This window comes from Tamandua tetradactyla, chromosome 2, assembly GCF_023851605.1.
Source record: "Tamandua tetradactyla isolate mTamTet1 chromosome 2, mTamTet1.pri, whole genome shotgun sequence".
In the NCBI taxonomy this organism is placed as follows: domain Eukaryota; kingdom Metazoa; phylum Chordata; class Mammalia; order Pilosa; family Myrmecophagidae; genus Tamandua; species Tamandua tetradactyla.
Window position 1 is genome coordinate 86,763,080 of NC_135328.1, and position 67,917 is coordinate 86,830,996.

General features: G+C 36.3%; 1 long non-coding RNA gene across 6 annotated transcripts; it reads left to right on the plus strand.

Moving 5' to 3' along the window:
- The first annotated feature begins 3,564 nt into the window (after positions 1 to 3,564).
- Positions 3,565 to 59,087, plus strand: LOC143661003 (uncharacterized). Of its 6 annotated transcripts, none has more exons than XR_013164374.1 (9): positions 3,565 to 3,734; positions 3,995 to 4,149; positions 31,230 to 31,333; positions 32,045 to 32,163; positions 37,769 to 37,955; positions 39,120 to 39,217; positions 41,677 to 41,879; positions 42,572 to 42,736; positions 58,706 to 59,087. It is a non-coding gene; the product is annotated as an uncharacterized LOC143661003 (long non-coding RNA). The 6 variants fall into 6 exon arrangements; XR_013164377.1 differs by lacking the exon at positions 42,572 to 42,736 and adding an exon at positions 54,390 to 54,575; XR_013164373.1 differs by lacking the exon at positions 58,706 to 59,087 and having other exon boundaries at positions 42,572 to 42,817.
- The last annotated feature ends 8,830 nt before the right edge of the window (positions 59,088 to 67,917 follow it).

Genomic DNA, 67,917 nt, shown 5'->3' on the forward strand with positions numbered 1-67,917 from the left:
AGCCCTCCACTTTAAAAGCTGAATTCTCATAATTTACTTTTGTATTCATTTGAATAATATACACCACCTCTACAATACAAGCTTTATCACATTTAAAATATTTCTACATTGCTTGCACTGTTAACCCCAGATTCCAGTAAAGGCAATTATATATAATAGGCTCATAATAAAGATTTGTAAAATAGTGAAGAAATGACCTTTGCTTGTGTGGTGTAGTAGAAAAGCAGTAAAGTCGGAATCAGAGCAGAGATTTTAGTGCTAGAGTGGTCAGTAAAGAATTTCAACAATGCTAAAAACATCCCTTTCCTTTTCGGGATTTTCTCATGCAAAACTACGGATCCTTAATTATATCTTATATAAGGTCTCTTTTATTCACAGGCTACTAGATGTACTTTTTATGGTGACTTCTCCAAGTAGACCTAGCACTTCTAACATTTTGATTTTAGTTCTACTATAGCAATTATCACATTCTAATATAATCTTTTATTTATCCCTCACCGCCCCCACTAGCCGGCCTTTTTTAGCACAGTGAGGCCAGGGACATTATCTTACTTTCATCTATATATTCTGAGCACCCAGGCAGAGTTAGCCCCAAGCACATTTCACCAACAAATACATGATTGAATGGCCAAGCAGATTTTTGGTGATTTTTCTTTTGAGTCCGACATCAGGTAGTGCTGATAAAACTACTCAAGGTGATGAATATGGCATTCCTGGCAGTTATATTTCCTGTGACCGTATAGATTAGACACAAATACTACTCCAGAGACTTGCGGCTTTGCATAGTTACTATATCACAACTGTCAACTTCCCAAAAGACATAGTGACCTTTCTTAATCAGTGCATCATTTGGAATATGTGGCAATGGAGCTCCTTGGCAACTTTTAAGCTTGAAAACCATCGTCTGCACATAAAAATTCCCCTGTGCAGGCAGGCCATGATTTCAATCTTGTACATGCTTGTCATTAGTAGTTCTTTTGCTGACCCTGCATATCTTTAACATGCAGGAATGCAATCATTAGCAGTTTCTGGATTACTGTCTTAAAGATTTATGATTATCTGCATAGACTGTTGAGTTAAAAAAGTTTCCCAGAGGAGCAGAAGCACATTATGACACCAGCTTCCATTTCTAGCATATGTCTTAGGGTAAATTTGATGTAGCAATGGCTGCTTTAAAACAGACATTCCTTCTGCTTAGGAAATTTATACTTTTAATTGAAAAGGTTGCTGTCCTCACTAGTGAGAAAAGAAATCAAAACAGCAACCAGAAAAAAAACGGAGAAAAGACTAAATAAAATTGGCAGACATATCAAGTAGGCAATAGTCTCTTTTTATATTTAATTACACAATTGGGTTAACTTTACATGATAAAAATGCTGCTATCATAGAGTGGTGATTATCTACAAGTTGCTCCTACAAAAGCTAAAAATCTGAAACATATGAACTGATCACTCATTTATTATTTTTCTTTCTCCTACTCATATCATTATTCAAAGTTTCAAAATGTCTTACCTGGCCATATACTAATAAAATATGTCAGCTGTTTTGGTAACCTGTTCAAAAGTTTATCAAAACACTTCAGCCAGTTTAATATTTACAGATAATCTTTGGTGACAGAAGGTTCCAGACACAGTGGATTGTTACAAATGACAAAATTACCATATTACATGTGAAATGAATTCTTGGGAAATTATCCCTAGATTTTTTGGTTGGTTGTTGTCTCTTTTCAGATAGGCAATAAACATCCTGACAGAATATAACTGGAAATACAATAATGAAGCTCTTCAAAGATTTAGTTAGACACGAAGCTATTTTAATGAAAGGAAATTAATAGCAAAAGCATAATCAATTTAAGTCATTGGAATTAGAAATGCCATCAATTATTTACTAAGATTGAGAGATTTATGGATTATTTTATATATTTGCAAATGCAGTTGGAATTTTTATCCATTCAGTTTTATGGAAATCTGAGGAAGAAAGAAAAACTCACCTTTTGCAATAGGGCCTGAAATGTATTCCCACTGAATGCAGGGAATTGTATAATTTCTTTCTCTAAGGTAGTGTCAGCTTCTATGAACATCTCCAAATTTATGTCTCTTTGTCCCTTAACTAATTAATAAGGTTATAAGTTTAAATGTCCACGTGTCTGAAGTGAGTAAATGGAGTGGGCTCATTCTTATTGCCACCAATTGCCAGCTATTTACAGACAAAATGTATTAAAACAACTATAGATATAAGTTATAGATACATATGCTTATATTGAGGGCTGTACCTACTGGGGGAGGGGGCTGATAAAAAAACTTAATATAAGGAGGCTTTAATTATCACATTTTCCTCAGTTGCTTAATTAAATTTTGCTTGTCTAGTGGCTCCACTTCTTACTACATATTTTCCCCAACCCCTCCTTTGACGAAGTTCTCATTTATCTCTACCTGCTTTCAAAACATTACTGCGCAAAACACTGCCTGCTTGTTTATAACTGATATTTTCAATGTAAATACATGGTGTTGTAATATTTCTTCTCTGTGGCATTCTTTTCTTAATTTCTTCACCCCAGATAGATCACATGCCCCTTGCAGAGAGAAACCATGTCTGTACATTTTCTGCTGTGTACACAGTACTTAGGAAAATGCTGAATGTATGAAAATCAATAAATATTTGGGGTCTAGCAAATATAAAACTCTGAAATGTTTAAAATGTCAAGATATATAAGATGTCTGAGATTAGAAAAATATCAAGTAGTTGTGTAATTTTTATTTATAATACAAAATATGCAAGACAAAAGAAATATTAACTAAATTAAAACCAGCACATTAAATAATTTCTGTCAAACGCATTTCCCTGAGTGGTTCAACAGATAAAAATGAAATTTGATTTGGTTGATCTGCATCTGCTCTGGTTTTCTAATTGCTGACCAAAAAAAATGCATGGAAAATGCAAAACTATAGTGAGCATTGTTTTGTAACTCATACATCTTAAAAATACCTGATATTCAATTTCTGGCGCCTGCCCATGCCAAAAAAAAAAAAAAAGAAAAGAAAAAAGAAAACCCTCTATAAATTTTTTTAAAACACACATTCAAGGAAACTGAAATTGTATAGGACACAAAATAAAAGGTAGTTATATCAGATTTTGTATATTAAGTTGGTTTTTAATGAAAGATACATTACCAGGAGTCTTTCTAATTAGCCATCTACTACTTGAGAACCTGAAATAAGTCAGTGGAAAAGATGTCCGAATGATGCCTTGATGTGTTTTTGTTCCTTTGGAAATAAATATATCAGGAATTCTACAGCATTTACTATGAACCAGGTAATGCTCTAAGCACTATTCTCATCTCCATTTTCCAGATAAGGGAACTGAGGCACAGAGAAGTTAAGCAAATTATCCAAGATCACACAGCAATGATTGGGAGAGTGAGGTGAATCTGGCTTCAATAGCTGTGCCCTCACCTACTTTGCATCTCTACTTCTCTAAGAACCGCTTCTATGACGGTGAAAAGTGTGAGCAAACAATCACCAGGAATATTTTATTGTGACTTCAGTTGGCAACAAGGTTCTTCTCTACAGCCACATAATGTTTTTCTTTAAATAGGAAAAGAAATATGGGATAAGCAAGGAAATAGAAGCAGTAACTTGTTGCCTCCTAGTGGCAAGGGCCAGTGCTAAGTAACAGTATGGTCTTTTGGGGTCAAAATCTGGAATGAGAAAAAGGAAAGTACAGGGATGTATGAGGTAAGATGATGGATACTTTTTAAATCTTCACACTGTTTTGGCGAAATGAACTCCTAAGAATGAGGAAGAAAGGGCTCTATATCCTCAACAAATCTAGAATGGCTTTTGGTAAATGAACTGCTATGCTATTGTGTCAGGCTGTAGCACCTCTAGCCCTGCCTACGGACTTTTTGTCTTGGGCAAGTCAAACTCTGGCAAATGATCTAGGATAGGTTTCTGGGTTAGTTTCTGACAAAGGGCAAAAAATTTTCATTTTGCAGAAATCTCTTCAGATTAAGATGTTTTGCAGCTCAACACCATTGCCCTACCAAGTAGCTTGCTAACTAAAACTATCCTTGCCACATATTAAAACCCTGCTCATTAGGAAGATAGAGGACATAAACATCTTTCAAGTCTGTTATTTGATTCGTCACTTGTGAGTATTGGGAAAGCAAAATTCAGGGATGAGAATCTTCATTCTAAAATGACTTCATGTGTTTTATTCTCCCTGAATATCAAAGTGTTTGGGGTGGGGCATTTTTATGATTATATCCAGTTGTTTCGTTCTGTTTTTGCTATCGTATTTCATATGGTTTATGCACTGATTGCCTAACAGCATTACAAATAGAGGTGATAAAACTTCACCTTATTTCACTATAAATTTTATGTCCCTTAAGGCATATCTGAGGATTCAGTCTGAAGATGAAATTAACAAAAGGCTGGGGAAAAAAAACATGAATGTATTGTCAAATCAGCTTAAATGGAAGAAAAAAAAAGCATGCTTGCAAAGAATAGTCAATCATCCCTTGACACAAAGAATCTAAATGAATGTATTTCCTTCTTCTTTAAGATGAAACACTAGTTTATGAGTTACCTAGTCTTTTAATCCAGATTGAAGTCTTTTATTCCTGCTGAGAATAAACCAACGTGGGAGCTAAGAATGACAATTCAAATGCATTCATAATTGTATCACTGAAAGTATACTCCAAATCTAGCCCATCCTATCCTCAGTTGTTCTTAAGGTATGCATCAACTCCAGATATTCAAATAGACATCAGAAATAAGTGGTTTCAGATCTAGTAAATGTAATTGAAACAAGTGAGAAATAATTTCTTTTAATTCTTTTTATTCGTGTGTTTAGCATTATAACAGTGTATACTGTTAATTACTAATATTAATATTAAAAATATTTAAGAGGAAAAAATGGGGATGACACTTTGAATGGTTCCAAGAAAATATAGACCAATAAATATCTTTCTCAGCAGTAGAATTAATTCTAAGTGAAAGGTTTTAAGATATGAGGTATTTGAGAGAAAGGAAAGTAGGAAAGGATTGTAAATGAGCATGCTTTATTGGCTGCACTCTGAGCAGAGCTCACAGAACCCAAGAGGGAGTGAGGTGAGTCCGCGCACGGGCTTTGGCGAGTGCAGTTTTTAAGGGCAGGGGTTAGGTGATGACATGAAAGGGGCGGCACATTAAACAAAGGATTATCATGCTAGCGGGTTGAGCAGAGGGTGTTTAGATGTCCATGAATAGATGTTTGCTGTGCAAAGACCTTGACTGTATCGGTTCACCTGTTCTGGAGTGACTTCATGACTCCAGCCATAGAGCCCTCCCTTATTCCCCTGACCTAACACTAAGCATCATAATTGGCCTGAAAGTTACTACATAACTTTTGTGATTTTCAGCATTCATGATCCTTGATTGGGTTTGGTTTTATCTTTGACAGAATGGCACCAAGAAATACTGAAATTTTCTGCTTGGTTGAGAAAGTAAAATTACATGTTTTTGTATGTTAGTAGAGGAAAATGCATTATTAGAAGTTTGTTACCTAGAAGGAGATTCATAAATATTTGTTGAGTGATTAACTATTTCAACCTGATCACAGTAAATCATAGGGCTGCTTGAATTACTTTCAGGATTCTAAAGCAGCAATTATTATGTAGTCATTCTAGAAACAGAGTTCACCTACAACATTCCAATTGCTAAATTATCTTGGAGTTGGCTTTGTCTTTGTATAATGTTTTTCCAGGGGGGAAATAATGTTGATAGTTTAGGAAAGATACCTGAATACTGCAGCATAATTAGCTTAATATTTACCCAGTTAAAGTGAAGACCTTCTTGTCACTGGAACTGAGCACCTGAAAAGACCAAGATGACAGACTCAGAGGATCTTCCTAAAGATACTCCTCTCCCATGACATCTGGAGGTACCCCATGGCAGGTCTCCTCTGGTGGGGATGTTAGTGATGCTACATTTAACCGCTCAGTCAAGGTGTTGACTGCCAGATCTTGGCATTGTAAAGGTAAGCACCAGAGAGGCATCCACAAACAAAGTGAACTATGTTCCCCAAAAAACAACTAGAAGATTTGAAGTTCTTGGTCAGTAAGAACCCATACCCAAACCCTAGTCTTCAGAAAGAAATGACCTTTAAAATGGGTGTACATCCCAAAGTACTGGAGGTTTGGTTCAAGAACCATAGAGCATAACTCAAGAAAGCAAAATACAAGTTTAGTTCAGCAAAAATAACAAGCAGCTCAACAATAGCAGTTACTTGAGGCAAGAATCAAGACCAGGCCTTCCAGGAGAAATATGGACACACCAAGCAGGGCCCCTAAGGCTGCCTGTCCTGAATCCTTGGTTTATACAGATAAGCTGGCACCCTCATTCCAGCTTAGCATGTGTCCCAACAGACTACTCTGTTGGCCAAAAATAGTCCATTTTGGCTGCTGCCTCTATTCCATTTCGGAATCCCAAATTCTTCCCCTGAGCTTAGATTCTAATTCTTTTATCTCTTTATCTTTACAGAGAACTTAAATAGCATTTTACATTCTCTCCATTGCAACTTTTCTGTAAATTCCCAACTTTCCCAAGTTGAATTCTTGATATTCTCACAAGCAGTGTGGACAATCAAAGCTATAGGCTGAGCCCCTAGTCTTGGGGTTCGTTCATATGAAACTTAACTCCACAAAAGATAGGTCAAGTCTAGTTAAAATTTAGGCCTAAGAGTCACCCCCAAGAGAGCCTCTTTTGTTGCTCTCTCTCTCCAGCCAATACAATGAGCAGTCTCACCACCCTCCCCCTCTCTGCGTGGGACATGACTCCCAGGGGTGTGGATCTTCCTGGCAACGTGGGACAAAGATCCTGGAATGAGCTGAGACTCAGCATCAAAGGACTGAGAAAAACCCTAGAATAAGCTGAGAATTAACATCAAGAGACTGAGAGAACCTTCTCGACCAAAAGGGGGAAAAGTAAAATGAGGCAAAGTGTCAATGGCTGAGAGCTTCCAAACAGAGTCGAGAGGTTATCCTGGAGGTTATTCTTACACATTAAGTAGATATCACCTTGTTGTTCAAGATGTAGTGGAGAGGCTGGAGGGAATTGCCTGAAAATGTGGTGCTGTGTTCCAGTAGCCATGCTTCTTGATGATGATTGAACAATGATATAGCTTTCACAATGAGACTCTGTGAATGTGAAAACCTTATGTCTGATGCTCCTTTTAGCTACTATATCAACAGAAGAATAGAACATATGGAATTAAAATAAATAATAAGGGGAACAAATGTTAAAATAAATTCAGTTTGAAATAGTGATAAATGAAAGCGAGGGGTAAGGGGTATGGTACGTATAGTTTTTTTTTCTCTAGTATCATTTTCTTTTTCTGTTGTCCTTTTATTTCTTTTTCTAAATTGATGCAAATGTACTAAGAAGTGATGAATATGTAACTACGTGATGATATTAAGAATTACTGATCGTATATGTAGAATGGAATGATATCTAAATGTTTTGTTTGTTAATTTTTTTAATTAATAAAAAAAGTTAAAAAAAATGAATGGCCATTAACATATGGTGATATATTTAATTGTTATGTATTGCCCCAATTTTATAGTTCTTAATGTGTTGCATTCAAAGGAGCTTAACTACATTTACAAAACTTTGTCAAGGACAAGGAAATGTCGTTCATCCCAGTGTTTGGAAATGTCTGATATTTTCCTTAGTTCATTGATGCTGCCTTCTTTACATTAGAAAGAGTTTCCATTTAAATTATATATTTACCCAAAAATTCTGAAGCCTTCAGTTCATTAATTCCCACTAGATTTTGCTCTCCCTTAGAGATTAAAACACCTCACCGGAAAGATATTCATGAAAAGCGGTGCACTGCCAGTTGAAATGAGAAATAAAATATTTGTTTTCATACCAATGGAAAGAAGACCTTAAGGCAAGATGACTCTGAAGAAGGAGTATGAGATATAGACAGAAGAGAGCAGCATAGCCTGTAGGTTCTAAAATAAGAAGGAACACATTCTTCTAGAACTAAATATTCTTAGTCCAAAGCAGAAGAAGAATCGGTAACATAAATAGACGAATCAAAGTAGTGTAGTTATAACAATCTTCATGAATTTGCTCTTTTTACCCTTTCTTTTGAAACAAACAATAGTATAAACATCCTTGTTCCTAAGTAGTTGGCTGCCAGTTAAATATGTAATTAAGAACTCCTGGGTAATATCCCTTTTCTCTTAGAAAACTTGGAACTATAGTTTTCAATACAAAGAGGTCATAATATGTTAGTTTTAGTTATCTTCGTGGTATCATACGAACCCATTTTCTGTAAGAATTTATTTATATTACTTCTGAAAGGAATTATGTTTTACTCTGGATTGCCAGAAAGCAGATGCAAGGTAAAGGCTCATAGACCTCCCAGCTTACGACCGGGTACAATTCCTGAGCACAGAAATGAGGATCAGAGTTCAGGCAGGCAGGGAATGTGAAAAGGTCAATTCAAAGGTCAACTACTGGTCTCAAGAGTGGCTGTTTTCTCAATCTTGCTGGTTATGCTCGGAGAGGCCACCTATGTGCCTTCTCCAGCCAAACTCAGGAGTTGGGGGAAGACATCACCCAAAGACAATGGCAGAAGCAGTGAATGAGGATGTAGGAAGTGGCCACTGGCCCCACAAACATTAGCCAGATGACGTTGAGATAATCAGATGTGGGACTTCAAAGGTGTCTAATGCAAAGGATCTGAATTTTATGGCTTCTCTTTTTAGGAACTACTTCACTGAATATATCGCATTACTTCTTTCTAATTGTCATTTTCAAGTCCATAACTGCTAACATACTCCAAAATTACAAAGCATCACACAGCCGGCAAGGTTCTTTCATGTCAGTCCTCTCTGGGTGGTATAGTTTGTTCCCCGACAGACTGGGTGGGTATCAAGATTGTTGCTAGTTATAGAACTAGCTGAAACCATTAGAACCACTATGCCACAAAGCAGGTACTTAGTTTAAAGATTGGGCTATTTCAGTTGTAAAGCTTGGAGGGAGTGGAGGAAAGTGCCCATTGCCATCCTTTGTCACTTACTCCATCAGACAAACATGATGAAAGGTGGCCTCCTACTTTGGATGTCAAGGAGCCTCCAGCTTATAAAATATCTCCAGACTCCTGGGTAAATATATAAATATATTAAAATTTATAAGTATATACATATATTTAAATACATATATATATATATATACTCATTTGCCCTTAACATCAAAATAGGAATGCAGCAGCCTGGTTTCATCTTCAAAAGGATGACAAGGAAGCCTGAGTCAGAAGTGCATACAAAAGGCACTTAGTGCCCTAAACTCATTCCAGATGCGTAGAAAGCTCTGCTTTCTTGTCCTAATATTAAATGGACTTGGCCCAGAACCTGACAGCATGTGCTTACTATGACCTGAAAAATAAGAGGTCACCAAGAGTACAAAACACAGTCCCTGTGTAAAATAAATGCGAACCCTTGGTATTTGGCTCCTGGGGTTTGCCTCTGGGGATAGGTGGGCCTATTTCTTTGAAAATACAGTCTCTGTTTTATCTCTTCAGGTGGTATATCTTCTACCTTTATACACGTTACTTATCTCTAGCTGTCTCTCTGCTGTAGTCTATGAATTATTTTGTCCATCTTTCTCTTAAGTTTGGCTGAATTTTAAGATCAATGAACTTACTTGCCAATTTGACAGGGCTATCAGTTGTTACGGCAATCAATTAAGCCTTACAAATTGTTTTAACCCAGGACTAGCAGACTCTCCATAGCATAATTGCCACTCAATCACCCCGTTAAATTTGCCTGAAATTAAAGTCGTGTTCCACAAGAGAGACAATTTTCACCAATCTGTCCACTTGCTAATTTTCCGAACAGTTCCTTAAGCATAGCTTTGAAAAAAATATATTATAAGCTTTAAACACAGGAATCTTGTTTTCCTGTAAGCATTTGAAAATGTTCTTTCCTTCAAATCCTAGTTAAGGGTCAAATAAAAAAAAATGTTTGAGGTAGCATTTTTCTGTATCTTTGTGGTAGTTAGCAGCAGTTTAGTACAAATAAACCAACTAGAGAACAGGATGGAGAAAAAAAGTAAAAACCGTACATATGCAAACACAGTCACATTTTCACTTATCTGCTTCATCCACTTTGTCTTGTGAAAATTATAGTCAGGAAAGGGAAATGGGGAACGTGAACGACTTCACAGCTGATCTGCATACTTAAATATCACTCACCGTGACAAGCCGACTTGTAAACCAACAATCTATCCACCTGTAAAAATATATTTAGACATGCTCTGTGCCATTAAGCATTATACATTAGTTTGGCTCTAGCAGACGTTTGACTGTATGCCACAACAGCAGAATTAAGTTTTCTCAAATCAGTACCTCTGCTTGGATATTTAGCTCAAGCTGCATAATGCGTGCAATATATTACCTGCCTTTGAAGTGGTTAAAAAGTGGCATGTTTCCTTTTCAAAGTTTATAAACATATATGTTTATCATTTTCCAGCAGGAGAGCTACCTCTGCATTACAGTGTTCATGGGAAAGAACAGGTTGTCATAAGAGAGAGGAGTTATGTTATAGGGAAAATTATCTTTCTTATAGAAATGGAGACTATTTTTCCAGAGACCATGCAGGGGTGAAGGGAATCCACTTAAGTACCTAAAAAACTGCTGACACTCTGAGAGCTGCTTTGCACACATAATCTCCAATCTTCATAACGACTTGAAATAGAGCTATTACCCTTTTTTTTTCATTTAAGAAAACTGAGGGTCAGAAAATTTAAGCAATTTAGCATGTCTTGTATTTGATAAGTGGGATGATCTCTCCCCCAACTTTGTCCCTTGCAAACCATTTGTCCCATTGAAAATCCGGCCTAAAATCCTTCAGTTATTCCCTAATGTCTAAATCATAAATTCTAAAGCAACATTAATTCTTTCCCTACCTCTCCAGCTTCATAAGTCAGCCTTGTCCACCTTGCACTAAGCAACATCAATAGTTGATTACTTGTGGTTGCCAGGAAAAGCTGTTCTCTGTTTACTCCAAGCTTTTGTACATCCCTCATCCTCTTTGTCTAAGACATCTGGAGCTTGTAGCCCTAACCTCCTTACCATTCAGCATTTTTCCTTCCTCCTTAAATTTATCCTAATTCCTCATATCTTTCAAAGTTCAGAGCAATCTTGACTTTCTTTGTGAGGCTTGTCAGACCTTGGTCTTTCTTTAGTTTCTTTCCTGATTGTTTCCTTAGTCACCTGTGTGTGCATCTTACTTCCTGGTTGCAATCGACATATCTGCTCCACAGAGTTGACCTTGCATCCTTTGAAAGAGAACCGTGACAACTCCTGAAACTAGCACATTACCTGGCACTTCACAGGCACTCAGTAAAATTTGATTAGATGAGTGGATGATTACATCAGGCTGCAGTAGTGTTCCCTGTGCTGTCAGTACAAGAATGTTGATTTTAAAAGAAAGATAGCTTTCCATTTGGGAAATGGATACGAATCATAATAAATTTAGGGGAACCCAATAAAGGAATGGCGGGGAAAGCATTTTGTAAAAATTGTTGATTTTAGAAGCTTCAGGGAAGGGAAGATTTATCAGTTACATTAGATTAAGCTTCCATTATGCAACATTCACCACTTTCTAAACGATGGGAATGAGAATTCTGCTCAAATTGATGGTTTTACTTTTTATTAATTGTTTTGTACTCAGGATAAAAATATGAAACTGAATCACAACTAGCCTGGCAATCTGATTATAATGTTTTTGCGAATTTGTTAGTACGTGTGGTGATAGAATGGGGGAGAGGCAGTTGGATGGAGAAACAAGGAAACAGAGATATGAATTTCCTCAAAGGAACCTTGGATAAGTTCATAATTAAAATGTTTCCTCAAATATGTTTTTTGTAGTTACAGAAGTTATTGCTTACAGGTTTATAGTCTTCTGATAATCATCAACCTGGTTACAATGATTGTTTAATTTAAAGATTAAGGAGCTACCTTTTTTTAAATAATCCCTTGTATCTCCAAAGAAATCCAAGATTTTCACCCACATTGGCGTATCAAAATGCATTGGGATTGTCCAATGCATTTTAAGATTGCAGTGGCTAGCATCCACTCTTGAATATTTTCTTTATTCAAAATCTATTCTGGCTGATTTAGAAGTTTTTAAGGAATTAAAATGACTTCTGTGTGTACTTTACTCCCCAGAAAATTTGTTGCATTGCTGACATTTCATTCCTGATTCCCTCTACTAGAATCATAAAAGAAAAAAAAAAACTCATCCCATTTCTCAGCTATATTTTTATTACATTAACATTAAACTTCCCTGTGTTTTCTTTCTATGATCCAATTGTTTATTCCAAACCTTTCATTATAATGTACTTGCAAGATATTATTACTCATGCCTCGGTAAACCCATAATGGCATCTAGACACATGCTTTGTCTGAAGGAGTCCATGCACATGAAGACTTAGGAAAACTACATTAGAGCAACTCACCCTGAGAAAGAGAAATTTAGTTCAAGGAGAATAGGCCACAATGAGTGATTCTGTGGACAGTGTAGCATATGCTTCCCAATTTGTTCTCCACCCAGCCCTAATGGACATCAGGCCTGCAGCAATCTTGAGCTGGACGAATGAGCTATTTCCACTAGATATCTGTGAAGCCTGGAGAGCTCAAGGTTAAAGGAACTTCTGAGGCAGATAATTGATTACTGTCTATTATTGATACCTTAGCTCACTTTTCAGCCCATCTCTACTCTAGGTAAAAGAGAATATGTCTAGAGCTGTAATTCATTATATTTAAGGATTTAGAAGTAAATATATATATATTTTTTCTTTATTAGAGAAGTTGTACATTTGTAGAACAATTAAGATACCTATATACCACTCCACTACAAACACCCTGCATTGGTGTGGGACATTTTTTATAATTGATAGAGGTACATTTTTATAGTATTACTATTACTGGTTGTACTATCCATGTTTTTGAATCCTCTGTGTATTGTTGTTCCAAGGATTTTTAAAACAGTTTTTATTCTGTTACCATATATACAATCTAACATTTCTCCTTCTAATCACATTCAGATATATACTTCAATACTATCATTGTATTCGAAATGTTGTGCTGTCATCACCACCAACCATTACCAAAATACCTCCATCATTCCAAAGAGGAACCCTGTATTTTTTAAGCCTTAATTTCCATTCCCTATCCCTACTCCATCCCCATTTTTTAAAATTCAAGGACAAAAAGAAGATTTAATGAATAAGTTCAGCGTTGTTCTCACACAACAGCAAAATCAAATGAATTCAGCTTCAGATATTTAAAATCAAAAGCATTAAAAACACAAAGTGATATTTTAGGTAAAATAATGATTTTCAAAAATAATGCATTCTAAATGGTCAGTCCATTTCTAGTTTGTTACTGTTGTTGCTTATTTTTTTCTAAGGAACGTAATCTAAACATCAAAAGTCAAATGGGAAATATAATAAAGAATGAAAAAGTTTGAGACACATCCCCACCCCCAGGACACACACACACACCTTTTATTCTCAGGCAGAACTATTGTTCAACGAACTTTATGGAATATAACCTAGCCCGTATTGAAAGGCAGCCTCCTCTGCCTTATTCCACAACCTTCCTTTGGAAGCACATTCTAGCATTTGACAATCATTGCCCATCAGGGAAATCTTCCTTATAGTTAACTTAAATCACTCCTGCTGTAGTCTAAAGCCATTTACAGTTTTGTCCTCATAAAGAGGGAGAACTGATAAGAAGATAATTACTAAATTATTCCCCATTCACCTTTTCTCCTGAAGCTTGTTTTTCCCTTCACGCATAACTTACTGGTATGAAGTGCTCATAGCAATTTATACTTAGGCATTTAAAAATACAGTTAGATGATAAAAAAAAAAAGATCTATAACAGAGGTTTTAAGGGAAGAGAAAGATTTGTAAGTTAGACTTTGTCATTTAATAGATTAAAAATAAAAGCTCAGGATCTACAGATCTATTAAATTTGTAAAGTTATGTTTGTTATACCCCTCAAGTCCACGATTCCTTTTATGCTATAGAAAACTTGAAATTGATCAGTATGTTTTCTTTTTGCTACAGATTCCTCCAATTCCAGTTTTTTTTTAAATGCTATGTTCCCTTTAATGAGCATAACATCAGTAATAACTTTGATCTGTTAATTTGCCAAAAGATACTTTTTTCAGCATGTATAGATATATTGTGTACTTCTTAATGAAAACGATCTATTAGATGATATATAAATTACTTTCTACTACTTAATAGTCAACAGGATTATATTTTAAAGGCTATTAGTTTTTATAGATTGGCTTTCAAGAGTCCAGTCAGTCATGATAGGTTTTGTTTATTGCACAAACTCTGACAGTTACTGTGATTATAAATATGAAAATCAATTCATTTTCAAAATTTCATTTAGGACTCACTCTAATAGTTTTAATAACAGTCTCATTAAACATCCAGTGCCACTACTGCCATCAGAATCTGGCCATCCACCTAACTAAAAATAAAAGCAAACTACAATTTTGACACTGTTTGAGTTCACTTGGAGGTAGACTGAGGCAAAATTTTGTTTGCAGGATGTTTATTAAGGAGGGCCCTTGGCATCACTACCTATAGAAAAGAAAGAGTAGGAGCAAGATTGACCCAGAGCCTAAGCCTACCCAATGGGAAGCCTTGGCATCAAAGTCTTCATTTAGAGAAGGTCTTAGTTTCCAAGTTTCTCTTTTCAATACCACATCATGGGTTGGCTTAATAAGAGGAATTTACTGGCTCTCAGTTTCAGAGGCTGGAAGGCTTGCTTCCTTCTGGGATCAGTCTCTTCTGGTTGGCCAGAATTTGTTAGGGTTCTTTGGCTTTTCCCCCACATGGCAATGCACATGGTGCTGCCTTCTCCTTTCCCTTCTTGGTTCCATTGACTTCCAGTTTCTGGCTGCTCCCTTTGGCCTTTCCTCTTGTAAGCAATTTACTTTTCTTATAAGTACTTTGGCCATATTTGATTGGAGCCCATCCTTGTGGAGTTGAGTCACATCCTAACTCATAACATTTTCAGAGGTCCTATTTACAAATGGGTTTTCATCCATAGGACCAAGGTTGGAATCTGAACATTTCTTGTGGAGTACATGATACAATCCCAAACAGCTTGCTTCCTCCTAGGGCTGATAGCATTCTGGCTAACCAGCAGCATTATGGTTGGCTGGCCGTCCTAGGGTTCCTTGGCTTTCTTATCACATGGTAATACCCACTGCTTTTTCTTCTGGATACTGTTGACTTCTAGCTTCCAGGTCCTCCCTGTGCTTTTACAGTTAGGCATACCTTAACTAAAAATCTTCAAAGGATTTTCAAAAGGCCCTACAGACAACAGGTTCATACCTGCAGGAATGTGGGTTGGGTTAATATCAAGAACATATTTTTTTATGGGGTATATAATTCAATCTACCATAGAGAACTTCGGGGTTGGGCTAATTAACAGTTGAGCCTTTATACCTCCCCTGATCACTTACCAGATAAAGGCTAACTTTGGCAAAACAAAACCTTGGTGTGGTGAGTCTGAAGGTGAAGCAATCCTTGAAGAGGATGGTAGCAAAAAGATGTCATCTGACAGCTCTTCTAGAAGTTGGGTAGTGGTTCTTCCTTTAGAGGGGATCTGGGTAGTGTATATTCAGGTTCACCACCACTATTTATCTCTATAACAGATATTGCTCTAATTCCCTATATCCATTAACTCATTTGATACCACAAACATATAAGAAAATACTATTGTAATACCCAGTTTGCAAATTAAGAAACAGAACCATAATTTAAATGTCAAAAACATATCATTATTAAGAGATAAAGTTAGTGATTTTTAGTAGTCTGTTTCCAGAATCCTTTGCTTATTTTGTTACATTGCTTCTTAGAGCCACTAATGCAAAGATCATCAAGTATCTCCTAAGTGCCAAAATTCAACATTTCAATTCATTCTTCATGTTATTTATCTTTCGGAATCGTCTGATATGGTTTAATTTGTTTTTCTTCTTGAAATTTTCATTGGCTGACCTGTCTGTCCCTATGTTGATTCTTCTACCTACTCTTCTAGGGTGTATTTGGTGATTTCTTTTCATCTTTCTACTCCTTAAAATGTTGATATTATAAGATTAATGTTTGTCAGGGTTTTTTTCCCTACTCACGCTACATGCAGTACCTTCAGTTTATTTCATCCAGACACTTGCTACCATCAGTTCTTATTATGTCATAAAAGACACAGACATGAGGATGCATTAAAAATAGTGGGGTGGAACAAGAGAAGATGGGACCATAATTTCTCCAAGCAAAAGCTGATGAAAAACAGCAGGTTCAGGCTTTGGTCCCTAGGGAGGATCATGAGTTAATATCCAAAGGTTATCCAAGGGAAGAAGACAAAAAATGACCTAGAAATTGTGGAAACAATAACAACAGCATTTGTAACATAACAATGAGTTGTACAATGCCAGAATCCATGTTGAATGCCAGAAGGTGACATTGTAGGAATTATTTTAAATGACACCCTTCACTCTAAAATTACCCAGCTGAGGCATCATAATGGCTTTCAATATTCAAAACCAAACATAATCTAAAAGTGGGAGAAAGATTTGAATTACAAGATATAAAAAGGTTAACTTTCAAAAATTTAATATTTGCATGCTCTTTCAATGGGAACACATGTTCCCATTTGTTTTTGACATGACGGCTGTAAGATTTTGTCAATAAATTCTCTGGTAGCGATTTATGAAAATAAAACTTGGGTATATTCTTAAAACACTAGAGATATTTTAATATAGTCAGCATTATACATGTAAAAATAAATTAGGATGCATGCTTACAAGCTCCTAATTAGTGGTTTTATAAATAAAGAACCAATATATCATAACGACTGTTTAAATATTAGATATATGAACTAAATATCCTTTTGAAAGTTTGGACATATTGAAAAACAATAACCCCGATGAACACTCAGACTTCATTGTTTAAAGTCATAGATTTGCTTACTATATGGAAGCACCAGGTTTATTTCTCATTTAATGTGTTCTTGATTGTCCTATGTAAGTATGCTTCAGTTTTTATAAGGTTTTATAGTGTTGTATTATATCAACTATACCAACGTTGGCAAAATTTAGCCACAATTTCTTATCTTATCTTTTGACAAATTTGAATTTCAAAAATATGGTTAACCCACTTAAATCAACAAATGAAGTATGGTTCTTGTCTGATTCCTAAAATATAAAAACAAGTACATATTTCAATACCATATAAAACACTCTGAGACCCTTTTTCTTTTCTTTCTTTGATACTATTTCTCAAACATTTATGCTCATTAAAGTTAGGAGCTTTTTTTCCATAAATTGATCTAAGATGCAGAAATCATAGTTCTGAAATATGATCAATAATTCTGAAATTTACTATGATTATACTGTCCAACTGAATCACACATTTTGTCAGGGAAATATAACGAGTTATTGCTGAAGAAACCAGGCATGTGCTCATGGATTTGCTATTTCATCAAACCCATAAGGGGAACTGTTACTACGAGAATGAAGGAGGAATGGATGTTGGACTGCAAAGAGCAAATATTCACTATAGTGAATTGGGGGCACATGAGATGGGAATATGTAGCATTACAAATAAAATAATTTGTGTGTGTGTGACTCCATCCATTCAACTGGGTCTTGGTTAGTTTACTGGTGTCCTTTAAAAGGGAGAATATTTTGGAGAGTGTTCAGAAGCCCCAGAGTCAAGAAGAGACTCAGAATTTGGAGATGCAAAAAGAAAACACCCCCTAGGAAGCTGTGTGAAACTAAAAGCCAAAGGACCAGCAGGTGCCAGCCATGTGCCTTCCAAGGTGGCAGAGGTATTTCAGATGTCATCAGCCTTTTCTAGAGTAAAGGTATCTTCCCATGGATTCCTTAGTTTGGTCATTGTTATAACCTTAGAACTATGAACTTGCAACTTAATTAATCCTCTTTTTAAAAGCCATTCATTTCTTGTATATTGCATTCTGATATATATACCTTAGCAAACTGATAACGTATATATCTGAATAAAGTGAAGACAGGGTCTCAAACAGATACTTGTACATGAGTGCTTATAGCAACATTACTCACAATAGCCAAAAAGTAAAAACAACTCCAGTGCCCATCAACAAAAGAATGGATAAACAAAACACAAAATGCATACACAATGAAAAAAAAAAATAACCCTATATACAGAAAGGTACTATTACATATTGTACTTAAAATACACAGAAAATTATGTCTTCATTGTCTAAGAAAAGAATCCATAAATTCACTTCATCTAGCTATACTATGTTAATAAAGGCAGACAGGAAATATTAATTTGTAGACTAAATGATTATTTGACTCTTGAAATTATTATACCAAATAGTCTCAATGCATCTAGAAAACTCATAGGTACCTCAAAGGAGAGAACACTTCTCAATGCATGAATAATATTCTGAACATTTATTTATTTCTCAATAAATTCCTCAAGGAGTTTAGGATTGGAAAGAAAGCAAACTTGCAAACATGAAAATTTAACAATATCTTTACTGAACATTAAAGGGTGTCTAAGTGCCTGACCGGGTGTGAGTGTGATGGACTCCTAATGGGGAAGGGAATGCTGGAGGAAGAAGATGGTGAGGTCCGATACCTGAAAGCCATACATGCATTGCTTCTTGTAGGACGGATACAAGATTCATTAAGTGAATAAGACCTGGAGCTGAGATCTTTCCTGGCGGAAGTCATAGCTTACATAAAAACAATGAGGCAGGAGCAAGGATGGTACACTTGGAAATATGAAATCGGTCAGCATTACTAAATTAAAGGATGAAATTGCGGAGAAACAGTGGGAGATTGGGATGGAAACGTCAACAGAGGCTAGCCCAGGAAATGGGGCTGTCCTAGTGAGTTTTATCTAGGCGAGAAGAAAGCTTTGTAGGATTTTATGCAGAAAAATAGGCAGTTTACAATCAACTCTCTGTTTACAGAAGTAGCCAAAAATTGAAGTCATAACACTGTAAGGGAAAAATAGCAAGAAATGATGAGGACAGTAACTAAATATCCAAAGTAGGGAGATGTGAAGAGAATATATAAATCCGAAGAGCAATTGGTGATGTTTTGGACATGGAGTTTCAAGCAAGAGAGAAGATTTCTGATACGAACAAAAAGTGGAAAGTTGCAATGGCTTGTAGGAAAGGTGGCACAGGAGCAGAGGGATCCTGAAGATAATTTGACTTTCGACACGTAGAATTTGAGGCATCAGTGCATATCACCAGGAGGGACACGAAAATAAGTCTACGTCCCCACTTATCCCAGTCTATTTCCTTGTCCCCCACCCCTAGCAGACTTCAATGATGACTAATGAGGGCTGGGTCTTAGGACAAGTCACGGTCAAGGAAAGCTGGCCTGCAGGTATATAAGGTAACCCCACTCCCCATCAGCAGGTGAGGTTTGAGCACAATTTAGAGCTTAGCTGCTTCATGTCCAAGGCTTGAGAGCCTCCGAGATGTTTTCTTCCCTGGCTCTTCTTCCTTGATCATGATGCTTAGAATCTTCCTTTCACAGCTAACACCATTGTTAATGACTGGGTGAAGCACTGGTGGTGATGATGATACATCAAATTTTATGGAAAATAGAAATGCTTATTCAATATAAATATAATCTAACTCTAGCTTTCTAGCTTAAAATACTGCTATTTGAAATTTTCTAAACTCAGAATTAAATGTACCCCTCTCATTTATCCTAGAATGCATGCTAAATTCATATTACATGCATAACAAATTTTACTAAATTCTTGTAAAATCATGAAGTAGGCCTTATAAAAATATGTAAGTAAAAAAAAATAAAATATTAAACATATCGTGCCCTTAGTTGGATTTGTAAATCGCTAATTTCATAGTAGAAATATTTTATTTCATTAATTCCCTTTTGAAATAATATTTTCTATGTGAAAATGATAGCTTCAATTCAGAAACGGTTGTTTGATATCACTTTATAAACTGTGGATTTTCTTTTTATTTGATTCATAAAAATTTTTAATTTGTGCCCCTAAATTTTAAGAATTACCAAAAAACATTGTCTTTTTTTTTTGTCTGGACTTGATTCACACTGGTCATTTTTACCTTGACTTTAAATTCATAAATTTGCAAACCGCACATTATCGCAATCTTCTATAACTCCAAAAAACTTTAAGAAAAAAATTCTGCTGTGGAGTATTTCTCAATATCATACAAAGGAAAACGTGAGAATCCCAGGAGACAAAGGTAAAATAGAAATCCAGGAATTTAATCCTACAGGGAAAAAGGGAAAAAAAAAATCAAGGCCATTAATCCATTAGTTTCCTCATGTAAAAATTTCTGGCTTTGGTATCGAAGGACCATTAAGCAGCATGTTTGTGCTATTTATTCCCAAGAGATAGAACTATACTAGCAGCTAATTTATATAGGAGTTGCCTCCAGAGGTGTTAAAATTCCACAGGATAAGAAGCCACAGAATGTAGATTTTCTAGAAAGGATTCTAGTAGGTGACTGGATTTTAAAAATTTTTATGTGTTTTTCTAAACTGAGGAATTTAATATTATGTAACACTATGAATGGTTGTTCTTATTGCTATATTTATTTGAGTAAGAAAACCCTGAAAGTGGGGTGGGGAAGATGATTTTGGGTAGAGGAAAAAGAAAGACGACGTATAATATAGAAAATATCAATAATTTCATGTAGAAGTATAATGAGATGATCTTGACTAATTAGTAAGAAACTGCCAGAAACCATGTGGCTTTAAAGACAAAGGGTGAATTTATTCTTCAGACAGAAAAGATAAAAAAGAAACAAGCTTATGGTATACCTTATAAAAGGTTAAAACACACAAACAAACTTTCCCTAGGTCATATCCAGTTTTTCTGCCCCATGGCCAGATTCAAAAGTCTATGCTTAAACTGTTTGGCTAAATTGACTTGAAGACGTAGGACTTTTTCCACTAAAAAAAAAAAAAAAAAAAAAGGAGTTATTTAATGAGGAAAAGACAGAAGAGTTCTTCCCAGAATTAAATTGTAAAGAACATTTTCACCTGGGATCTTATGTAAGAAATGCAATCCTCCATGCTCCTTACAGCAGATTTGCACTGAATGACAAACACAAACTGATTTTCAGTGCCTATATAACAACTTTTAACAAAAGCAGGGAATATAACATTAGAAAGGAGGAGGTGATACTGTATGGGTCTAACCACCTGTAGTCTAAAATAGTTAATATTCTTCTAGTCTAGCTTGATTTAAGAGAATAACTTGAAATTGAATTACTGGTCCCTTTGACTATCATTTCTAAATATCACTGTCTCACAAGCATTTTTGATAGACCATACAGTCATTCAAGAATATGCCCTGAATTTTTCAAGCGTGGTGTTCTGCATTGTTGATTTAAGACTAATCCGTACCTTTATAAAACAGAAATTGGAAATTGGGCAAAAGTTATACTTTTTTGCTAAATACTTTTGCCTTCTATGACTAAAATGAACAAGAAGATGTTTTCATGAAGTCATTTTATATATGAAGACAGGGATTTAAATAATCTATTCACTAGAGAATGTGTAAAGCAGTAAATAATATTGAAGCAAGTGTCTAAAATATATCTTATTAGACATTGTAATTTGTCATAATTATGTTTAGCTTGTTTTTCCTAGAGACAGTTGCCAATAGTTTTTACTCTTAACCTAGCCTGATTTAATCTAGTTGATTTATTCTTTTTTTTTTAACATCTATAATATTCTAGAATGGTTTATGCTCTAGCTGGCTCTGTCTTTTTTTTTTTTTTCTTTCTTACCTGACACCTCACCTGTTCATTGCCACCTTAAGATACAAGAAACAAGTCATTAACTATACCCTGTGTCAAAATTAGTTTCCTCAAGTCTAGAAAGGTATTTGTTTCTGGTAAGTTCCGATTTCTATTGCAAGTGGAATTGGTCCTAAAAGCAAGATCATGACATCTATTTATGTTCTAGTTTGGAACTGTGCTAATGGCTGTATATTCATTCAACATCAAATGTTTGATAAACACTTAGCAAAAACTTACTACAGGAAAGGAAGTCATCAACATCGCAATGTAAATGGCTACTGAAAACCTCTCCCAAGAGATTGAGTGAATAAAAAAACAATTCTCACTTGCTCAGAAGTCAGAGGAAGGTATAGACTGGAAAAGGATCCCACAAACACTGAATCAAAGAAAGAGAAAAATATCAGATAGGCAATTTCTGTCCCAGACCAACTGGTCCTCTCCCCTCCTCCTCACTTGGTCTCACACACCTTGGGAAGTGCCCAGAGGCAGTAGCTGGGATCTTTCCCACCTCCCTCTGGGGGACAGGAAATATAAAATCCCTCACAGAAGTGAGACAGATCCCCCACTCTATCCAGACACAGAGAGCCAAGCCCACAGGGACCCTGGGTAAGATTTAAGGTGTGCGGAAGGGTAGAATACAAAAGGGCAACAAGGAGAAATTTCCAAAATGGAGGATCAGTGAGGAAACCACAAAATCTTACCTAAAAGCAGCAAATAGGCAGGAAGAAATGGCCCAAATCAATTGTTTTGGGACTCAGGGGAGAGTGGAGGACATTTCAAGGACCAGGTCAGTAAGGGATGAAGAATAGGAGAGCACATGGGCAGATACTGTGATTCAAGCCCTGAGTCCTGACGCCTATCCCCCCTATCCTCCTTGAGGTAAAACACATCAGGGGGACTGATGCTTGCCTGGGGCGGGGGGGGGTAGCTGCAGACTGGGGAAGCTCAGGGAATCCTCTGCCATAAGTACAATGGAGGACACAGCCCCAGATTGATATAGATCTTGGCCAGTGAAGAAAGCCCAGTTTCAGCCCTTGTTGGTCAGATACTTCCAGGGTTCCAGGAGGGAATCATTTTCTGAGAACTGTCAAGTCACCGTACAGTGCCATTTTCTGGGTAGGCTTTAAAGTGAGGGGAATTGTAGGGTTTTTCAGAACCTCTCCAGACCATATTCCAGACTCATTGGAGCTGGTCTAGAACCCACCATGGTTACCCAGCCCTGTTTTGGCTGAGACATATGGATACCCAATCTTTTAAAGCAGTGCCCTAATACAAACCCAGGCAACAACAAAACTCTAGACACGACAGAGAAATTGACCTTCAGAATAGACCCAGTATGATAACCAGATGATCAGATAGCAGCAAAAAAAAAAAAAAAAAAAAAAAAAAAAAAAACACAAGGTATACTAAAACTCAAGAAGAAATGGCCCAGTTAAAGGAGCAGATCTAACAGTAGAGGAGACACAAAATATGGAACCAATAAAAAATGTGCAAGCCCATCTCCTGAATCAATTCAAAGAAATGAAAATGTATATAAAGAGATTAAGAAGACACTAGAAGAGCATAAAAAATTGAACAAATACATGGAAAATGGATTATGGAAATAAAAGATACTGTAAATGAAATTAAAAATATACTGTAGACACACAATAACAGATTAGACGAGGCAGAAGAAAGAATCGGTGAGCTAGAAAACAAATCAAAGAATTGAAACAAACAGAACAGAGAAAAAATGGAAAAAAATTTGAGCAGGTTCTCAGGAAAATGACTGGCAACACAAAATGCACAAATATATGTATCATGGGTTCCCAGAAGGAGGAGAGATGGGAAAAGTTCCAGGAAGACTACTCAAAGAAATAATGGCTGAAAATTTCCCAACCCTTATAAAAGACAAAACTAGGCAAATCCAAGAAACCCAATGTACTCCAATCCAAATAAATCTGAATAGACCCACTCCAAGACACATAATAATAATTAGACTGTTAAATGCCAAAGGAATAAGAAAATTCTGAAAGCAGCAAGAGATAAGCAATTCATCACACCCAAAGGAAGCCAAATAAGACTACGTGCTGATTTCTCATCAGACACCTTGGAGGTAAGAAGGCAGTGGTGTAATATTTAAGATACTGAAAGAAAAATTCCTGCCCAAGAATTCTCTATCCATTAAAACTGTCATTAAAAAAATGAATTTAAAATATTAATAGATAAACAGAAGCTGAGTCCATTAATAAAGAATGGGGGTTCTACGAGAACTACTATAAGTAATAATGAAAAGAAAGCTGGGGTAGCTATGCTAATATCAGAAAAACTAGACCTTAAATTAAAAAACGCTACAAGAATAAAGAAGGACACTATATAGTAATAATAGGAATGATTCAACGTGAGGAAATAAAGTCTTAAATATCTATGCTCCTAATAAAGGTACTCCAAAGTACATGAGGCAATCCTGGCAAAATTGAAGGGAATAATAGATGATTCTACCATGATAGTGGGAAACTTCAACACACCATTCTCTCCAATAGATACAACAACTAAAGAGAGGATCAATAAAGAAACAGAGAACCTAAATGATGATACATGAATTAGATCTATCAGTCATATATAGAACACTCATCTCAAAACAGCGGTTTACACATTCGTCTCAAGTGTTCATGGAACATTCTCAAAAATAGATCACTTATTGGGTGCAAAACAAGTCATAATAAATTCAAAAGGACAAATTATACAAGGCACCTTCTCTGATCATAATGGAATGAAGCTAGAAATCAATAATGAATGAAGAACCATTTGTTAAGCATATGGAAGTTAAACAACACACTCTTAAACAATCAATGTGTCAAAAAGAAGTTACAAGAGAAATCATTAGATATCTTGAGATGAATGAAACTGAGAAAACTGTATCAAAACTTATGGAATGCAATAAAGGCAATGTTGATTAAGAAATTTATAGCCCTAAATGCCTACATTAAAAAGAGCTGAAATCAATGACCTAAATGGACAACTGGGGAAACTACAGAAAGAACAGCAAACTAATCTCAAAGCAAGCAGAAAGAAAGAAGGAAAAACTAGAGTAGAAATTAATGAAATGCAGAATAAAAACACAATAGAATCATTAAATCCTAAAGTTGGTTCTTTGAGAAAATCAATAACATTGACAAACCCTTAGCTAGACTGACAAAGACAACAAGAGAGAAGCCGCAAATAAATAAAATCAGAAATGAGAGGGGAAATTACCACGGACCCAGAAGAAATAAAAAAGATCATAAGTTGGCCTTAGAACTGTAAACTAGCAACTTATTAAATTCCCCTTTTAAAAATCCAAAAAAAAAAAAAGATCATAAGTGGTTACTGTGAGCAACAGAATATCAACGAGCTAGAAAACTTACATTACATGGGCAACTTCTTACAAACATACAGACAACCTACACTGACTCAAGAAGAAATAGAAGACCTCAACAAACCAATTCCAAATAAAGAGATCAAATCACTCATCAAAACCTATCAACCAAGAAAAGTTCAGGACTGGATGGCTTCACAGATGAGTTTTATCAAGCATTTCAAGAAGAATTAATACCATTCTTGTTCAAACTCTTCCAAAAAAATGAAGAAGGACACAAACTCATCCTATGGAGCCAACATTATCCTAGTTCCAAAGCTGGATTAAGATACTACAAGAAAAGAAAGCTTCAGGCCAATCTCTCTAATGAATATAGACACAAAAAACCTCAACAAAATACTTGTGAATCAAATCCAACAGCACATTAAAAAAAAATTAGACACCATGACCAAGTGAATTTTATTTCAGATTTACAAGAGTGGTTCAACACAAGAAAATTAATTAATGTAATCTACTGCATTAACAAATACAAGGGAAAAAGCACATGACCCTCCTGATTGATACCGAAAAGGCATTTGACAAAATTCAGCATTCTTTCTTGATGAAAACACTTCAAAAGATAGGAATTGAAAGAAACTTCCTCAACATGACAAAGGGCATATATCAAAACCCCATGCACAGCTAACATCATACTGAATAGTGAGAGACTGAAAGCTTTCCCTCTAAAACAAGGATATTCACTGATATAACTGTTGTTCAGTATTGTGCTAGAAGTTCTAACTAGAGTCATTAGACCAAAAAAAGAAATAAAAAGATATCCAAACAGGAGAATTAAAACTGTCATTATTTGCAGATGACATGATCCTGTATTTAGGAAATCTAGAAATAACAACAGCAAAGCTACTTGAGCTAATGAGCTAGTTCAGCAAATGGTGGGATACAAGATCACCATGCTAAAATCAATGGTATTTCTCTACAACAGTAATGAGCTTTTGAAGGAGGTAATCAAGAAAAACATTCCATTTACAATAGTACCTAAACGAAACAAATATCTAGGAATAAACCTAAGAAAATACGTAAAGGACTTATACACAAAAAACTACAAAACATTGCTAAAAAAAAAAATCAAAATGACCTGAATAAGTGGAAACATATTCTGTGTTCATGGATTAGAAGGTAACTTTCATTATGATGTCAATTCTACCCAAATTGATCTATAAAATCAATGCAATACCAATAAAAATTCTAATATACTTCTTTACAGAAATGAAGTTACTTATCAATTTAATTTGATGGGTAAGGGACCTCAAATGGCCTAAAACATCTTGAAAAAGAATGAAGTGGGAAGTACCACATTTCCTGACTTTAAAGAACATTGTAAAGCCACAGTGGTCAAAAGAGCATGGAATTATCATGAATATAGACATATTGGTTAATAGAATTGAATTGCGAAATCACAAACAGAGCCTCAAGTTTGTTGTCAATTGATTCTTCAATAAGTTTCCCAAGCCCACTCAACTGAAACAGAACAGTCCCTTCAATAAGAGAGAACTTAATATTCATAACCAAAAGAATGAAAGAGGTCCCTAATTTCACACCCCATTCAAAAAATAACTCAAAATGGATCAAAGTACCATGAAAACTCCTAGAGAAAATGTAGGGAAACATCTTCAAGATCCAGTGATAGGCAGTAATTTCTTAGGCTTTACAACCAAAGCACAAGCAACGAAAGAAAATATAGATAAATGTGAACTCTTCAAAATCAAATATTTAAATGTTTCAAAGGACATTGTCAAAAGGGTGAAAAAGCAACTGACTCAAAGGGAGAAAATATTTGATACCACATATCTGATAAGGGTTTGATATCCAGTATATATATAAAGAAATCCTACAACTCGACAATAAAAAGACAAACAACCCAATTTAAAAAAGGGCAAAAGACATGAATGGACATTTCTCCAAAGCAGAATTACAGATAAAACTAAGAGGCACATGAAAAGATGCTCAGCTTAACTAGCTATTAGGAAAATGCAAATCAAAACCACAATGAGCTATCATCTCACATCTCCTAGAATGACTGCTTTTAAACAGGCAACCACAAGGTTGGACAGGATGTGGAGAAATTGGAACAAGGATTTACTGTTGATGGAAAGGTAAAATTGTACAGTCGCTGTAGAGGATGGTTTGGAAATTCCTCAAGAAGTGAACTATAAAGTTGCCTTACTGCCCTGCCATGCTGTTACTAGGGATTTTCTGAAAGCAGGCTCATGAACAGACATTTGCACACTGGTTTTCATAGCAGCATTACTTACAGTTGCCAAATGATGGGAACAAACCAAGAGTCCATCATTTGATGATTGGATAAACAAAATGTGGTACATACAATGGATTATTATTCAGCAGTGAGAAGGAATGAAGCCCTGAAGCATGGATGTTATGTAAGTAAAATGAGTCAGACACAAAAGAACAAATATTCTATGATCTCACTGATATGAAGTAATTCTAATATGTAAACTCAGACATAAAGTGTAAAATAAAGGTTGCCAGCACATAGAGTGAGGCTAAAGAATGGGAAGCAGTTACTTAATATATGGAGAATGTTTAACTAGGGCGAACTTAAATGTTTAGAAATGGACAGAAGTGATGGCAGCACTTTATTGTGAGAACAATTAACAGCATTGAATGGTGTGTGAGTGTGGTGGAAAGGGGACACTTAGAGTCATGTACGTCACCAGAAGGAAAGCTGGAGGTTAAAACATGGGAATGTATAACACAGCGAATCTTGTAGTGGACAATGTCAGCGATTAAGTGTACAAATATAAAAAAGAGATTTCATGAACTAGACCAGATATACCAGATATTAATAAGGAAGTAATAATAAAGGGGTATATGGGGAAAATGTGCCTACTGCAAACTATGGAATTAACAGTTAACAGTAATATTTTAATATTCTTTCATAATAGTTACATATGTACCACACCAGCTTTATGGGGTCAGTAGTACAGGGACAAGGGGCATAATGAATATGGGAGGATTAGGGTTTTCTTTTACATTTTCTTTCATTTTCTGGAGTAATAAAATGTTCTAAATTTGATCATGGGGCTCTACACACAGACATGTGACAGTACTGTGAACCAGTGATTATATACTTTGGGTAGTTTCTTTGCTATGTGAATATATCTCAATGAAATTATGATACATAAACATTACAGGCTGAGTTTCATAGTGATTAATATAAAAGAAAATTTGTAATCTGAATGCTTATATCAAAGGGAGAATTTGTCAGAGAATAAATATAAAGATTTCTTGTTTATCTTGTCTGCCTCCAACTCTTTGGGCAATGCCTGTTCTCTCTCTTTTCTGTCTCTCTGCCTCCACTCTTAGCTTCCCAAGGCAGATATAAAAATCCTTACAAAAGAAACAGAGGAAAACTCTGAGAGATGCTTTATGATCCAAACCATTTTTAAGGAAAATATATCTTTGAATATCATCTTAAAACCCAAACGTCAATTTTGACGGGAGACTTGAGCAAAGATGGCCTTTGTGGTAGTGGTGATGGTTTCACTTTTGATTTTCTTGTTTGCAATCAAAGTTTTAAATAGTGTTTTCTTTTTTGTATTTTTTACCAGCACTGGAAAAAGTTGAACAATAACCTCATACCATTACCATCTCCAGCTGATACTTTTTTTTTTTTAAGAGCTCAATATATATTCTCATTTTATAGAGACGGGTTTTCTGAAGAAAGCACTCATTCCACCCCATGATTATCTTCTTCAGTCTATCCCAGAGAAATTGCTTTTATTCTGTAGGTAGTATTCAAAGGCTGGTCTTTGCCCCCTTTTTGCTCAGTGAACTCTCCATAATGATTATAGAACATCAACTAGTAATGTTTTTCTATGAACGTTTTATCATTTAGAACCTGTGAAAGGAATTCTCACTTCACTAAGCCTACTCAGGATCTGATATGTTTTGGACTAAATTACTTCTAAATATCAGGCAAGCAGGCAGAGAGGGGCACACAGTTATCAAATACTGCTGTTCATCACCTAATCCAGAAGGCAAGACGTAAACTAACATTTACCGAGATGGGCATAACAGATGTGTAATAAATATTTCCAAAATATATTGAATTTATATCATTCCTCTCTAAGATCTTTTTCCCTCTCATTCTAAATATGCAGTTTGGCAACAAATACAGAATTATTCTGAACTTGAACTTGTGTAGAGCGGTATTAGGGTCCTTAGCAAAAAATTCATGCCTTTCATGCATATGGCCCTTTTGCAGTCACAAAGCAATTTCAGTTATGGTGTCCCATTTGGTTTTCTAACAACTGAACCTAGACAGTGTTTTTAAAAATATATCTAGCCTGGGGCATATCAGGATTTGGGGTGAGGACAAGGTTGACACAGGGATTAGGAAACAGCCAAGTATAGGTCCTGGGGTCGGTGTGTAGAAATTTTGAGTAAAGCCCTCAACTAATTCTGATGTGTACTCTATCCTAGCTACATCGTTGGCCCCCATCAATGATTTTCAAAATACCATCCTCACGTCAGCAGTGTCGATCTCACCCACTGGGAATTTATCAGGAATAAAAACCCTCAGGCTCACCCAGATTTACTGAATCAGAAAGTGTAGAGGTAGGGCCCAGTCAACCGCTTTTACAAGCTCTCCAGAAGACTCCGGTACACGTGGAAGTTTGAGTCCCACTGGTCTAGAGCCCTAGTTCACAATAGCTAGTGGAGATCAGAACAATCCCTGGACTTCATAAAAATCTACCAAATTAGAATCTCATCCAGAAAGAAGAAAGCTTAGCAACAGCATATGTTGAGTGATGCAGATGATTCTAATGCATATTTAAACATCCCATACAAATATGGGATATCATTGAGTCTGTCTGCAATGAACTCCAGTTTCTGTGTTTTCTGGTACCTGTCCCATCCAGTCTTCTCTGTTGATATTTCTGCCTCCTTTCCTCTCATTCCTACATTTTAAACCTCAGTCACATTCTACCCCACAATACCTGCTAAGACACATGAGATCTAAGGCTGAAATGATTTTAAACAATCATAGTTTAAATAGATTTTAATCTATGATTGTTGAAACCTATTTTTAAAAGTCATGGTTTAAACAGCTTTCCATAGACCTCTGGAAACCCCTACTCACCCCTCAGATCCTAGAGGAAATTGTACCTTCATTGTGAAGTGACAACATTCCAAAATTTAAAAATATATGCTCCTTCATGTATGCCGGCATTGCACTTGCCCCTATCTCTGTTAGATCATTTATCCAATTGTATTACAGTTGATTTTTAGATGTCTTTCCCCACAATTAGTTTGAGTGCCTTAAAAGCTTATTATCACCCATATAAACTCAAGACTCTGATTAATATTCTAAATGGAAATAGTAATAGCTGGTATTTATGTAGATGGCAAGCACTGTTCTAGTACTTTACATACATTATATCTTTTGAAATATGTTTAAAATAATTTTATGACACAGACACTATTAAAATCTACATTTCATGGACGGGGATAGGGAGATTAAGAATCTTACCCTAACTCATACAGGACAAAACCAGAATTCACACTCAGCAGTCTGGTCCCAAAGCTTAAGCCTTCACCATGAGGGTAATGCCCCCAAAAGAAAGGTATTAACTCCTCCTCTCCGAGTCTTCCCCGTAGACTCTTAAGGGGTCTGTTCATGTTTTGCTCTGGCTTCATGCCTTCTGTTTGAGGAAGACAGTGTGCTGCTGTGACTGCAACTTTGCCCTCTCTGAGGATATTGCTTCCCCCTTAACCTAGCCAAATGAGTGTGGCTGCTATAGACTTATCATGATTCCATAGACTTCCTTTCTTCACAGCCTCAAATATCTTTCAGGAAGTTAACACCTACAGCTTCTAGCCATGCCATCTGTTTTGGTTTGCTCAAGCTGCCAGAATGCGTTATACCAGAAACAGGCTGGCATTTTCAATAGTGATTTATGAGCTTATTAACTTACTGTTCTAGGGCCATAAAAATGTCTGGCATCAAGAGGATACCTTCTCTGAGGAAGGGCTGCTGGCATCCAGGGTTACTCCATCTCATGGGATGGCACATGGTGACATCTGCTGGTACTTCTCTCTTAACTTCTGGGTTCAGTGGCTCTCTCTAAATGTCTCTGGGTGTTTTTTCTCTCTTATACTCATAAAGGACATCAGTAAAGGGATTAAGACCGGCCCTGAGTGGGCTGGGTCACATCTCAATTGAACCAAAAGGTCCCATTCACAATAGGTCTGCCCCCACAGAGATGGATTAAAAGAACATGGCCTTTTGTGGGTATATAACAGCTCCAAACCAGCACACCACCTTTCTGTGAAGGGACTCCAAATTAGTCCATGCAGAGCATGGACACAAATTTCACACTACACATGGCTGTTTTTGACCACCTGCACACAATGTCTCTGCCCACTTCTCTGAGCAATCTCATCTCCATTTAAGTGTGCCACCAGCTCACCAGTTGAGAAATAATCACATTCTGTGATTCATTGTAGTTTTAGCCGAGTCTGCTTACATTCTTTTAATGCAATTTCATTGAAATATATTCACACAACATATAATCCATCCAAAGTGTACAATAATGGCTCACGGTATCAGCACATTGTTATGTTGTGAACTGTAACATTCATCACCAAAGTTTTAGAACATTTCCATTGCCCCAAAACATAAATAAGTAAATGGGGGGGGGGTTAGGGGAATGGAATATTTGGGGTGTTTTTATTATTTTTATTTATTTATTCTCTTTATTTATTTAATTAGTCTTTATTACTCTTCTGCCCATACAGTGGTTAAAGAGAGTGTCAGTCACAAGGTTTTCACAACTACACGGTCAAACAACAAAAGCTATATACTTATATATCATCATCAAGAACCAATCTACTGGATTACAGTTCAACAGTTTCAGGTATTCCTTCTAACTATTCTAATACTCAAGAAGCTAAAAAGGAATATCTATATAATATATAAGAAAACCTCCAGAATAGCCTCTTGACTCTATTAGATCTCCCTGCATTCTTAATACATGTATTCTCTTGCTCACAGGTTGGCTCACACGAGCCATAATGTAACCTTTTGTTTCTAAGTCACATTTTGAAGTTCAAATAGTTTAAAAAGTAAATGTATGCTTACAACAAAAGGTTTCCAAACACCCATTTCAGTATTTTTTCAGGATGCTACTTTTTTTTATTGTCAGGTAGCTTATTTTTAATGCAATTTTACTGAGATATATTCACTTAGCATAACCAGCCAAAGTATATACAATCAGTGGCTTATAGTATCATCATATAGTTGTGTCTTCATCACCACAATCAATTTTAGAACATTTATTACTTCAAAAATTTTTAAGAAAAGAACCTGAAAAACAGCTCATAACCCTTCAACCCCTTTTATTAATTTATTTTTGTCTTTATTTGCTTTCTCATTTACCTATACCTTGGACCAAGGAAGTACCAGTCACTAAGTTTTCATAATCACATGGTCACACATAAAAGCTACATAATTATACGATCATTATCAAGAATCAGGGCTACTGCATTGCAGTTCAATTGTTTCAGGTATTTCCTTCCAGCTATTCTAATGTACTAGGCACTAAAAAGAAATATCTGTATAATACTTAAGAATAACCTCAAGAATGACCTCTCCAATCTATTTAAAATCTCTTAGCCACTGAAACTCTATTTTGTTTCATTACTCTCTTCCCCCTTTTGGTCAAGAAGGCTTTTTCAATCCCCTCCTGCCAGGACCAGGTTCATACCTGGGAGTCATGTCCCACATTGCCAGGGAGATTTCCATCCCTGAGATTCATGTCCCACAATGGGGGAAGGGTAGTGAGTTTATTTGCAGTGTTGACTTAGAGAGAGGCCACATTTAGATATTAAATATTTTTAAACATTTCAATGACAAGTGACTCCCAGACATTATATTTAATTATATATGCTTCTCCCTCCAACCCAAGTTGAGCCTAGATAGTAACACCGGAAATATCAAACACTGGACTTTGATATAATACTTACTCCTGATATATTTTGTCTCTCAAATCTATCCTCCACATTTTAGCTACAGTGTTTACCCATTTAATAACTGTAGAAACTTGGAGGGTTGGAATGAGTTATAAAGTCATTAGACCAAGGAGAAAGGAAATCTGTTGGATTGAGCTGAATTATTGCATGGATGTATTGCTCAAAGATTCAGGATTTAACATCTATTATCTTGAGCAGCTAACTGATAATATCTCAACCATTGTTCATTTGGTTGTCTCAAAATGGAATCCAATGTTGGCTGTACTGGCTTGAAACTGTTATGTACCCCCAGAAATGCCAAGCTCTTTTAATCCTAATCCAATTGCATAGGGACAGACATATGGTTTGTGTGGGATCTTTTGATTAGGTTGTTTCCATGGAGATGCGATCTACCCAATTGTGAGTGGGGAAGTTTTGATAAGATTATTTCCATGGAGATGTAGCCCCTGCCCATTCAGGGTAGGTCTTAATTAGTTTACTGGAGTCCTTAAAAGACCTTATGGAGAGAGAGCTTAGAACCCACACAGAGAGCAGAGAAATGAAACCAAGACACAGACATTTGGAAATGCCAAGCTAGGAGAAGAAATCCAGAGTTTACCCCAGAGAAACTAAATGAGGGCCTACAGATGTTTAGAGTAAAAGTAATTAGAATTAGAAGCTGAAAGCAGCAAACTGAAACCAAGGACCACCCAATGCTACCCATGTGCTTTTCCAGCTGACAGATGCTGGCTACCTTTCCTCCAAGAAATTATCTTCTTATTGGTGCATTAAATTGGACATCTTCACAGCATTAGAATTGTAACTTGTAACTGCAACTTAATAAATCCCCTTTATAAAAGCCAATTCATTTATAATATATTGCATTCTGGCAGCTTTAGCAAACTGAAATAGTAGCCAACATTAAGATGTTTAAATGCTAGAAACTCCTTGGGACAGTTTTAAAGAAGGAATGGGGTGTGTTAAAGGGGCTGAAAGTTTAGAAATTCATTATGTCAACCTACTCACCCAGACTTACTCTACAAAGCTCCACTAGTTGGCTGTACTTTCACCCCATAACATCAGGGTCATTGCTCTACCTTTGAAAGGAGATTTTCTCTTTGCTTGTTCAACTGAGCTAGAAACTTTTCAAGGGGCTACAATTGTTCAGCACCTTTATCTCCAATATCTACTAAGTGTCTAGTACAAATTATTTTATTTCATTGAAATAAAGAACTGCAACCCCTTTTTTTTGTATTAGGAATCACTATCTAATATCGCGTAAGGTATATATTTGATAACCAACATATTATTTCAGATAATAATATCAACTATGGATGTACATAAATGATATTTATTAACTATCATTCCATAATTTACATTGTCATTTGTTTTATTAATTTTAATTGCTCTATATTATTGCATATATTAATTTATTCATTTATACTTTCCTGTACTTATAGCCATTTACATTGTTTCTAATTTTCCCTATAAATAAAATTGCTCCCATGTTTATACTTAAACATGTTTTCTGGTGTATGTCAACCAAAGTTTTATTATAGTTACTTTGTTCCAACTAAAATTAGAATTTAGGAACTTTAGTGTACACAATGTCTCAAGTTTACTAACCTCCAGCAGGATCATATGAGTTCCTTACTAATAAAATGATAACACTGCTGTTTTTAATAACATTGTTTTCCTTAACATTTAACAATTAATAACTAAAACAGTTGAAATTTTTTTCCTATGCTTATTGCCTTACTCATATTTCCTCTTTTGTGCCCCGCTTTCATATATTTTGACCATTTATTATTACCTTTTCCTTATTAATTTGTAGGAGGTTTTACCAATTCCCCAGGCTAAACCTTTATAAAATTATCTGTTACAAATAAGTATGATGAGATTGATAAAAATTATTAGTATCCTATCAAATATTAATATGATATAATCAAATCTATCACAATGTCCTTTGTTTGCTCTGAGGTCAAAACAACTACTTCATTTTATTTCCTTCTTAATGTCTGTCTTGTATCTATATGGAAGTTACACTTTAGTAAAATCTGAAGTATAGTTCTAATGGCATATTTAATATGAAAATCCAATTACCCCAGCACCATTTCTTAAATAGTTCATCACTACCCACTGACTGGTAATGCTGCCTATGTCACATAACAAGTTCTCATCAAGGGTTTGTTCTATTTCTTGCTTCTCTATTCTCATCAATAGATTTATGGATTATGTAAGTTAAACTCTCCATAGTTTATACTTCACTTTGGTATCTCTTTTGTTTAATCCCTGTATGTATTATTATTTATATGTATTTCCTTGATCTTATTAGGTTTTTAATTTCCATATGAAGTTTTAAATATTTACTTACCCTTCAGAAAGGTCATCTGGGTTATGTATTGGAATTGCATTAAATTTACAGAATAATGTGGTAAAAAGTGATTTCTTTATGAAATTGTATCTTCTCTTTCATGAATATGCTATAATCTTCCATTTTTTTCAGGTCCATTTAAAGTTACTCAATGTTTTCTTCAATATTTTATAGTGACTTTATAATAATCCTATGTATATTTGATAGAACATGTGATAACCAAAAATTGCCATTAATAATAGCAATATGGAAGAAATCTGATAAGACATGTCTGATAAAGATAAATAGTTTTCATTTTTATATACTGACAAGCAAATAGCTGAAGAACTATTTAATTCATTTTCATAGTCTATGGAATCTCTTGGATTTCTGATACAAACAAACATTTGTATCTTATTTTCGGAAATAAGATTTTGTATCTTTCCCTACAATTTCTCTTTCATATTTTTAAATCCATGTGATAGCTGCAACTTCCAGCAAAATATTAAATAGCAGTTAAAATATTTGTCTTTAATGGAAATATTTACAAAACATCAACATAAATCATATTTATTATGGGATTTTAGCATGTATTTTTCTCAGGTTAATACATTATCTTCTATTATTATAAAAAGCTTCTTATAATGTATGAGTGTTGTATTTCACTGAATGATTTTTCAGCATCTATTAGGCTGTTATATGGATTTTTTTCCTTATTTTGTTAGTGTGTGGAACTGTACTGATAGATTTTTTTAATGTTGAAACTTTCCTGCAGTCCTATGAAAATCCATACTGATCATTAGGTAATACCTTTACATACACATCTAAATTCAATTTGTTACTCTTTTCTCTAGAGATTATCTTTACTCGTTAGCAAAATTGATCTATAGTTTTCTATTTTCCTTTCCTGTTTATAAAGGTTATATTAGCTTTATAAAATAAATTTGAAGGCTACTTTTTTTTTTTTTTTGGTAAAATGATGACTATTTATACACAGGTAAAACAGCTTGGACCTTGTAGCAGATGTCTGTAATGTTTCAAATCACATCCCCTCACTTGAGCTGCAGCTGGCTTTAACCATTTTCCAGCTTATTCCTTCTATGCTTCCCTATCTCCAAAGTCATAGACATTCTCTTATCCTATGCCCAGGTCGAGACATGGAGGTGGGGGGGAGGGGGATTTTCCTTTAATCAGTGAAGGATAGGGTTGGTGGTTAAATGCTGCAGCATCCTTTTCTTTAGGGATGAACTGCAGGTGCTTTCTAAAGGCACTGTAGAGGATACCCAATGGGATTTAGTCCCAGTTGCCCATAGTACAGTAACCAACTTTTTCGTCACTTCTCCCAGGGATCATTTCTCAAATAAACTACCATGTTTAGATCCTTGTCTAAGACTTTGCCTTTAGAGCTTCAAATTAATACATGTGTTTGTATAAGAGGCCTTGGAAGGCAACCCTTAGGACGGGATTTAGGATATCACTCACCAGATGAGCACAAGGACCCTGTAACTGATGGTAAGCAGTTATTAACTCCTGGTATGCTGTGGAAAAACAATTATTCCCCGTAACTGATGGTAAGCAGTTATTAACTCCTGGTATGCTGTGGAAAAACAATTATTCCCCGTAACTGATGGTAAGCAGTTATTAACTCCTGGTATGCTGTGGAAAAACAATTATTAAGACTGTCCCTGTAAAACATTAGAAGGAAGGAAGAAGGAGAAAAATTATTTGTATAGAAGCTCTTCAGGACTTGAACTGAATAGGAAAATGGTAATTATAAAGATTGTCAGTAGCTTGGCTTTTGTTAATAGTTACAAAACCCTCATAAAGGCTCACAGGTGCAGATTAGTTGATTCTCAATTCTATGCATATGGTGAAACCTGAAGGCCTCCAGACAGTGTTAAGAGAGACCCTCATCTCCTGCAGCTGCAGTGAAGTCTGCACTGATAATCAGGCCAAGGATTTAATTAGAATGGTATCTAAGTGGCAAAGGAGACTGAACACATAGATCTGACAGGACTCCTATTTCTAAAAAAATCCCATTTTGATAGGGAAGGATGAAAATCCTGGGCACTGGGATGGGGAGATTTGTAAGGATGTGCCTGAGAACAGGTTCTGCTGAACAGTGTAAACCAGCAAAAATAACCTCTCACTCTTTCTAGATGACAGCCTCTTTTGCCTGAGACCATGCAAACAGTGCACTTTAGAAGAGGATGCCTTTTCTCCAAGAATGCCCTTACTTTCCTCATTGTCTCAGATAAAAACTCGATTCAGGTCTCTCAGCACACCCTGAAGGGAACATACATGAAAAGTGATGCAGCAATGGACTATTAAGTGATAGTAGGAATAGTGAGTACATGGAGGGGTTTGGGTATTGAAAGTATTAAAATGTAGGATACCGGTAAATTGAGTCTGGATAGGAAAGAGTTTATTAACAGAAGAGCAATCTCCTGTGACTCACAATTTAATATCTTGCCAAGTAAAGCTGGAGTCAATCCTAAAACTATGCTGAGATGGCTCTTTAAGTCTTGGACCTGATAACAGTGTACTGTAACTAGGCAGAAAGTTGGATCTTACTTCCAGAGAATTGAGGAATGGGCCAGAAAATATAGACAATTAGGTATGTTTATTATGTATGACCAGAAAATCTACCACATGATGATGTCCTGAGAAAAGGCCAGAAAACCTTGCCTTCAGTAAGACAAAACTGACAGATATACCAGTATCCATGACAAACTCCGTGGTGGCTGTTCTCAAAGAGCAGGGTTGACAACAAAGGAGATTTTGCACGAAACTAGACTCTCAGGTATCAATAGTGATGAAATGCTAGATTATGAGAACCCAAGTGGCAGCAATTATCAGAAGTAAGGTGGATTTCATTGCAATCAATAATAGAGAGGAAGAATAGATTGGCAACTGGTAGCATTTGACCTGCCAGAATCTATAGAGTTGACCATGGACCATGATGTTCTTAGGGTGACATAGATGGTGTGTCTCACACACACATACACACACACACATCCTGTTGGTTCCGTTTCTCTGGGAAAATACATAAAGTAAGAGAGAGGTAAAAAAGGATCGGTTCATGCAATTTGGTAGGCTGGCAAGTCTAAATTCATAGGGCAGACCTGAGAGTAATGTTGAATTCTTGAATTCAAATTTCTTAGGCTGGAAACTCAGGAAGGAGTGGAGGGTGTAGTCTTGAGGATCAATCCCTTCTGGTACCCTCAGTTTTTGCTGTTATGACCTCCAACTGATTGGATCAGGCCCACTCACATTATAGAGTACAATCTCATTAAGGTCAACAAGTTGTAGGTTGTATTTCATCTACAAAATATCTTCACAGTAAAAAGTAGGCCAGTAGTTGATCAACAAATGGATATCAGAACCTATCCAGGGCTGGCAAAATAAAATTAACTATCACAGACAGGCAGTCAACAAGGATATTTGTTGACATATAAGAACAAAAGTATCAAGAGCTGATGGACAAAAAGCTTACATCTTTTTCCGCAGTGAAAAATCACAAACCCTTGACTAGATCAACCCCTGATCTGATCCAATGATGCTGAGAATCCACTGATTGAGAAGTAGGTTAGGCTGCCCTAAAAAAGGTAAGAACCTAGAAATAAGTAAAATAACTATTCTTTGAACCCTTCTCAAAAGGGACCTATGGTCATTTACTGAAAAAGCTGAACATCAGAGAAGAGGGAATAGATATCTTGAAGGCTGCTAAATTCAGAGTGTAAGCTGTCATTTATATGATGTGATGCAAATTGCAATTATGGCTAGATAAGAGTATATGCTATGGAATCTAAGTGATAAAGGTAGTTCTGTGACAAGCCCATCTCACAACCAATGAAAAGCACTCATGAGCCCATCTTAGTCGTTTTACTAGTCCTTTATATGCATAATTGAGAAAGATATATGTAACTGATGAATGACCCTTTAGTTTTGGTCAACGAACCTATGAAAGAAGATCCTTTATCTTAGAAGTTCATAATGGAACTCTCTGAACAAGCTCTACCAGCACGCGCGCATGCGCACGCGCGCACCCCCCCCCCCCCCCCCGTCTCTCTCTCTCTCTCCCTCTCATGGGGATCTCATGGGGAACTCACGGACACACATAAAAACCATCTCCCTGCCTGGCCTACTCATCCGCCTCTCCCCCTTTTCCACTGTGTGATATTTCAGTATATTTCCATTCAGCAACCCAAGGGAGATGTTAGGTCTAACAGAGTGTCCCAACCATATCTCAAACCCAGAAACCAGGAGGAAGCAGCACCAACTGCTGATGAGGGTGGGTAGCCCCATACCCTCAAGAAAGTATCAATACCCAACCCTCTGGCAGCACAAATTGGTCTCTCTCTGGTATGTGGGGTTTTCAGAGCCATCATGCACCTAATCTGGGGTGAACAGTAGGCGTCCTGGGAAGATCAACCACGATGGGATCTCTGCTTCTGCTCTTTTGGATCTTTTGTGTGGCTTTAGTAATAAGGTGGTGATTTGCTGAATGTTCCTGTTGTGTCTGATCCTCTGTTCCCATGCTGCACCATACAGCAACTCACTGCCATGCCCAGACACACATCTTTCGGCTAAGAAAGTTTTTTCAGAAGCAATAATGCATCTTTGGTGAAAAAGTAAAGATTAGAGTTATGCTGAAAGCCTTGAAGATTTCAGGGAAAATAGTGTACATTTTACCTCTCTTCATTTCAGTGCTATGGTTTCTGCAAAAGCAAATGTGTCATTGCAACTATCAATGAACTATTGTTAACATCATCAAGTTGTCGACCTAATTACAGTTGTGTGTATGATACGTCTTTATTGGAACAGAGAAATATAGCCTCTAGCATTTATTATGTAGCTATTGATTAGGAAAAAAAGATTTCAATCTTCATCAAAGAAAAAAGATCAAAAGTCATTATTCATTTGGAAGGATAGTACTATATATTCAGTTTTGCCTCAGTGTTATGTAAATTCTTTCTCCTTATCACAATAGTATTTATAATGACTAAGATGGTTTTGACATTCTAAAAACCATCAAGATGGTTCACTATATTGATATTATTCTAATGAGCCCTATAATCAGTAAATGATAGGTCTATATAATACTCTTATAAGATACATATTGCCTGAGTTTAAGAAAAAATTCTACAAAGGAGTAGGGCCTTGCCACATTGGTTAATTTATAGGATCCCAAAGGTCTTAGGCATGCTCTGTAAGGTAAAGGCAAAGTTATCTAGCCTGTGCATACTATTAAGAAATTGATACCACCAGTTTTGTCCCTAACACGTACAGAGCCCTCACCGAGTATTTTTGAAGGACTCCTTTCAATTAGTTAAACAAATTGATTTAAAAATACATTGCAAAAATCCATCATGCGTACGAACTATATTGAGTTATCTATAAAGATTTAAAACAATTGGTAGAGAGGTGGTATTTGCAGTTATTTTCTGATTATTGCACTTGAAAACTATATGCAGATTTCTCTTCCTGTTTAAATCCAGGAACCATATAATATTCATCTTTCTGTCAAATATTCCATTTCTGGCTAAGTTCATATCCCCCATCAGGAGAAAAGGGAAGCATTACTATTATCCTTCACAATATCACGTCTCTTTAGAACCTGTTTATATTGAAAGAGCATAATTCTTCTTGACCCTGTCCACACATACTATCATGAATTTAATGCTAGTTACATCAATACTCAGAATCTGCATTATCTATTGTGATAGAAAACTGTGAATCCAGTTTTCTAGTGACACTCTCAAGGGCTGTTACTGTGCTTCACTGAGGATGAGAACAAAAGCAGGTCTTTCCAAGACTATGCATGAAAGTATGAATAATTTATTTTTTGGTTTTGTTAATTTACCATTGTGAGTATTATAACACAAAAGTAAACCAAGGCATATTTCCACTGTTAAATTTTTTGGCACTAATCACTCCATCTCTAGAATATGATCACTTTCAATGTTGGTTACATCTGACATCCATACGCACTAAGCAGGAGAGATGAGGAGCCATCAGCAAAGTAAGAAGATGGGCATTTTTTTTTTTTTTTTTGCTCAAATAGGAAAAATCATTCATCCAGCATGGCTTAAGACCAACCCAGGAGAAGATGACATGAACACCATGGTATGAGGTAAAAGAGAACTTCATTAAAAAGCACACTTTGGTGTTGTGGAACAATGGTATCAGACGTTTTCACAGGAGGTAGGAGCTTGTGGAGGATGTCAGGTGATGGACCGAGTACTAGAGGAACTAGGAGAGTACAAGGTAAGCAAAGGAACTGTGATGCCACCCTTACTTTCCTTGAGTGCTGTAGAATGGAGGTGGCAATCAAGTCAGAACATAGAGAGGTGAAAGCCAACCCAAAGGCCCATACAAATGGTCAATTACAAGGGTTGGCAGTGGAATGTTGGTGCCCAGAGTCATGAATTTGTTCACTACCTGACATGAGACCTTCACCCCAGATAAATGGATCACTACCATTCTGACAGCCAAAGCTTACATAATCCCACAAAAAAGAAAAGGACCTGGTTATAAGGCCCAGAGACAACATCAAAGGTCCCAGTTCCAGAGCTTCTTGATGCATCTGGTAAATGCCACATAGAGTGAGAGGGTTCTTAAAAGTCAGAAAGTACTCCAATGGTAAGAGATTAGAACTGAGCCCATGGAGTCCCCTGTCTGAGCTCAGGGTACCCTTTCTTTTTTATTTATTTATTTATTTATATTTATTAATTAAAAAATTAACAACAAACAGACATAAATATTAACAAAAATATTAAGAAAGGTACCCTTTCTTAATGTCTGTGCTGGTTTGAACCTGTTACATACCCCCCAGAAAAGCCATGCTCTTTTAATCCAATCTTATGGGGGCAAACCTACTGTTGGGTGAGATGTCTTAATTAGGTGTTTCCATGGAGATATGACCTACCCATTCAAGGTTGTCAATCTGTTCATTGGAGAGAACACAGATGTTTGGAGATGCAGAAGGAAATGCTCCACCACCAGAATGGCCATGAGAGAGCCATTTAAAAGCAGAAGCCAGGAGAAAAGGACAACAGACGTCCCCATGTTCCTTCCCATGTGACAGAGAAACCCTGGATGCAATGGATCTTTCTTGGGTGAAGGTATCTGCTTGTTGATGCCTTAATTTGGTCATTTTCACAACCTTAGAATTATAACTTGAACTTAATAAATCCCCTATATAAATGCCAATCCATTTCTAGTATATTATTTTCTGGCAGCATTAACAAACTGAAATAATGTCCAGGCACTGGAGGATCCTAATGACCAGAATCCACATGAAACCTGGTCTTAGCCTGGGGCATTACAACAGAATAATACTGCTGGACATAGTACTAAGCATCAGTGGGAACTTAGACACTTTTGAGGAAGCTACTCTGAGGTGTATGTCCTCCTGAGCCTCGGGTCTTAGAGCATGGCTCCTGCTTGCCCAGGTATAAAGGTAGAACTCTGAAGCACAGAGCTCCAACCATCACTAACTACTAGTATGTTACCTGAAAATGACATCTGCTGGAGCAAAACTAATAAAAGATAAAATATTTAGGTTTAGTAGATGTATTTCAATGACTCATAATTCAACAAATGTATTAGATTCATACTAATCTATAGGCCTTGTTTTATACATGAATTTAAAAAGTGCTTATATAGAATTTACATACCTCTTAGTGGTAACAGGTAATACATAAGCTATGAATTAATGCACACCTATATACATAGTTTACATAATGAAGTTAAACTTAAATGGATAAAAATCAAGCTAGGTAAATGTACAAAACATCTTAGAGACCAATAGTTTAGATAATATGGTTTAAGATGGTCTCGCTGAGATGATACATGAGCAGAAGTTTAGATGGGAGATAGCAGTATGAACATATGTGAAAACTTGAAGTGAAAGTTGGGTTATGTAAGATTGATAAGGTCCACTTTGATCGGTTTGAGGAGTAACAATGAAGAATGTGCAAGAGAAATACATTGAGCAGAAGAGGATTTATCTGGAGAAGGGAAGAAGATAGAGAATTTTGGGGTAATTATGAGCATTCTGTATTCTGTACTAATTTTGCTGGAAAATGATTACAGTGCTTTGAGCTCCAGACAATAGACAGAAATGTAGAACCAGGAAAAAGACCAGTTCAGAGGCTAGCTCAACGTGCTGCATGAAGTTGCCCAAGTTCACAAGAATCAAACAAACATATTCAGTAATTTATGGTTATTTGCCAATTGTATTTCTATAATGACTGTATCAAAGTTTCTTAAGCTATTAAATACACGCTTACACTATCTATATATTATCCTGCAAAAATTTCCCCGCTCAAATAGATGGCAAACCTCTCAAGGAAAACTAAAAAAAATTAAAAACCTGAGTTTCTAAAAGGAACGCAATCCATTAGTCTTCATAACTTCTTTGAGAGAATACATTTTCTAATTTAGAAATGTTTGACTCCACTGACAGGAAAGTTATTTCTATCTTAGGATTAATACATTACCCACCACAGGTTTTTTAATTTGTTGTCAGCCACCAACCATATTTCAAAGTTTTCTCTAATGAGACCAAAACAAAACCACTCTAAAATAAAAAGAAACAACATTGTGATTTTTCTTCCTTTCAATATTTTCCATAGAAGTATCTAATATGAAAGAAATTAGCTAGTCTAAAATGGAACATACAGATTCTGAAAAAAAAAAAAATCATGCTTTCCACTGCAGATGATACATCTCACTATATCTTGCCAGCACTCAATCAGTTTTATGGAATTATAACTTCGTTTTCACCAACTTTGATTTACTTAGTGTAGGTTGATTTGTGCCATTGAGAATTTGTTTAGTTAATGGAACATTTTAATTTATCACAGTAGTCAGTGTAAAATTGCTTTGAATATCTGGATTGCATTACTATGGACGGCCAGTCAAAATTTAAAATAGGACAAAAAGTGACAGATAAAAGCATTTTTATTTCAGCTACACCTTTTACTGGTAAAGCATAGATCTGGAACTAAAAACACAAAAATCCAGCAGCTTTCACACTTGCCTTCTCTCATTACTTGACTAGATACTGTAGTTCTCATTGCCATATGGCTCTGTCTGTGAAGTCTTTTCAGTGAAGCCTCACGGGGAAAGAGTGAGATGTTTCATAATGTAATATCATCAGTGCACTACTGGCACCTAGCACTGGGTCTCCTTTCATCTGGCCCAGATGGTACAGATCCCTGACTCTTCAAGTGTCTGCCTGAAATAAGAGTTGAAAGCAAACTGGCTTATGGTCTATCCTGGTGATTTCAGCATGATATGTATGAGTTAAAGAAACCATGAGCAAATAAAGCTTAGGCTTCTCCATTAGTGGAAGTTTATATAACCTTTGCCATCAAGTTATATCCATTTATATTTAATGCCTGACTTATAAATATCCATTTTTATACAGCAACTGCTCATCTATGGCTTTAAGTGTTTCTTTCAGGCTACAGGACTCTTCTCCAAAGAATGTAATAGGATTAGCCTTTCACAGAATCAGAGAATTTCAAGATTCAATTAAGTTCACATGTACTTAAAAGTTTAGGGGTTCGATATTAAATGCTTTACCCACCAGACGCCTTCACATCATACTGATCTGTGTGTTTACTGGATAAACTCTATGGACTGCGTCAATTGGGCTGCTTTGCCTTCTACTTTTTGTTGGATTGGACAAATGGAAATCCCAACCACTAGCAGAAGGCTGAGATTGAAGGTTCAGCATAGGAGAGATGTCAAGATATTCCCTTACCCAGCTTTCTGCCTACAGGCCACAGGGAATTGCAGGGGCTTTTCATTTAAAGACCTAGTTCAAGTAGTGTCACCCTTACCCACAGAGGAAACTACAGGGGTCTCCAGAAAATATTCACTCCCATTGTTCCTTCAGCTCTGGGAACTAATGGTTCCCCATTGTTATCAGGATCAGGACACTCCATTTCTTGCTAAAGTTTCTTAATCCTAACCACAGCTTTGCAAAGAGTCAGTTCATTAAGTTATTTTCAATATCCCTGTTTGACTGCACCATCTGTTTCCAGCCATGTCCTGATGATGCCGCCTCTAGTCTAATAGACTTGTTGGTTGCTTGACTCGCCATTATAACACCTCTTGAATGAGTGTACTAACAGAGAACTTTACTTCCTTTCATTACTTCCTAAGACAACCTGTCTTTAGTCAACCTCTAAGAGAAGCTAATTTATTATTTGTGGTACAACTGCTGTAATTGTTTGTGGAACTGAAGAGAAAGTATCCCATGGTTTTCTGAACAAAGAAAACTGGAATCTGGATTAAAAGTGGGTATGTTCAAAACTGACCAATTATCTTTCCTTTAGTGTTGCTATTTACCGTATTAGGCTTGCCCTATCCGTAGCATGTAATAGTGTCTATAAAAAACAATGTTGGACTTCCTGGAAGATGGCGGCTTAGTAAGACGCGCGGATCTTAGTTTCTTCTCCAGGACACCTACTAGGGGAGTAGAAACGATACAGAAAGCGCCCAAAGCCACAACAGAGATAAAAAAGACAGCGTACCCCATCCTGGAACGGCTGGCTGGCTGAGAGAAGCAGCTCGGGTGAGATCGCCGAGGCGCGCGGGCCTTACCGGGCGGGGTGGCAAGCGGCCGGAGTTACTCCCTTCCCCCTTCCCGGGCCGGCTGGGAGAATTGGAGAGGCGGTCCCCTGAAACAAAGACGGCTGGCACCCACACCACGCGCAGCCCCCGGACCAACTGAGAGAATTGGATCGGAAACCCCCAGGCCGCGGAGAACGGTGACGGGTGGGGGAGGCCCCTTCCAAACCCGTGACTCCCGGGGAACGTGCACTCTCTCGAGTGGGCCGATGCCGCTGGCGCCCTCCCGCCACGCTTGTTGCCCAGGGCCGACTAGGAAATTCGGACGGGCTCTTTCCCTGGCTGCGGCGACCAGCAACCCTCCCTGCGTTCGGACCCCAGGCCGGCTCAAGCCGTTTCGGCTAGCGAACCCCCAGGACGGCGAGAGTTTTCCAAAGTTTAAGGTCCCACAGCACCTTTTACTGGTGGGACCCGCAGACAAACGGGTGCCACGAGCGCCACCTACTGGGCAGGATAAGAAAAACAGAACCCAGAGATTTCACAGAAAAATATTACAACCTTGCTGGGTCCAACACCAAGAGAAATCTGAATAAATGCCCAGACGCCAGCAGCAGAAGATAACTGTCCACGCTCAAAAGATTGAGAATATGGCTCAGTCAAAGGAACAAACCAATAGCTCAAATGAGACACAAGAGCTGAGACAACTAATGCTGAATATACGAACAGAAATGGAAAACCTCTTCAAAAATGAAATCGATAAATTGAGGGAGGACATGAAGAGGACATGGGCTGAACATAAAGAAGAAATAGAAAAACTGAAAAAACAAATCGCAGAACTTATGGAAGTGAAGGATAAAGTAGCAAACATAGAAAAAATAATGGATAGCTACAATGATAGATTTAAAGAGACAGAAGATAGAATTAGTGATTTGGAGGATGGAACATCTGAATTCCAAAAAGAAACAGAAACTATAGGGAAAAGAATGGAAAAATTTGAACAGGGTATCAGGGAACTCAAGGACAATATGAACCGCACAAATATACGTGTTGTGGGTGTCCCAGAAGGAGAAGAGAAGGGAAAAGGAGGAGAAAAACTAATGGAAGAAATTATCACTGAAAATTTCCCAACTCTTATGAAAGACCTAAAATTACAGATCCAAGAAGTGCAGCGCACCCCAAAGAGATTAGACCCAAATAGGCGTTCTCCAAGACACTTACTAGTTAGAATGTCAGAGGTCAAAGAGAAAGAGAAGATCTTGAAAGCAGCAAGAGAAAAACAATCCATTACATACAAGGGAAACCCAATAAGATTTTGTGTAGATTTCTCAGCAGAAACCATGGAAGCTAGAAGACAGTGGGATGATATATTTAAAATACTAAAAGAGAAAAACTGCCAACCAAGACTCCTATATCCAGCAAAATTATCCTTCAAAAATGAGGGAGAAATTAAAACATTCTCAGACAAAAAGTCACTGAAAGAATTCGTGACCAAGAGACCAGCTCTGCAAGAAATACTAAAGGGAGCACTAGAGTCAGATACAAAAAGACAGAAGAGAGAGATATGGAAAAGAGTGTAGAAAGAAGGAAAATCAGATATGATATATATAATACAAAAGGCAAAATGTTAGAGGAAAATATTATCCAAACAGTAATAACACTAAATGTCAATGGACTGAATTCCCCAATCAAAAGACATAGATTGGCAGAATGGATTAAAAAACAGGATCCTTCTATATGCTGTCTACAGGAAACACATCTTAGACCCAAAGATAAACATAGGTTGAAAGTGAAAGGTTGGGAAAAGATATTTCATGCAAATAACAACCAGAAAAGAGCAGGAGTGGCTATATTAATATCCAACAAATTAGACTTCAAATGTAAAACAGTTAAAAGAGACAAAGAGGGACACTATATACTAATAAAAGGAACAATTAAACAAGAAGACATAACAATCATAAATATTTACGCACCGAATCAGAATGCCCCAAAATACGTGAGGAATATACTGCAAACACTGAAAAGGGAAATAGACTCATATACCATAATAGTTGGAGACTTCAACTCACCACTCTCATCAAGGGACAGAACATCTAGACAGAGGATCAACAAAGAAATAGAGAATCTGAATATTACTATAAATGAACTAGACTTAATAGACATTTATAGGACATTACATCCCACAACAGCAGGATACACCTTTTTCTCAAGTGCTCATGGATCATTCTCAAAGATAGACCATATGCTGGGTCACAAAGCAAGTCTTAACAAATTTAAAAAGATTGAAATCTTACACAACACTTTCTCGGACCATAAAGGAATGATGTTGGAAATCAATAATAGGCAGAGTGCCAGAAAATTCACAAATACGTGGAGGCTCAACAACACACTCCTAAACAACGACGGGGTCAAAGAAGAAATTGCAAGGGAAATTAGCAAATACCTCGAGGCGAATGAAAATGAAAACACAACATATCAAAACTTATGGGATGCAGCAAAGGCAGTGCTAAGAGGGAAATTTATTGCTCTAAATGCCTATATCAGAAAAGAAGAAAAGGCAAAAATTCAGGAATTAACTATCCATTTGGAAGAACTGGAGAAAGAACAGCAAGCTAACCCCAAAGCAAGCAAAAGGAAAGAAATAACAAAGATTAGAGCACAAATAAATGAAATTGAAAACATGAAAACAATAGAGAATATCAATAAGGCCAGAAGTTGGTTCTATGAGAAAATCAATAAGATTGATGGGCCCTTAGCAAGATTGACAAAAAGAAGAAGAGAGAGGATGCAAATAAATAAGATCAGAAATGGAAGAGGAGACATAACTACTGACCTCACAGAAATAAAGGAGGTAATAACAGGATACTATGAACAACTTTACGCTAATAAATACAACAATTTAGAGGAAATGGACGGGTTCCTGGAAAGACATGAACAACCAACTTTGACTCAAGAAGACATAGATGACCTCAACAAACCAATCACAAGTAAAGAAATTGAATTAGTCATTCAAAAGCTTCCTAAAAAGAAAAGTCCAGGACCAGATGGCTTCACATGTGAATTCTACCAAACGTTCCAGAAAGAATTAGTACCAATTCTCTTCAAACTCTTCAAAAAAATCGAAGTGGAGGGAAAACTACCTAATTCATTCTGTGAAGCCAACATCACCCTCATACCAAAACCAGGCAAAGATATTACAAAAAAGAAAACTACAGACCAATCTCTCTAATGAATACAGATGCAAAAATCCTCAATAAAATTCTAGCAAATCGTATCCAACAGCACATTAAAAGAATTATACATCATGACCAAGTAGGATTCATCCCAGGTATGCAAGGCTGGTTCAACATAAGAAAATCAATTAATGTAATACACCATATCAACAAATCAAAGCAGAAAAATCACATGATCATCTCAATTGATGCAGAGAAGGCATTCGACAAGATTCAACATCCTTTCCTGTTGAAAACACTTCAAAAGATAGGAATACAAGGGAACTTCCTTAAAATGATAGAGGGAATATATGAAAAACCCACAGCTAATATCATCCTCAATGGGGAAAAATTGAAAACTTTCCCCCTAAGATCAGGAACAAGACAAGGATGTCCACTATCACCACTATTATTCAACATTGTGTTGGAGGTTCTAGCCAGAGCAATTAGACAAGAAAAAGAAATACAAGGCATCAAAATTGGAAAGGAAGAAGTAAAACTATCACTGTTTGCAGACGATATGATACTATACGTCGAAAACCCGGAAAAATCCACAACAAAACTACTAGAGCTAATAAATGAGTACAGCAAAGTAGCAGGTTACAAGATCAACATTCAAAAATCTGTAGCATTTCTATACACTAGTAATGAACAAGCTGAGGGGGAAATCAAGAAACGAATCCCATTTACAATTGCAACTAAAAGAATAAAATACCTAGGAATAAATTTAACTAAAGAGACAAAAAACCTATATAAAGAAAACTACAAAAAACTGCTAAAAGAAATCACAGAAGACCTAAATAGATGGAAGGGCATACCGTGTTCATGGATTGGAAGACTAAATATAGTTAAGATGTCAATCCTACCTAAATTGATTTACAGATTCAATGCAATACCAATCAAAATCCCAACAACTTATTTTTCAGAAATAGAAAAACCAATAAGCAAATTTATCTGGAAGGGCAGGGTGCCCCGAATTGCTATAAACATCTTGAGGAAAAAAAACGAAGCTGGAGGTCTCGCGCTGCCTGACTTTAAGGCATATTATGAAGCCACAGTGGTCAAAACAGCATGGTATTGGCATAAAGATAGATATATCGACCAATGGAATCGAATAGAGTGCTCAGATATAGACCCTCTCATCTATGGACATTTGATCTTTGATAAGGCAGTCAAGCCAACTCACCTGGGACAGAGCAGTCTCTTCAATAAATGGTGCCTAGAGAACTGGATATCCATATGCAAAAGAATAAAAGAAGACCCATCTCTCACACCCTATACAAAAGTTAACTCAAAATGGATCAAAGATCTAAACATTAGGTCTAAGACCATAAAACAGTTAGAGGAAAATGTTGGGAGATATCTTATGGATCTTACAACTGGAGGCGGTTTTATGGACCTTAAACCTAAAGCAAGAGCACTGAAGAAGGAAATAAATAAATGGGAACTCCTCAAAATTAAACACTTTTGTGCATCAAAGAACTTCATCAAGAAAGTAGAAAGACAGCCTTCACAATGGGAGACAATATTTGGAAATGATATATCAGATAAAGGTCTAGTATCCAGAATTTATAAAGAGATTGTTCATCTCAACAACAAAAAGACAGCCAACCCAATTACAAAATGGGAAAAAGACTTGAACAGACACCTCTCAGAAGAGGAAATACGGATGGCCAAGAGGCACATGAAGAGATGCTCAATGTCCCTGGCCATTAGAGAAATGCAAATCAAAACCACAATGAGATATCATCTCACACCCACCAGAATGGCCATTATCAACAAAACAGAAAATGACAAGTGCTGGAGAGGATGCGGAGAAAGAGGCACACTTATCCACTGTTGGTGGGAATGTCAAAGGGTGCAACCACTGTGGAAGGCAGTTTGGCGGTTCCTCAAAAAGCTGAATATAGAACTGCCATACGACCCAGCAATACCATTGCTAGGTATCTACTCAAAGGACTTAAGGGCAAAGACACAAACGGACATTTGCACACCAATGTTTATAGCAGCATTATTTACAATTGCAAATAGATGGAAACAGCCAAAATCTCCATCAACAGAAGAGTGGCTAAACAAACTGGGGTATATACATACGATGGAATATTATGCAGCCTTAAGACAAGATAAACTTATGAACCATGTAATAACATGGATGGGCCTAGAGAATATTATGCTGAGTGAATCCAGCCAAAAACTAAAGGACAAATACTGTATGGTCCCACTGATGTGAACGGACATTTGAGAATAAACTTGAAATATGTCATTGGTAACAGAGTTCAGCAGGAGGTAGAAACAGGGTAAGATAATGGGCAATTGGAGCTGAAGGGATACAGACTGTGCAACAGGACTAGATACAAAAACTCAAAAATGGACAGCACAATAATACCTAATTGTAAAGTAATCATGTTAAAACACTGAATGAAGCTGCATCTGAGCTATAGGTTTTTGTTTTGTTTTGTGTTGTTTTGTTTTGATTTTACTATTATTACTTTTATTTTTTTCTCTATATTAACATTCTATATCTTTATTGGTTATGTTGCTAGTTCTTCTAAACCAATGCAAATGTACTAAGAAATGATGATCATGCATCTATGTGATGATGTTAAGAATTAATGATTGCATGTGTAGAATGGTATGATCTCTAAATGTTGGGTTAATTTCTTTTTTTCCGTTAATTAAAAAAAAAAAAAAAAAAAGAGAAGGGATAATTGGAGATGAAGGGATACAGACTGTACAACGGGACTGGATATAAAAACTCAGAAATGGACAGCACAATACTACCCAATTGTAATGCAATTATGTTAAAACACTGAATGAAGCTGCATGTGAGGTATAGGTTTTTTGTTTTTGTTTTTTTTGTTTTTTTCTTTCTATTATTGTTTTAATTCTTATTCTGTTGTCTTTTTATTTCTTTTTCTAAATCGATGCAAATGTGCTAAGAAATGATGAATATGCAACTATGTGATGTTATTAAGAATTACTGATTGTACATGTAGATTGGAATGATTTCTAATTGTTTTGTTAATTCTTTTTTTAATTAATAAAAAAAAAAAAGTGGGTATGTTCAAGTTAGTTAAATTGGATTTTAAATTCAGATCTGGGTAAATGTCAGGTGAGACACAGTGGGACACCAAGGCCATAATGCATGAGAAAAGATAGTTTGTTCCTCTCAGGTCCCAGAGAGAGAGAAAAATAGAAGCATTACAAGAGGGGTCCAGCAGAAGAACCATTGGTTCAGGCGGCTCAGACAGCATGTGGGGAGCACACAGAAAGAGTGAGAAGAAGCTATGGGCTCATGTCTTTATTGTGATCCCAACCGGAAGGTTGGATTCCCACAGGAGTCAAGGACTGGTTCCTTTAAAGGAAACACAGGCACACCCAGGGAAAGGGACTGGGGTGCAAGAGTGCAGGGGATGGCTAGCTTATCATTTGAGACCAGCTGTGGGTTTTGGTTGAGGTATGTGAATGGTGGCTACAGATGTAGGTTTCGGCTCTGGGGGAAGTCCGGTTCCAGAAAAGGAAAGCTGCTTATAAACTAGGCCCGAGATTGGTGTGAAAGCAACTGGCTTAACCCAAGTAAGATGGATACCAAGGCAGCACACAAGAAATTTTTGGTAGTTATAACAGATTGGAAATTAAATGGTGACCAAATACAGAGACCTCTGGAGACAGAGATTAGTCACTCCCCAGAGCTAAGGGCTTACATTTCAAAATCTGATAAAATGAGGATCCATTTGAATACCTTCTAAAGGATTGCAAACTAGGGGCTTACTTCTTCTATTCTGAGAATAATTGTTCGAGTTAAGGAGATAAAATATTCCTGCCCACTCCGGAGGGAGAGGGGGTGTAGAGCAGCTCTCTAACAGTCCTTATATAAACTCCAATTTGTGATTTTGGAATTCCTTTCTTGTGATTCCCACCTCATTGTAAATGCAGGCCTAGTCATCTGGCTCTCATGGCATTATCCTAAAGGGAAAGAAAGGATCCTGTGGGACTACTGTAAGTCATTGCTGTAAGAGCAATAACACTCTCTGATCCAGAAACTCATGTTTATTTCAGGATAAAATAAATACAGATGTTAAAAAGAATATCAGGGGCGGGCCACGGTGGCTCAGCAGGCACAGTTCTTGCCTGTCATGCTGGAAACCCGAGTTCAATTTCCAGTACCTGCCCATAAAAAAATAATAATAAAATTGTAAAAAAAAAAAAAAAAAAAAAAATCACCGTTTCTCTCTATCTTCCAATTGTTTTTATAAACTTGAAGGGAAGACTATCAGATGCTTTTAGGTTCTGTCCTTGGTGTCCTGAATCTTCTCGTAGCTCAACCTCCCTTAGACCTTTTTTTTTTTCCACTTTTAAAAAGGGAATTAAGTTGCAAGTTTACAGTTGTAAGGCCATGAAAATGTCCAAATTAAAGCAAGACTCTACAATGTTCAAACTAAGGCATCCAGGGAAAGATACCTTGGTTCAAGAAGGCCGATGACATCTGGGGTTACTCTCTCAGCTGGGAAGACACATGGCAACATCTGTAGGCTTTCTCTCCTGGCTTCTCATTTCATAAGAATTCCCCGGGGTGGTTCCCTTCTGCATCTCTAAAGATCTCTGGCTGTGTGGCTCTGTCAGCTCTTCCTTAGAACATTTACCAGTCTTCAAACATCATGGCTTAAAGTCTCCCTTCAACCTCTTAGTTATTCTCTTATAGAAACCTCAGTTACATTCAGCCTTTAGTGAATTACTATCATACATTCTGCCAATGAAGAGTATATTACCTTTACTCTCTAGTTACTATATAAAAGGATCCATTTTGGAAAAAAAAAATAGGTTTTTAAAGTTACAAGGATAATTATAGTGTACTATATAGTATCATCACCAGGGAGAATCAACTTTAATCATTTTCAAGCTTTGGGCAAATAATCTCAAGATTTGTATTCCAAGGAAAAGCATGTTTGTTCTCGATTGAATTCTGTCCTCATCCTTACAGGCGAGTTGGAACCCTGGTTGACATTCTAACCAAGTAATCTGTAAAGGGAAATGAGAATTTTCTAAAAGACTGTAAGGACACTGTTACCAGAAAACAAGGATGCTATTATGGCTACTAAGCCTTTCAAAATGAACTATCAATAAAGGGTTTTCAATTAGAAGAATGGATGTCAGTAAAGGTACGAAGGTAAGGATGTGGGTTTCTTTAGAAAGTAGGTGGTAGTCTGTTAAAAGAAGAGACTGAGGGGGAAGTATTAGAGTGGAAAGAGGCAAGTTAAAACAGGACGAGTTTTGCTGTTCTTTTCATCTCCTGTTCTTGTTTTATTGGTGCAGACCAATGAACCTGCTGACAACAAGAAAATCTTTTAGCATGGGAAATCCACCAATGGCAATGAAAACTAGAGACTAACATTGTGGGGATAATCATGAGATATGAGCTGTTAAACTTGTTTCCTACAGCATTTGCCAATTCTAAGCATATAAAGACAGTGAAAATCTTGGCATTTTCTATACTGGGAAACTTCTAGAGGGTAGAGAAAGTATCAGATTTATGAGGTCTCAAATTCTAGTTTCGTTCTTAGGACATTTGCTAAATTGCTGCATAGAAGGGAGGCCAAACAACCAATTTTCTGAAAACCTCTGAAAAACAGAACATTCTCAAAGTCTTGCAGTACAAAGGAGACTCTCCAGGGAAAGGATTCCCAATGCATACCAGTTCTCAGTTGAAAGCCAGGGCAGACTGTGCCCAAGATACAGGGGCAAACTGAAGTAAACTAATCCTTAGAAAAATTGCAAGCCAATCCTCAATTGACTTTAATATCTCATCTATTTCAAGTAAACAGCTCTCAATCTATTTGCTTGACAAGTAAACACTGATCCCTCACTAAAGAAGATATTATCACTTGATGACTTCAGTTTTTTAAAAATACGACATTAAATAAAGCATTACTAAATAAAAATGATATCTATTAATAAACAGTTGATATGATTTTATGATGAAAACAAATAGTACAAACCAAGTATAGAAACAGACTCAAGGTAAACCAGATACTAGAATTGCTAGCCAAAAACACAGAAATAACTGATAAATACATTAAAGAAAATAGAATAAATTGAAAAATAGCTTAAATTTGAGCCAATTTAATCAGTATTGGGACTTTATGTAAAAGCACTACATGCAAATTCTATAATTAGAGAAATAATTAAAATTCCAAGATCAATAGAATTGTTTAACATATGGTATCCTACAGAAGACAAAGTTATAGATGAGTACACAAGGTTAAAAAGAAACCATACAAACTGAAAGGGAATATACAGAACAAAGAATGAAACAAAAAAAAGGAAGTAGGGAAAAAATATTACATGAATGCAGAGTATCCAAATGGTGGGAGGGGTGCAAAGGTAGTTCAATGGTAGAATTCTCACCTGCCATGCAGGAGACCTGGGCTCGATTCCCATACCACCTCCCTACCAAAAAAAAAAAAAAAATCAACACATTATGCTGCAATAATGGGATATTCACATGGAAAAACAATGAAATGTGACCCCCACAGTACAGCATACCAAAAAAAAAGTGGGAGAAGAGAATAGGACAAAAGATGTAAAGAGACAGTGAGTGATAAAAGACCTTAATTCTCATATTCAGGAAGGTCTGCATAGACCAAGAAAAAAAATGAAAAGCTTAACATGTCTAGAAATAGTAGCTTCAAATTGTTCAAATATAAAGGAAATTTTGAAGCTGCCAGATCTTAAAACACACAAACACACACACACAAACAAAAACAGACATTTCGTTCACAGGGGCAATATTAAGACAGACAGCTGATTTTTCAACAGAAATGGCAGGACTAAATACAATGGATTGAAGCACTAGGACAGCTAGCTGAAAAAAATCCCATCAGGACACTCATGCCTAGTACAATATACTTTAATGGTAGTGGAAAAATAATTGTTTTTCATTTTAAAATAAAATTTTCTTTCAACTGACATTTACTAAAAGAAATAATACTAAAAACAGAAGGGAAAATGCTCTCACAAAGAAACTTAGAAAGGAATGAAGATTCAGTGCTGAATCTGGCTCTACTCAGTGGCAGAACTTCAGAATACAAAATGCAGAAAAGGATAGAATAAAACAAGAGCAAGAAAAATCATAATCAGAGAGGTAGACTTAAGCACACAATTCAAAATAACTTATAAAGCAAGCAGGAAAAATATAAGATTTCAGATACAAAAAGAGAATCAGACAATTAAACAAACTAGACTTGATATTAACACACATTATACTCAACACAACAGGAAACAAATTATTTTATAGTACATGTACTGGTTCGAAATGATGTACGTACCCTAGAAAACCCATGTTTTAATCCTAATCCCATTTTATAAAAGCAGCCATTTCTTCTAATCCCTATTCAGCATTGTACGCTTGAAATTGTAATTAGATCATCTCCCTGGAGATGTGATTTAATCAAGAATGGCTGTTAAACTGGGTTAGGTGGAGGCATGTCTCCACCCATTTGGGTGGGTCTTGATTAGTTTCTGAAGTCCTATAAAGAAGAAACATTTTGAAGAATGGGAGATTCAAAGAGAGCAGAGCAGGATGACATAGACACAAGAAGCAAAGTCCATCAGCCAGCGACCTTTCAAGATGAAGAAGGAAAATGCCTCTCAGGAATCTTCGCAAAAGGAAGCCAGGAGAAGAAGCTAGCAGATGATGCCATGTTTGTCACATGCCTTTCCAGATAAGGAAGAAACCCTGACAGAATTTGCCATATGCCTTCTCAATTGAGAGAGGAACCCTGACCGTGTTCACCATGTGTCTTTCCAGATGAGAGAGAAACTCTGTGTTCGCCATGTGCCCTTCCACTTGAGAGAGAAACCCTGAACTTCATCGGCCTTCTTGAACCAAGGTATTTCTCCCTGGATGTCTTAGATTGGACATTTCTATAGACTTGTTTTAAATGGGACATTTAACTAGCAACTTATTAAATCCCCCTTTTTAAAAGCCATTCCGTTTCTGGTATATTGCATTCTGGCAGCTAGCAATCAGAACAGTACATATGGTATATTCAAAGCTGACAACAGAATGGGTTATAAAACCAGCCTTAACAGATCTACAAATATTCAGAATATTTTATTAATCACAGGATAACTGCAAGAGAAATCAGTAACACAAAAACAGTAGATAATATCCAACTGTTGAGAAATTAAACAAGTTCTAAATAACCCTGTATTCAAAAAAGAAATAAAATAAAAGTTTGCACTGTATAATATGTCAAAACTTGTAGGATGCATTTAAAGCAGCACATACAAATCTTTGAAACAGTTTTAAATACACATCTTTGAAATGAATCTTCTTAAAAAGTAAAAATAGGAAATCTAACCTAAGAAACTAGAAAAAAATAAATAGCAGGAATCAAAACCATGAAAAAACAGAAGGGCAATAAAGGAAAACAACAAAGGAAAAAGCTGATTCTTTAAAGCAATTAATAAAATTGATGCTTACAGCAGTTTTCATTTTTACTAACAGGGAAAACAGTATTATAAGTAAGGATATTACAGACATTAAAAACTCAAAAGAAAGATGTTATAAATATTTTCACATCATTAAAGCAGAAAATTTGGAAGGACAATTTTTTTTTTAAATACAATATACCAAAACTGAGATAGAAACCTTAAATAGTTCTATCAAAGAAATTGAATTCATTATTAAATCCTTCCCCCAAATAAAATTTCAACCTCAGCTGACAATACTGACTTTTCCCCAAAAATAAATAAAAGGAAATACCACTGTTTTTTTTTCTTTGGTGGGGGGGCAGCACATGGTCTGGGAATCGAACCCAGGTTTCCCACATGGAAGGCAAGCATTCTACCACTGAACCACCTGTGCACTAAATACCACTAATCTTTTATAAATTCTCCCTCATAGGAGAATGGGAACCCTTAACAATTCATTTTATGAGGTTAACACATCTTTAGTCCTAATGAGGACATTAAGAAGGGAGAAAATTTAGAGCCAATTTCTAAACATATTCACAAATATCCTAATAAAAAACTGGCAAATCAACCCAGTAACACACACACAAACACACACACACACACACACACACACACACACAAGAAACCAAATGGAAAATAGTACAGGATTGGTTGAGCAGTCATTCAATTTTTTAAATGATAGATTGATGGATGGATAGGTGGGTAATTAATGTGATAAAGCAAATATGTTCTACAACTGTTAAGATTTTTGCTATAAATGGTGGGAATATGGGTGTTTGTAAAATTATTTCAAATTTTCTTCATTTGAATTTTTAATAGGAAAATGTTTGAAACACATGAAGCTGTGAACTAAATAATTCATTCAGAATGCTTCATCACTATAAGAGGAAAAGGAAGAAGAAAAAATCAGCTAAATATTTCAACAAATGTAGAAAATGCATTTGACAAAACTGGACGGCTAATCACCATTAAAAGCTCTTACAAAAGAATAAAAGGCAATTCCTTTAATACAGTCAAGAATACCTGCCAAAAAGCAAACTTCCTATATGAGTTATTAAAAGATTTCCCCGAGGTTGAAAGTAATAAATTGATGTACAGTATAAGCACCTCTACTACACAACTGAACAAGCATCCTGGTCAGTGACATAAGCATTAAAAAGAAATAAAAGGTCATCCCTTTTAGAATTTGAAAGAAAAAAATAAAGCCATAATTTAATTTCAATAGCATTAAAATCTTCAAGTTAATTGTAATATGCACAAGATTCCTACAATGTAAACCACTAAATAACACTGATAGATATTTTAAATAACTGAATAAATTGAACGATGTCCATGGAATGGAAGACTTATAATAAAGATGCCAATTCTATTCAATTGATGTATAGATTCAATTATATGATCAATCAAAATCACTCCAGGAATTGTGCATGTGCATATGACTGTATGTGCGTGGAAAGTGACAAATTAATTCTAAATTTTTGTGAAAATGAAAGAGGCCAGGAATATCAAATCCAAACTTGAAGAATAAAATTTGAGAACTTAAACCTACGATAGAACATCATTTTAAAACTGTAATAACTGTTCAGCATGATCGTGATTCAGAGGAAAAAAAAATAGACCAATGGAGTAGAATAAAGTCCATAAAAAAATTAACATTTCATCACCTGGTGACTGTATTTGTCATCTGTTGTGTTTAACAACTGCCCAAAACTTAGAAGCCTAAAGCAGTAAATACTTATTGTATCACATAGTTTCAATGTGTCGGATATTCTAGAGCAGTTTAGTTAGGTGGTTCTGGCCCAAGGTCCATCATGAAGTTGTAAGTAAGGATGTCAATTGCAGGGCTGCATTATCTGCTTCCAATCTCCCTTAGAAGATTTTGGTAGAAGCTTCAGTTACTTATTACCTGGGTCTCTCCAGAGGTTATTATGGCAGCCAGATTCCTCCAGATCAAGTGATATGAGAGAAAGGGAGAGAGGGTAAATAAGAGAGTGCTCAAAATGGAGGCCACATTCTTTTATAAGGCTAATCTCAAAGTAATATACTATTACTTCTGCTGAATGTTATCGGTCACCAAGACCAGCCCTGCTACACTGTGGGAATGGACTACACAAGAATGTGAATACCTGAAAGTATGACTCATTGTGGGACCATCTTGCAGGCTATCTTGGTTATATTAGTGACACTGTAGTGCTGTGGAGAAAGAATAGTGGTCCTTTCAGTAAAATGGCCTGGGTCAATTAGATGTCCATGAATATCCATGAAAATGAATCTTGGTTATATCTCATACAAAATACCAAAAACAAATATCAGAAGACCAATAGATTTACATGTGAAAGGTAAGACAATAAGGCTTTAGAGGAAATTTAAATCTGTTCATCACCTTGTGATAAAGAGTTCTTAAAAGGAAGCAAAAAGTAATAGCGCAAATGGAAAAACGTAAAAGTCCCTGTTCATAAAAGACACCATTAAGAGAATGAATTGACATCCCACATAGTGGGAGAAAGAACTTGGAAGATATGCATGGACTTATATTCAGACTGTAAAAAAACTTGTACATTCTTATGAAAAGGGCTGATAACCCCAAATCAGTCTTCACACAAGAAGTCAACTGATCAATGAAGTTGATCACTTTTCCTATACTCATTAGAATTACACCAAGACATCACAACCTACTGGGAGGAGTGGGGAGGGGAAGGGAAGGGACAAATGTTTAGCTAAGCAAATGCATCTAAATGTCTAAAAGAAAAAATATAACACAAAAGGACAAATATTGCATGCTCTCACCAATATGAAATAATTATAATCAACAAACTCTAAGTCAGACTCTAAAATACATTACCAGGGGATGAGGTAGAGATAGGAATAGGGAGTTAAGGTTTAAAATATACAGAGTTCCTATTTGGAACTATGGAAATGTTTTGGTAATGGATGTTGGTGATGATAGTAAAACATTGTGAATGTAAATATCTGAATATATATCTGAATGTGGTTAATAGGGGAAATATTAAGTTGAACACATGGTAATAGAACAATATTTTTAAAGCATCCATGAAACTATACTACACAAGCAGTGGACCCTAAGTTAAACCATGGACTATAGTTAGTACAATTATTAAAATCTACATCATCAATTACAACAAATGTACTATACCAATGTAAGGTGTTAATAGTAGGATGGTACATGGTAATCAAATATTTTATGCACGATTGTTCTGTATACCCACAACCTCTCTAATAAAAAAAAATTAAGAAGAAGAATTCTAAATGTTGGTGATGATGTAGAATAAGAGATATACTACTGAGGGGAGTGCAAATTGTTACAACCACTTTAGACAACAGTTTTGACAGCAAACTATTAAAGCTGAACACATGCTAATCTACGCAGTAAATGCACACATAAGCATGTAACAAATAAGAATGTGTAGGTCTGATTACTAAAGGATAAATATATAAATGTCTTAACAGCATTATTCTTAATAAATAAAAGGTGAAACAACTCAAATGTCCATCACCATAAAATGGATAAAGATTTTGTGACATATTCACACAATGGAATCTACAAAGAATGTTAGTCACAACTACTCACAATAACACAGATAAATCTCACAACAACAAGTTCAGCAAATGAAGTCATACCAAAAGGCTGCAGTCTACATAATTATACTTACAAGATGTCATAGTCAGGTTCATGTTGTCAACTTGGCCAGGTGGTGGCCCCCAGTCGTCTAGTTGGGCAAATGCTGACTTGTCTGTTGCTATGAGGATATTCCACGGACTTAAATCACACTTATGTCAGCTGTACCTACAGCTGATTGCATCTGTAATCAGCTAAGGGGAGTCTCTTCTGCAATGAGTGATGCTTAGTATAATTACCAGAAGGCTTTTAAGGGGGGTTCAGAGGAGACAGTCATGCTTCGTGATCCAGCAGGTGAGCCTCTCCTGTGGAGTTTGTCCAGATCCTTCATTGGTGTCATCAGCTTCACAACCTGCCCTATGGATTTTGGATGTTCCCACTCCTATGGTTGTCCAGTCAGCCCCTCCTGAGTGTTCGTTGAGGAACTTCATCAGAGTTGCCAGTTTGTGGCCTGTCCTACAGACTTTAGACTCAACGGTCCCACAGTTACTTGAGACACTTTTATAAATTTTATATCTATGGGTAATCTCCTGCTGATTCTGTTTCTCTAGAGAACCCTAGCTAATACACAAGGTAACATTCAAAGACTGGTAAAACCAATCTGTGATATTTAAAGTCAAGGTACTAATTACTTCTATTAGGGTACTGAAAAGAAAGGGGCAGGTTGGGAGTTTCAGGGGTACTTGCAAATATATTTGTATTTTTGCATCTGAGTGGTAGATACATGGGTCTGTCCATTTGTAAAATTTCATCAAGCTGAACACTTGTGATATTTGTACTTTCCTGTGCACAAGTTATATTTCACTAAAAAAGTAAGGACCTTCACTTCTGGGAAAATGGAAGATTAGGAGGGAGTTGCAGGGCTCACTCCTCTCCCAAAATAAAAAAATAATAAGATGTGTCAAAACTTCCCAAATCAACTGTTCTGGGATTCTGGAGGCAGGGGATTTCTATGCAGCATCCAGAGAAAGGTGGAAGGCAGAAAGTGAGAAACTGCAGTCAGAGACTGAGTAATTCTGACCACAGCTCCTAGCATCTACACCCTTGAGACAAGCAGCACCAGGCAGTCTCTGAAGGGAAAAATAGATACTTCTACAATAATATTCTAAAACTTCAGCACACCACTATCATCCATAGGTAAAACATCTAGAAAGAGGGTTTTCAAGGAAACAGAGACTCTAAATAATATGATAAAAAAGCAAGGCTGAACAGACATATATAGAACATTATACCCCAAAACAGCAAGATATATATTCTTCACAAGTGCTTCTGGGTCCTTCTCCAGGATAGATCACATGTTGTGTCACAAAACTGGTCTTAATAAATTTTAAAAAGACTGAAATTAATCAAAGCACATTCTCTGATATTGGAGTGAAGCAGAAAATCAGTAGAAAAGTGGAAAACTCAAAAATATATGGAGGCTATAAAAGATACTCTTAAACAATCAGTAAGTCAAATAAGGAATTGCAAGTAACAACAAGTATCTGGAGAAAAGTGAAAATGGGAACACAACATATCAAAACTTATGAGAGACAGAGGATCCAAGATGACGGACAAGGGAGAAGCTGGGCTCACGTCTCTCCCAGAAAAACAACTAGGGGTCTGGCACAAATGGATAGCAACAGCCGATCTGGGGCTCTGCAGATTGGGGAAAGTGTTCTACAACAATTTAGGAAAGTGTGGGGCAAAGAGCTAGGGAAGCAGTGGTGAGAGAATACAAGTAACCATTCTTCGCCCTGGCTCCTAGTTCCCAGCCCCAAATATTAGGGCAAGTGTCCAGTTCACCAGTCTGGGGGGTGGGGGCATGCAGTTCCAGACAGAAAGGGTAGTGGGAATCTATTCTCCCAAGAGCAGAGTAGGACATAGTCTAGCATTGTGCAGCTTTTGGCCAGAGAATTTGCACTGCTGGTACCACCAGTGGTTTAAACCCACCCCAACCATCTCAGCTACATTATTGTCCAGAATCAGCAGGGACTTAACTAAGAAGAGCATAGCTTCCAAGGGTTGAGGGGACTAGGTTGCTAACAAGCACCATCGGCTGACATGTGAGGAAATTATACCTCTGTGATGACATGTGAAAGGCTTTTAGGTGAAGAGGGACATGTGCTGCACAAGCTAGGGAGGTACACACCAGGAAAGTGCAAACTTGGACAAAGGAATTAAAGGCTTTTAGACATCTTTACCAGAAAGTCTCCCTAGGGTCCTGTGGAGCTGGTATGTGCTCACTTTGTGGTTCCCTAGACCAGCCCTGGTTGGGTAATACTGATACACCAAGTGTCAAGGGAGGATATTAACACAAATCAAATCAACAACAAAGTTTGACAAGAGAGAGAATCTGAACTTCAGAGGAAACTCACCAAGATAACATAATTCCTCACCAGTGGCAAAAAGTAATGAGCCATTTTAAGAAATGAGAAGATATGATCCAGTCAAAGGAAAATATCAAAAAGTCAGAAGAGATATAAAATTTGAAACAATTATTATCAAAGATATTCACACAAATCTCCACAACAAATTCAACGATATACCAGAGAGATAAAGGAAATTAAAAAGATACTAGATAAACATAAAGAAGAATGTGAAAGTATGCAAAGAAAAACTTATGGGGATGAAAGGTACAATAGATGAAATGTAAAATACACTAGAAGCAAGCATTAGCAGATTTGAACAGGCAGAAGAAAGGATCAGTGAGCCAGAAGACAGAGCATCTGTATTCAAAAAGAGAAAATAACAGGAAAAATTGATCTGGATCCCTGGGAACTAACCAACCACACAAAGTACTCAAATATATGCATAATGGATGACCCAGAAGGGCAAAAGGAACAAGGAATATTTGAGGAAATAACGGCCAAGAACTTCCCAACTCTTATGAAAGTCATTGATATCCATGTCAAAGACGTGAAACTTACTTCAAACAGAATAAAACCAAATAGACCTAGTCCAAGACACAACTAATCAGATTGTTAAGTACTAAAGATAAGGAGAGAATTCTGAAAGCAGTAAGAGAAAAGCAATTTATAATAATTACAAGGGATGCCTGATAAGAATAAGTTTTGCTTTCTCATCAAAAACCATGGAAACAAGAAGGCAGTGGTTTGTTATAGTTAGAGAACTGAGCAAGAAGAACTGCCATCCAAGAATTCTCTACCCTGCCAAATTCTCCTTCAAAAATGAGGGGGAATTAAAAATATTCACAGATAAGCAGAAGTTGAGAGGGTTTGATAACAAGAGACTGATTCTATAAGAAATACTAAAGAGTCCTACAGGCTGAAAAGGACAGGAGAGAAAGGTTTGGAGGAGAGTGAAGAAATGAAGATTATCAGTAGGGCATCTAAAAGGATAAAAAGAGAAGAAAAATAGGATATGAAAAATTAAAGCCAAAGGTAAAATGGTTGAAGTAATTATTACCTGTACAGTATTATCATTGAATATTAATGGATTAAACTCCCCAAATGACATAGATTCACAGAATGGAAACAAAAAATATGAGGCATCTATTTGCTGTCTACAAGAGACTCATTTTAGACTCAAGGATTAAATAGGTTGAAAGTGAAAGGCTAGAAAAAGACGTTTCAGGCAAATAATTACGCAAAAAAGCCGAGATAGCTGTACTAATATTTGGACAAAATAGTCTTTAAATGCAAAGAGTTGTTACAAGAGACAAAAAGGATACTATATTAATGAAATTATACTATATTAATAAAATTATTAATATACATAAATATATGCACTAAACTGGAGTGTACCAAAACACATGAGGCAAACACTAGCAATAAAAAAGGGAGAAATAGATGTATCGTCAATAATAGCTGGAGACTTCAAAGAAGCACTTTGAAACCACTTTCAAACCATGTCAATGGATAGAAATCTAGAAAGAAGATCTATTAAGAAACAGAGAACCTAAATACCATGATAAATAAACTAGACCTGACATACACAAAAGTATGCACCTCAGGACAGCAGAAATATATTCTCCTCAAGAGCTCATGGGTCACAAGACCAGTCAAAGGAACATATGGAAATCTATGAAGATGTTAGGTCACAAGACAGGTCTTCATAGATTTAAAAAAAGATTGAAATTACACAAAGTACCTTCTCTGATCATAATGGAATGAAGTTCGCAGTCAACATTATGTGGACAACTGGAAAGTACACAGATTTATGGAGGTTAAAAACACTCCTAAACATTCAGTGGGCCAAAGAAGAAATTCTAAATGCAATCAGTAAATATCTGGAGACGAATGAAAATGAGAATACAACATATCAAAATTTGTGGGATGCAGCAAAAGCAGTCTTGAGAGGGAAATGTATAGCCCTATATTTAAAAGAAAGAAAGACAACTATAAATTGAAAACACCAATAATAAAACCAATAGACTCAACAAAACCAAAAGTTGGTTCTTTGAGAGGATTAAAAAATTTCACAACCTTTTAGCCAGACTGGCAAAGAAAAAAAAGAGAAAATGCAAGGAGATAAAATCAGAAATGAGGAGGGACATTAATATTGACTCCACAGAAATTTTACAAAAGGATCATAAATGGGTACTATGAACTGTATGTGAACAAACTGGACAGTTTAGAATAAATGGATAATTTTCTACAAACACAAAAAGAACCAACACTCACTCCAAAAGAAATAGACAACATCAACAAACCAATCACAAGTAAAGATATTGAACCAGTCATCAAAAACCTCCATATAAAGAAAAGCCCAAAAGCAGCAGATAGCTTCACAAATGAATTCTACCAATCATTTCAAGAAAAATAATACCAGTCCTGTTGGAACACTTCCAAAAATTGAAAGGGAGGAAAGACTGCCTAATTCATTCTATCAAGGCAATTATCACCCTAATAGCAAAGCCAGATAAAGATGCTACAAGAAAGGAAAATTACACATCAATCTTTCTAATGAACACAGATGCAAAAACCCTCAAAATATTTGTAAAATGAACTCAACAGGACAATAAGAGATCAAATGAGTCTTATCCCAGGTAAGCAAGGTTGGTTCAATACAGGAAAATCAAATTAATACACTATATTAAGAAATCAAACAGGAAAAACATGTTTATTTCAGTTGATGCAGAAAAGGCATTTAACAAAATAGAGCATCCCTTCTTGATAAAAACATTTTGAAAGACAGGAATAGAAGGAAACTTCCTCAACATGATAAAAGGCATTTATGAAAATGCACAGTTAAATCATACTCAACAGTGAGAAATAGAAAGCTTTCACTCCAAAATCTGGAACAAGACAAGTATGCCTACTGTCACCACTATTATTCAGCATTGTACTAGAAGTTCTAGCTAGAGTAACTAGGCAAGAAAAAAAAAGAAATAAAAGGAATTCAAATTGGAAGGTTAGAACTAAAACTTTTACTATTTGCAGATGATACAATTGTATACATAAAAGTCCCCCAAAAACATACAACAGAGCTCCTACACCCAAATAAGGGAATTCAGCAAAGTGGTGGCTACAAGGTCAACACACAAAAATCAGTAGTGTTTCTATACAATGACAATATACAATCTGAGAAGGAAAACAGGAAAAAAATTCAATTTAAAATAGCAACCAAAAGAGTCAAATATATAGGAATAAATTTAACCAAGGACCTAAAGGACCTGTGTTCAGAATACTACAAAGTATTGCTAGAAGAAATCAAAGAAGACCAGATAAATGAAAGGACATTCTGTGTTCATGGATTGGAAGACTATCATTAAAGTGCCAGTTCTACCCTAATTGATTTATGAATTCAAGGCAATCCCAATCAACATTCCATACCTAAAGAAATGGAAAAGGAAATTACCAAGTTTATTTGGAAAGGTGAAGAACTCTGAACAGCCAAAAACATCTTGAAAAAGAAAACTGAAATTGGCGGACTCTCACTTCTTGACTGTAAAACATCCTACAAAGCTACAGTGATTAAAAAAAAAAGCATGATACCGACAAAGATACATATATTGACCTATGGGATCAAATTGACAGTTCCAAAACAAACCTTTATATCTATCTTCAACTGATTTTCAATAAGGCTGCCACATCCACCCAACTGGGAAAGAGCAGTCTCTTCAACAAGTGTTATTGGGAGAACTGGATATCCATACGGAAAAGAATGAAAGATAACCTTATCTCATACCTTATATGAAAATTCCAAATGGATCAAGGACCTAAATATAAAAGACAGAAATGTAAAGCTTCTAGAAGGAAATATAGGTATACAGCTTCAAGATCTTTTGGTAGGTGGTGGTTTCTTACATCTTACACCCAAAGCACAAGCAATGAAAAGAGGAAAAAAAAAATGATAAATGGCAATTCCTCAGAACTGAATACTTCTATGCTTCAAAGGACTTTGTCAAAAAGGTGAAAAGGCAGTCTAGTCAGTGGATAAAAATATTTAG